We start from the raw sequence: 69,537 nt of genomic DNA on the forward strand, positions 1-69,537 counted from the left end.
GCATATTTTAGGCATTAATTATGAGTGGGAGACTCAAAAACCCCATGAATTTCTTTATCAAAAATCATGTATTTATTTTTACATGTTCAACTTCAGTAACCTTCAAAGTACTCTCTATTTGATAGAATACAGCTATAGAGACATTTTTTTCCACAGCTCAAAACCGGTTCTGAACTCACTGATTTTGATGCCTTTTAGTGTTTCTGCTGTTTTTTGTTTCACCTCTTCCACACTGGCAAAACGTTTCCCTTTGAGAACTTTTTCATCCAGGGAAACAAAGTCACACAGAGTGAGATCAGGAGAATAGCAGGGTGGTCAAAAATTGCTGAACACTCAGCTGAACAAAGTTTCACAGTCACAGGTTGTTCATGCAAATCAGCCATCATGAAATAGGCAAACGTGTTGAAAGAGTCTCCAAAAAAACCTCTCTGAAGCTGAATGCAGCCTCTCACAACCACCCAGCTGGGTACACTGATGAAGATGGGTTTCTGGAACACTTACCTAGTGGGGAAAGCTTGTACTGCCAGGGGCCCACCCTGCAGGAGGTAATTCTTGGTTTTTTGGGTCCCCACTCGTAAAGGCCCAACTCTTTATCTCAGCATTCTTCTACTGATTATGCTGTCCAGTTTATTACTTAATTATAGCATTGTGGGTACTTGGCTGTAGCACAGTGCTCTTTAATACAATGCCTTTTAAGACTTTGTGTTTTTATATATGCTAAGCAGTACATATAACTCTTAAATAAATAAATTAGCATAGGTAAGTGACTCAAACGTGTGTGGTGGACCACTGATCGGGTTTCTTATTTATGCAGTTCAAATATTTGGAACCAAAGGACCATAAAGAACAGTGCTAAAATATGCCCTAATTGAAACTCAACTGGTATACTGTGGTCCACTGCAGTTAAAATCAAACTAACCTGATATATCCTAAGTGCTTTTAGTTCCACTTTGGAACTGCCACCTGCGCCCTCCTGCGAGGTCAGCACCAATCAGGTATCCCGCAGGCAAGTATACAAAGCTGTATGCATGCAGCCAGAACCACAGCTCAAAGACTGGACAGTCAACCAGCTGCAGTGGCAGAATGCTGATTAGATAGGCCTTTGGTCTGATTAGTAGGGATCTTATATTAACTTGAGGAGTTGCATAAAGAGACATTAAATATAGCCATGGTTGAATTTAAAACAAAAGGGAGATGAAACAAAATGATTTAAGGAATCATTTATGAAGCATACAAATTTGGGAAACAGAAATTTGAGAAAGCAGACTATTAAAATACTTGCTCAGCAGCTGTAGGTTCATTAGGTTCGTAGAAGTTCATTAGGTCATGAAGAACTAATCTTATAGGAATTTATATGGAGCAACATGTAATGGCCATAATTTTATACATCATTTCTTGTTGTAAAAAAAATGACTGGACTAATATGGCCTGTAGAGCTTCTTCATGGATTTCTCCAGGGGGCAGACCTCCAAACCCAATACCCAAGAATATTCACTCATCTCCAATCACAGACTGGAGTTAAGAGCCAGGAAGCAGATGGAATTTTGCTAGCTGAACTGGAACATTCTACCTGCTGACTCAGTTGGGGCCACTTCATCTGCAGTGTCCTTTCCTATATGGAGAGCATCACATGTGCAGCATCAGACACAAATGAGTGAGAAGTTTCCTCATTAGGGAAGCGATTGATGCTGGGATAAAATCATGCCCTGACTTCATTCAGCCCAGAGAAGGCTAGGAAGGAGGCATCCCCCCATTTACTTGCAGTAAAGATGTATCCCTGATCATATTAGAAGAAATATACCTGCATATTCTTTAAAAGGAATAAGATGTGTGGTTTCAGAAGCCAGGGAAAGTATAGGAAAAAGTTTTAAATATGAATTTACTTAAGTGGAAACATTGAAAACTGAACTATGATATTCAGACTGAATTTGCTTAACACAGAACATACTTCTAGAAATAAACAGAAAGACCGCAATTAATAGCCTAAATGGACTGCTTTGGAAGATTTATCCCAAACTCATGGGTGTTCCATAGTCCTCTTTGTGCAGCCATCTTTAAAATGCATTATGCTTGTTCCAAACTGCTATCTTCAAGAGGAGCCAGTCCAGGAACCCATTTTGACAAAGATTCTTGAAAGGTTGGCACCGTAATATGAAATACCCTCAGTGTCACTGACTCGACTCACAAGGGTGCACACCAGCAGTCTCAGTTCTCGATTGGCCAGAATATGTCTGGAAAAATCATGCACTGGACAAACCCTAGTCCTTCTTCAGATCCTCATCACTGGCTGGACTGACACATGCTTCAAATGGAAGTATGCATTCTTTTGAGAAGACAAAACCTCAAATTACCTGAACAATGCCCAGAGTAGCAGAAGTAACTGGGTCAGAGAAGTCACCACCAGGAGGAGATACACTGAATAGGGATGGAAAAGAGAGGGGTAGGGAACACATGAACAGCAGCAACACCTATATCCAAACAAGGGGAAACAGCAATTGTATGACTTTTCAATTCTAAGATATTCAACTGATAACAAAGTTCATCTCCTTCTGAAACAGAACAGAAAAAATACTGACTCCTTGATGAAATATTTTAAATCTTGTCTATATCATCAGTTGATGCCAGACAAACAATACCTGTCTACTGGAGTGGACAGGTATTCTTAGGCTATTCCACCCAACTGCATTTAATTTACTGTCACATGGGCATAGGAAGCTGTCTTATACCAAGTCAGACCATTGGTCCAACAGGCTCAGTGTTATCTACATGGACTGACAAGGACTTCAAAGGTTCCAGAGACTGAACCTGGGACTCTCTGTGTGCAGAGTTCTTGCTCTACTGCATAACGATGACTTTTCCTTTAAGAACATCTTACACAAGCTGCTAGGTTAAGAAGAGGACTACTCATCCAAATGCCAACAGACAGGATCTTCGGTGGGATATATATTCTGATTCAATCCTGTAGTTCTTAAGAAGGTGCCTGAGACACACTATAATTTCAAGAGACATCCAAAAATATGGAAAGGCAAAACTATGCAGGAGTAAAAAACTTGCTCACACACAGTGTTCCTCATTTAATCTTGCCTTATAATCCCTCTATACTTTTTAATGCTCTCTCAGGAACACTTTCATGCTCCCCATTTCCTTCTTTTGTATCACAGTGAGGACTAAGTTTCTAGTTTTACTTAGTCAAGGTTATTTTTTGTTTTTTGCACTTTGCGCAAATGTCAGCTCAAGTAGCAAATACGAGCTATGCAAAAAGAAAGGATTTTGCCATAAATACTCACGCTCCAACAATGCTGACACTTCCTTCCCTTTCTGGGTTACCTAAACACTTCACTCTGCCAGCCCGTTCATAGAAAGAGGCCAGACGAGCACCAAGATAGGCTGGATAACCGCTGTCTGCAAACATCAACAGAAGCTTAGTTGGCTTCACCATCTACAAGACAGCTCAGTGCTTTTGGACAAAACGTCCAAGATGCTCGGCAAGAAGGAGACACTTACCAGCAGGCATCTCAGCAAGGCGTCCTGAAATTTCTCGAAGGGCCTCTGCCCATCGGGATGTGGAGTCAGCCATCATACTGACATGATAGCCCATGTCACGGAAATACTCAGACAAAGTAATCCCTACAATAAACAGCAATTGCAAATCAGTGGCCACAGACTGCAGAGATTCTGGTCTATTAAGCTTGCTGAGAAACTTTTTAGAAACAATTCTAGACTTTTAGATCTGTAAAACAACAACAGTGTTAGGATAAAAGTTAGATCATTCCCCAGATTCTTTCCTCTCTGTCATTTTATAATACCTATTTATTTATTTAAAACATTTCTATGCCGCCCCCATCACAACAAAGCCTCGGGGCGGCTCACAACAAAAACAAACAAAAGCATATAAAAATTATACAATAAAAATATTAAAAACCGGTGCATCTTGGCTTAAATTTTTTTTGTTAAAAAACCTACATAATAAATTAACAATTAAAATAAGTTTTAAATAAAAAGGTCTTAGCCTGGCGCCGAAAAACAAATAACGATGGCACCAGGCAGACCTCTCTGGGGAGCGCATTCCATAGGTGGGGCGCCACCGCAGAGAAAGCCCTCCTCCAGGTACTCACCCTCCTAATATCATTCACAGAGGGTTCCCAGAGAAGGGCATGTGTTGCTGATCTTAAGGGGCGGGAGGGCATATATGGACGCAAGCGTTCCTTTAGATACCCAGGGCCCAAGCCATTGAGGGCTTTATAGGTCATAACCAACACCTTGAATTGTGTTGGATTTAGCCCAACACCTTTATAAACCATTATGCCTGGCGCTCACGGCACTGCTGATATTTACACCAGCATTTATAGTTTCATAAATAGAAACTTTAGTATTTTTACATGATTTAAAATAAATAGAAAAAGTAGTACTTTCTAGGATGAAGGGACTACAAAGGGAAAAGCAGTACGCTAGAATAACAAGGCTGCTTTCTTTTGGCACATGCAGCAGCAATAACAACAGACCTTCTCCAAGGTTCTTGATGCGTTTTGCATACACTCAAGATTTTGTGTAGTTCTACTTTTTTCTTATTAAACTGTTTTTGCTTGTTGTGTAGTTTAACAAAGGTGTGTTAGCGCATCTCTATAATACTGATGAAGTTGAGAGAATGTGGTTTAGCGGAAGGAGTCAACTCCTCAACTGCTTGCAGGCTTGAACAATTCTTCCAAAAGATAGGAGAAGTTAAGAGGAACTTGTGGCAGCATATTACTGCTGAGAAAACTGTAAAAGAATGCTGAAGGCACCACTATTACAGGCAGGCATTCTACCATTTTCCCTCTTCTGTTCTACATTAATGGCAAGACTTAAGGACTGAGTGCAAACAGAATGGCACATAACAGCAGCACATTCAACTAGAAGATGAAGAGACAAGCTTTAGCCCTATACAGCCACTGCTTCTTCCTCTCTTACCAGTGTAGATAGAAGCTTCTCTGGCAGCAACAGGCATGTTGGAAGTGTTTGCTACAAGAGCAGTTCTCTTCATAATGCTTTCTATCTTGCCATCAACTTCCATTGTGAGCTATAAAGACAAAAGGGAACTGCTCAAAGGAAACAGTATGCTTAACACAATGCATACTTCTGAAAAGAGGTAAAAGGACTTCAGTTACACTAACAATTCTAAATGGATTGCTTCAGAAGATTAATCCCAAACTCACGGATGCTCCATAGTCCTCTGTGCTCATGCATCTTTAAAAATGCATTGTGATTGTTCCAAAATGTTATCCTCAACAGGAGCCAATCCAGGAGCCCACTCTGACAGAGACCTTTGAAAGCACCCAAATATGAAATAACCTCAGCATCACAAAGGTGCACAGCAGCAGGCTCAACTCGGTTGCTACTTTGCTGGTTGAACATTGCTAAAAATCATTTTGACCATCACACAGTAACACTGACCTTAGAAGGTAACACGTGTGGATAACTCTACAATGAGGGTTGAAATGTGGAGACTGAAGGCAATATATATGTGTGGATAACTCTACAATGAGGGTTTAATTCTAAACTCACAAGCATTCTTATAAGAACAGAGTGGATTTCATACTGCCAACTCTGAAGTCTTACAAAATATTTATATATAATGACCTCTTCCATATAGCTAGCTATTGCCACATTTCCAACTGATGAAGCAACATGGCTTTTTGTTTGCAAAGCATTCCAAAGTCATTTTGGCAGTGTATACCAAAATGTGGCAATATTAAATGTAGCAATGTTCTGTTCACCTTCTGCACTGGCTTTAAAGAAAAACGAAGGGGTTGGGGTGGGGGGAAGTTAACACCTAAAGTCCAGATATGGCTAAGATCAAAGGAAAATCACTCCTCAACTTAGATCATCCTGCAGAGTAGGCCAAGTGAACAGTGGTAAATCCAGCAATAAATAAGTGAGCAGGCCAATCCAGCAATAAAGTTATGTAGTGACAATCCTCATCTTTAGAGCTTTAAATCAGACTGTGCGCTAAAACTGAAATCCATTTCAGTTGTTACTTTTATAGAGCACAAAATTTTATAAGGCCTATTCAATTAACTTTACATTTTGTTTAATATAAGGCAAGCAACTGCACTAGATTAGCATCCAAATGGTTCTGAGCATCACAAACATTTTCTGGAAATTGTTCCAATTGAACATTTTCTGAGAAATGCATACAGTTCTTTAGACCAAACCATATCATGGCAGCAAGACCTTACTCTGAATTTCATTTGAACATGATATTCAATACAGACCTCTGGGAAGTCTCTGAGCACTTCAGACATTTCATTTCCTCGTTCCCCACAGCCTACATAGATGATAACATCACTGTTGGAATATTTTGACAGAGACTGAGAAATCACAGTCTTTCCACAACCAAAAGCCCCAGGGATAGCTGTTGTACCTCCTTGAACACACCTAGATGAAAAAGGCAGGGTGGAAATGCAAAGCCAGAAAAATGCAACAGACAGCTGGTAGAATGGAATCACTTTATTATGCTAACCACCCTTTCTGCGGGAAAAGTTTCTGTCTAGCTTTGTTAATAGTGTGTGTTAACTTTGAAAAAGACTTTAATTGAAACTTCTCAAACCATACATTTAAAAAATTAATTAATTAATTAATTAAACACATCATTATCTTTCCAGAACAATGAACTAAAACAGGGGGGATGTGTGAAAGGAAGGCTTTGGGCCCCTGCATTTCCTGTTGCAACAAGCCAAATAAAAGAGAAACCCATTTTCTATTGAGGATGGCAGGAAGAGCAGCTGTACACTCCTAGCCCTGTACCCTCTTCCCCCTAGCAGGGAAAGGTGGAAACAGAGTGAGAGGGATCCCATCATATTACCTGTCCTTCTCCACAGTGTTTCCCTCAGGCACAGGAAAATTTTACCTGCAGTGTGCCAGTAAAATTCCCAGAGAGATTAACACATCATACAAACATTTCCAGGTTCAGTCAAATGTCTCTAAGAGGGTGGAAGACTGCTAGGAGTAGGTATCTAACAGCAGGATGTTTTTCAGCCTCTTGATACCACAGGGCAATTCTGTTCAAATGGGGCATCTACAGAAGCAAAGACACCAATTCTGGGGAAAAGCTGATGTTCACAGTAATTACTTCATTCCTATATTTCACATCTCCATCAACAGAGGGTTATCCTGGATGGGTTATTTGCCAACCCGATCAGAAGTCAAGGCCATGCAATAGCAGAGGGGTTTTGTCCCTTCCTTTGGGAAGAAGATCTAAGTTAGGGGATCCTGCCTTGTCACTTTGGGGTACAAGCTAACAGACAGCTAGATGAAAAGACTAATTCCAGGAGCAGCCACAAAAATGTTTAACAGCACAGAAAGGAGAGGGCAGGAAAATTCCTTGGTCTTTTACTAAAGTCCTGGAAGCCAGGGCAACCTTAAAGGCAGTGAATTTACTACAGGTTGAGTCCAGTGTACCTTTCCACTATAGATGAGAAGCAACCTTTCTCTATCTGTGTAGGTGGGTTTCCCAGGCTTGCTCCAGAGCATTGCACTACCCAGATCTGAGGCAGAATGTGCTAGAACATCCTCCCACCAAAACCAGTATTGGCGGGAGCAAAGGTGTACAACTGAGCAACTTCAAAGAAAGAAGCAGTGGTCCAGGTGGCAAGCCACACACTTCTACCAGAAGTACTTATGAAGAATGCTGCAGAGGGATTTGCTCAGTGTTGTAAACCCTGAGGCCAGGAGTAGGCTCTGGGCCTCATATGTTAATGAGATCCTGGCTTTCATCTACTTTTCTAAAATGGTTTTGGATACTTCTTTGTTGTCAGATTACAGAATTTAGCCATGCACCTATGGTAAATTTTCAATACTGTGTACCAATCTGCTATTGATGGTCTTAGCAGAGTTTTGGCTTGGGTGAGGAGGGGAGGAAGGATATGGTAAAACTTTTCTGCACCCTGTGAAAAACAAAGAACAAGGTTACCAAAAAATGTGCACGCTTTCAAGATCTCCCCCTCAAGCAAGATGTTAACAAAATGGAGAAAGTGGGGAAGAAAAAATTGGTGACTTCAGTATAAAGTTACTCTTCTCCCTTGCTAGCAAATCTACTTTTCATAATATCTCAATGATGACATTGAGGAGATCTCAAAGCCTTGCACATTTTCGCGAGGTACAGATATTGCAAACTTATCACTACAGTGAGAATTTTTTCCCCCATCATACTGTATAGCATATTTGACGATTTCTACTGTAAAAGCAATGTGAGGGAAAAAATCTTATCACAGCTACTACTTACGGAAAGAGTGCATCAAGGACTCTCTGGCCAGTTAAAAGAGGATGATTGGCAGGTAATTTTTCTGTGACAGGGCGGACTTGCCGTACTGGCCACACCTGGACCATAGTAAATTTCTCTTTCGCTCCCTCAAATTCAAGCTCTAATACAACATCCTACAAGAGAGTAGCAAAAGCAAGGGTCATCAAACATAACCTGAGTTGTAGCGGCAAAAAGCCAATCAAACTAGAGCAAGACAAGTTTATATTAACTTTTATTGGTGGGTAAAGACAGCAGGGCAAAAGGAGCAAAGAGATTTGTCAATGGTTGTACCAAGCGATCATTGTAGATGATATGATATATTATTACAACAAACATTTATATCCCATCCTTCTGACAAGCACTCAGGATGGCTTACACAGTGTAAAATATTACAATTGTACAACAGTACAAATTGCATAAGGTTAGATCATTCAGAAATGAGCAGCGACATTTAAGTTACAGCATTTTAGCCCAGAGCAATGTCATAAGGAACAACCAGCTTCAACATAAAAGTGAGTCAAAGATTTAAGTAACACCAAAAACAAATAGCAAGGGAAGGAGGCAACAAACATGAATCAGACAGACTGATGTGCAGATCAAGGCAACGTTAACAGATGTATATACCAAGAAGCACCAGCACTGGTCCCCCAGTTCTGCAGGACTTTCCCCTGAATTACCCTTTAAGTTTCATCTTCTGAGCCCTGTCTTTTTCCTTTAAGATTTACCTATAAGATGACTATTTAAACAACTCTACTTGGTCAGAAATGCATGCATTTCAGTGGGACTCTGCTGGCTGTAGTGAGTCCCTTTGCATTTTCCTTCAAGAAAGATAGGAGTGCTTTAATAGGACAGGCCCTATTCCACCCCCTTCCTAAGAAACTATACATTCCTTTTCATAAAATTCTTTACCTGAGAGCAGTACTTCCAGAGCATGCATCACTACCTGAACGGGCACAATTGTCTACACTGAGGACAATTAATCCTGTCTTCCAATTCCAACTCTGGGAATTTCCCCATTATCAATAGGGAAATGTTCCCTCCAATGTAGTATTTATTTGTTTTATTTCTATACAAACCAACAGTCAAAACTCTCTGGGCAGTTCAGAACCATTTAAAAACACAAGATACAGAATAAAATACCCTACATGAGTTATAAGTTTAAAGCTACAGTATAAAATAGAAATAAAAACTAGAATAAAACCTAGCAGTAGTACAAAGATTTAAATATACTACAGGATTAAAGACAACAGAAGCAGTCTGAAGCAGTTCCAACAGAATGTAAGACAGAGTGTGGCAAACTTAACTTGGTGAAAAACTTACAGATGCATCATAATTTCCAGCTGGAGCAATGTATGTGACTGTACCCCTGTTTCGTGGGGGCAACATGATTTTGTGTTTGATAAGGGTATTCTCATTCACTAGGCCATAGATATCTCCACCAGTGATATGGCTGCCAATCTGCAATTAGAAAAAACTGCTAATAAGATACACATACATATGAGCTATTACTGGCATCAGCACTGCAGTGCCCATGAAGTTCTATTTCACCCAAAAAGCACCTTGCACATCAGAAGCAGGGTCAGATGCAGCTGCTGTTTTCTACCCAATCTCCAAATCCTCTCCACTTTACCTGTCAAGGGCTGACAGCATTGGAGAACAGAAAAATAGCAGAGGCTGCAGTGGTCATGCCTAGTGCTGTAAAGAGAAGTGCTGAGCCAAGCTGCCAAGGCTAAGTGAGAACACCTTTCCCACCAGCAGCTTCTTAAAGCAGCACAGCTTGTGCCATGCTTGCCCCCTGCCCTTTTTCTCATCCTTTCGTTCTCAAAGAAAAATCTCAATATCCAGCTCCTTTCCTCCACATTTTTTGAACCGGGCTTCCCAGCTGAGAATCAGAACCACCCAAACCTCCAAGTGAGGGGTGTGGTCTCTTCTCATTGCCTTCTTTATCCTTCTGGCAACTGACTTTTCAATATTTACTATGTATGCACGTCAAAAATATCTTATGCATCATTACTCAGAAATATGCTCTCTAAATGTAATTCTCCCCAGCTAACTGTGCACCAGGTTATTATACATCTTCTCCCTGCTGCTTCACATCATCCATACTGGTTATTTTAAATCCTAGTTCAATTACTGCATTCACTGTACCAGCTGAAACATCTGAATGGCTTTCCTGTAACTTACCCGTAGGTTTTTGACAGGGGAAAACTCCCATTTGATATCTCTGCTTAATGCTGTCACATTTATTCCTCTGGGGATGTAAATGCTTTGGGTTTGAAAACTGATGTTTGTCAGAGGCCTCTGGATACCATCAAAGATGGAACCCATGATGCCGGGGCCAAGCTCCACGGAGAGTGGTTTGCCAGTACGAAGCACAGGGTCTCCTACAGAAACACCAGCTACAGTTTTGCTAAGGAAAACCACATTCTGAAAGATAGTGGCAAACATAGCAGAAGGCATTTACTGGTTGGCTTACTAACTAACCAACTTGAGGAGGTGCAAAGTCTTCTTGTAACACAACTCACATTTTAACCATTTAAGTAGCAAGGCTCCCATTCTGGAAAAGAATGCAGCATTCTCGCAAAATTTGGATAAGACATACAAGATGAGAATTAAAGTTGTTGCTACTCAAGACTGACTTTGCTTAAGCCACCCAAGAAAGATTTGCATATCTGAAAAGTGGGCAGAACCAGAATCAAGAAGCAATTTTTGTCTCATGGAAAGGTACCACAAGAAATTATAGCTGAAGTAAGCCTCTAGTAGTTACAAACCTTGATGCCTGGAATCAAAGTTTTGTGATCATTTTAATCTCTGTAATCTTCTTAAGATTTATATTAAATTGTTATTGCAAAATGCCTTGAGACTCATGATGGATGGGCAGGAGTACAAAAGTGTTAGTAATATATTTCAATTTTTAATATTATTATTTTATTTATATCCTACCTTTTTCCTGCAAGGAATTCAAAGCCATTCACATAATCCTCCATAATCATTTTGTCCTTACAACAACTTTGTGAGTCAGATTAGGTTGAAAGTTAGCGACTGGCCTAGTGACATCCAGTGCTGGAACTCAAATTCAGATCTCCTGAGTCCAGTGCTCCAACAACTATGCCATACTGGCTTCATTAGAATTATAAGTCAGACAATTGTATAATGACTCCTCCAACAGATTCACTCAGGACCTGTTCTAGCTTATAGATAACCATTTTGCTCCTGTTAAAGTCGCCATTCTCAAGATCTTTCTCTTCAACAGGCCCCTAAAAAGACAGAAGTGACACAGCAACTAAAAGGATACAGGTTTCCTCATATACTTGGATAGTTGCCATTTCACCCTCCAGTCGGATAATCTCTCCCACAAGTTCACTGTGGCCAACTCGTACGAGTTCATACATCGCTGCACCTGCCATATTACAGGCAGTGACAACTAGGAAGAACAAGAAAAATGTTGAACACAGATAAAATCATAGTTTACTACTGGGTAACTTTGCATTTTTTAAGCTTCTGCAAAGCTGGCTTTTGGAACTCTGTTCCTAATTGTGAACGGAGTGCAAAACAGTCCTTGAATTTGGACTCTCCTCCATACAGAAAGGTATTGAAGAGGTGGATTTTAGCTTAGTCTTCTCCAATATTCTAGTTTTGTATGTGGAACGAGCTCAAGGTGCAGTTGTTAGATATTTGAGCAAAGCTAAGGGCTATTTTTCCGGATGTCACAGACACTGATGCCTCCCTAAAGCAGGAGAGCCCCCCGAACAGTATTCCCCTTTCTCTTTGGACATCTGCTTCTCAAAAAGTCTTTGAAACATTTAGTACTGAATTATTACCCTATTATGAATTGAAGACATTCATAGGGTATATAGGGTAATATAATTATTACCCTGTTATAACGTCAGGAAAGACGTTCTTTTCATAAATCGAATATATTTACTCATTTCTTCCTTGGCCTATTTTAATAAGGTTTTTTCCTAACTGAACTGGGAGAGTCACGGCACCTTCATAATACAGAAAGTGGGAAATAAAAAGCATATTCTATGCATGGGATTGCACTTTATGCAAAATATGTTCTTTATTTCCTTATCTCTACAAGCTTATGTTAAATACACATTTCTATCCAGATCACAGATCTTTATTTGGCACATATTCTCACCAAAAGCAAAGGAGGTGGATGTACTGTAGAATTTAGCATGGTGCTAGGGTGCTGGAAGACATGCACTTACATAGCTAGATGTTTATAATGAAAATAAGGCACTACAGTTATAGAACAGTGTTCCACATAAAATCAGATGCAGATCACCTTAGCCCTTCAAGGCTGATAATTTTTCTCTAATACTTAACAATACTGAACTGTCAGTATTAGGTTTCACTAAAACAAACCTGACAGTTTTTATATCTACAGCTATCACCGTTAAGAGCTACACATTTGTGGTGCTTACCATGTAGTAAGACAGTAACCTAAGAAGATTTATCTGGCCATATATACAATCACTTAGATCAGGGGTCCTCAAACTTTTTAAACAGGGGGCCAGTTCACTGTCCCTCAGACTGTTGGGGGGCCAGACTATAGTTTTAAAAAAATGAATGAATTCCTATGCACACTGCACATTAAAAATTAATTAAAATTTAAATAAATTTTAAAATTAATTAAAATTTAAATAAATTTTAAAACTAATTAAAATTTAAATAAATTTTAAAACTAATTAAAATTTAAATAAATTTTAAAACTTAAACAAATAAATTAAAACTTAATTAAAATTTTAAAAATAATTTTAAAATGTTTGCTCTGCTTGCTCGTGAGACAATGTCCGTGATCATGCGGGGGGGGGGGGGGGGGGGGGGGGGGAGGCGGGTGCAGTCATACAGTCTATCTCCCCCTCCCCCCCGCATGACCACAATCACGCCCATCTTCCCTGCATGAACGTGACTACAGCCATCTTCCCCCACCCCTGAAAGCACGATTGTGCAGGGAAGATGGGGCGATTGCGGGCATGCTCGTGCAGAGAAGGCGGGCACGATCGCAGCCATCTCCCCCCCAGCATGACCGCAATCGCGCCTCTCTTCTCTGCACGAGCACAACTGTGATCACAGCCATCTCCCCACTCCACCCCACCACCCCCAAGCATGATTGTGCAGGGAAGGCGGGCGCAATCGTGGGCACACTCGTGCAGGGATTGCAGCCATCTGCCCCCCACCCCCAAGCACGATCGGGCCATCTTCTCCCTCAAGCACAACCACAATCACACCCATCTCCCCACTGAGTATGCCTACACCAGCTCAGAGCTTTTGGACTTACTCAGAGATCATTTTCTCCGAGCGAGTCCAAAAGCTCTGAGGAGGGCCGGATAAATGAGCATGGCAGGCTGTATCCGGCCCGCAGGTGGAGGACCCATGACTTAGACCAAGGATAAAAGCACTCACCAGGTCCTGAGACTCCAAAGACATACCCAAACAAGTCTTCTCTGTCTTCATCACGAATTTTGGGAAGTTTGCTAAAATCCATCTTAATTACTCAACTTGCTAGAAGGGAAGTGAGCAAGGGGGGAGAATTTTATTTTTCAAGTTTACAAATTACATTGTTACCATATTAGTCTGCATCAAAGTGATGCTACTTATGAATATCAAAAAATTGAACATTCAAGCATAGTGTGCACTTCCTCACTGTTTAAATTTTATTTTTGGATACACAGAGACCAGAGGAAAGAACCAGAGCATTAGCACACAGAGACAGCATTCTGTTCAGTTTCCTGTATCATTTGCTGGTTTCCGTGTAACACAGATGTGCAATCACAACTGGAAGTTCAGCAGCTCTAGAATGAATCTATTATTAAGGGGGTTCTCACCAGTAGCCCTGTACAGGTTATTCCAGAGTTACAGACATTGCTCTTGAGGATCAAATAGCTGCTGAAGATCTCTGAGTGTCTGCATTGTAGAGTGCATTGTAGAGTGTGGTAATCTAATCCCATCATTACTAAAACTACATTGATGCCTTTATCACAATTGATTTTTCTGGTAACAATTCCAAGCAGGACAGATGGGCAAGGCTAACCAAAAATATCCACTATAACTTTCTTCTTCTTCTTTTCTTTTTCTTTTAACCTTTACCTATGGTCACTGAAGCAAAACCACATTGCAGAGTATTCTCTGCCTACCTTCTACAGCAGCCAGAATACCAGAAACAGGGGACTTGCAGAGACCTATGGGATTGCCAGTGGAGATGTGCCTGATCTTAAGACATACATATTTAGTTCCACAACCCCAATGCTGACTAGCTATAGGAAGAGGTCTCCTTTCTTGATTTAAACAGGGATGATCTGGAATTTAGGCACTAACCAGCCAAAAAGAAATGACCTTTTCTCAAATTGGAATAAAGGTGTATGTTATAGGTACAGTTACCTTTTAAAATAACTCAATGTCCAAGCACCGCCCAAGGGAAAGTGAGCAGCATGCTACATATGTACTTGAGTCCCAGTCAACTGAAACAGCTGATTAGAATCCTCATTCTCTCATATTATTTAAAAGATTAAAAGAGTATAATATCTGCTAAATTTATAACACATTTGAAACACTGAAATTTGAATTTACAGTAGAAAAGGTTTAGTAATAATTCCTGGTACTGGAAGTATACTAACACGAAGAAAAATACATAAAATGCCCACTACACCAAGAGAAGGTATATAATGGCAATTAAGTTAGCTTTTTATCCCTCTTGGGCTCCCACAAACTGTTACCTTGCATCTCGCTATCATGCAGCATTCATAATGCAATCTGCTTATTACTATTACTATTGAGGCATTATGCTCAAAAGGGTACAAGTACACACATAAGAGGCAAAGGAACAAGCAAGGCAATTGTCAAAACTTCCCACTTTGAAGGAGGTCTGCGCTGAGGTTCTAATTGTGCTCATCTGAACTTGAAGTTGCTTAAAGAAAGCACCTTAATTTATCTGGGTTCTTAATCATGCAAAGGGATCAGAGAGAATGGAAAAAGAGCAGATGTTTGAGGATGAATGGGGCTGGCATTCATGGACCTGCTCCAGTTTTACATTTTGTTTGTAACCTCTCAGCATACTGCCTGAGCATGGCTATGCTGTTTTTAAAATGTAGCCATGTTAATTTATAATACTTTCATCCATAAAGTGGCATGTTCATTCACTTAGATCAATGTTAGCTATTGAACAATTCAAAAGTGCTGTGCCTAACAAGGAATACCCCAAGATAAGCTTCTCAGTACTTCCCTCCCCCAGGCTTGAATGCTAAAGCTTCACAGCTGCTTTTGATACACAGCTTACTCAGATGACACTGACAAATCTTTTATCTATGATTTTTAGAAACTGAATGTTTATATTAGTACAAGGCCTGTCTGAAATTAAGATGTCTTTTGTGCCTAAGTCAAGATTCTCTTCAGAAGTGAACACCCTCGAAGCAGCATATGGTAAAAATACTAGAGGATTCTTACCTTGTGGGGACAAACAAATCCACCAGTCACAAGAAGGAATCCAAACCAAGCTCTTAATCAGACGTAACAAATGATTGCCTTATGTATGTTAAACTCACAAACATATATAAGCATAAAGAAATATTGGTTGATCTGTCTGTCGCTGCATCTCTCACACTCACACATGCAGACATAGGTGTGGAATAGTCATCTGACCAGATGACTAATCAATCTCTCTCCAACAGGATGACTGCAGCTGCAAGTCACATTGCTCAAGGCCCAGCTAAATTCAGAGCATGCCCCCTTCACACTGTTCAAGTTAATGGCAAGATAAATTCTCACAAGTAATTTTGAAAGTTCTTGAAGAAGAGGCATATGTTCTTTGCAATGTTGATCAGAGTATGAATTTTCAAGTCAAAACACAAAACTCATTTGTTATGCTCATAGTCTTCAAAGCTGTAAAAAAAGCTAGTGATTGCAAGAGTAGCTGCACTGCTTAGAAGCTACTATTTTCTAAATACTGAGTTTAACAGCAGCAATTACCATGATACAGTGAAGTACTGAGATAAATAAAAGGGGACCCTGTGAATTGATGCAGTATACATTTTGCCCATATTTTCACTTAAACAAAAACATTTTAAGTTTCAAAGGGCATATTCTACAAAGGAGTATATTTATTTGTATCCTACCTTTTCTCCTGCAAGGAACTTAAACTCGCTTACACAGCTCTTCTCTCCATTTTACCCTCACAACAGCCCCATGGGGTGGTTTGGCTGAGAGTCATTGACTGATACTATAATTCAAATCTGGTTAGAGGGTGTTCAGATATTCATGTCCTGTTTGTAGTTTCCTGTGGCCAGCTGTTTGGCCAGTGTGTGAAGAAAATGTTAAACTAGATCATGGGTCCTCAAACTATGGCCCGCAGGCTGGGTCCGGCCCACCATAGCTCCCCACGCATGCCAGCTTGCTCGGAAGATCATTTTGGACTCATTGGGAGAAAATAATCTCTGCACACGCATGCCCCTGACTTTCTGCCTGCGGACGTGCCCCCCATCTGCACCGCCTTGGCGGCCCACACCCATCTCTGGCACCTTTCAATCGGCCCCCTATTCAAAAAGTTTGAGGACCCCTGAACTAGATGGATCTTTCATCTGGTCCTGTATGGCTTTTCTTATGTTCTTCATTAACATTAAGATTACTGTAAGCTCTGAAGGTTGCAGTATAAAAATCAATTTAAGGGATTTGTTTTTCTTATCCAAGTAGATAAATATTGCCTAGGCTTTAATCTATTAGAAATCATTTGAAAATTATTCTAATCCACGGGAATTTTCAAATATATTCATTTTATTACTGTAATTAAAATGTTGTAAGTATGAAAACCACTGCAGGTTTTCTGAAACTTCTCTGGTTTAAGCATTCCAAAAATGAATCCTCTAATGGACAAAACCTTCCAGGAAGGAAGTGCAGATATGCCCAACAAAGACTTAGGTTATTTTCATTTCTCAAGCATGAGACATACTGCAGATTTAGACAACTCTTGTAATAATATGGTGTGACAGCATTCTCACTTCAAGAAATGACAATGAGAAAATGCTATATTGCTCTGAGATATTCCAAAATATGGGGCATCCATGAACCCATTTGGAGGATTCAGATAAAAAAAGTGAGAGAGTTGCAGAGCTTCATGTGCTAGTTTCCTCTCCACACTATCCATCACTTATGGAACGGAGATTTAATACTACCAGTGGAAAGTCAAAACAAGGGGAGTGTTCCATCTAGGAAGGGGCAGGTCAGTAGATTTGCATAGGGGAGCTCTCACAACCTGTTCTAATCCAGAAGTGAAAGTTTCTACCCATTTTGGGGCTTCCTGTAGTAAGATGAAATTTAAGCAATGCAAAAGAATTGATTGTAAAACTTTCTTACAAGAAATCACAACTAATCCTACTAATCTAGCTCATGGTTCTTCCAATCCAATGAAAGAACACTAGTTAAGATCAGAAACAATGACTAATGTTGAAACATACACACATGATTTTCTATTAAGCCTATTATTCAGCTTGAGTTGTTCCATTCTATCATAAACTGCCACACAGCTCAAGGAGATTAATTTTTCCCAGACCAAATTAATCACTGAGTTCAGGGAAAATATCTGTTTTGGTTCTTCCACTCTTGCAGTTGTCCTGTATGGAACTATATTAAAACAGCTATAAGAAAATGTGGACCCTGTGCATGGCTGTGAAAAAGATCAACTCTGTGTTAGGCATAATTAGGAAAAGAACTGAAAATAAACTTGCCAATATCATACCACCCTTATTCAAATCTATGGTGCAATCACTTAGAATGTTGCGTACAATTCACTTTAAAAGGACACTGTTGGAAAGTATAGAGAAGGGCAACTAAAATGATCAGGGGGCTGGCACAACTCTCTTATGAGGAATGGTTACAGCAACTGGGATTGTTCAGCTTAGAAAAAAGCTGAAGAAGAAGAGACATGACAGAAGTATAATGAATTATGCAAGCTGTAAAGAAGTTTGACCATGAAAACATTTTCTCTCACTCTCATAATGCTAGAACCCAGGTCATCCCATGAAGCTGATTGGAAGATTCAGGACAGATAAAAGAAACTATTTCTTCACATACAGTTAAACTATGGAATTAACTGCCACAAGATGTAGTGATGGCCTCCAATCTGGATGACTTTAAAAGGGGGCTAGACAAATCTATTCAGGTGAAGGCTATCTATGGTTACTAATCTTGATAGCTATATACTACCTCCAGAAACAGAGGCAATATCCTAAGTACACCAGTTGTTATAGAACTTGGGCAGGAACTTCCCTGCCAGAATTTCTGTTGGTATTGGCCCTTGGGAGGATGCATTTATGCTTGTGCAATCCTATGGGCAGTTGGTTTGCCACAGTGTAACAAAATGCTTGACTAGCTGAACTACCGTTGTACAAAGGGCAATCTGAATCAGTTACTTGTATAAATCGCAATTTTCACTGAACTGTGTCGACTCAGAGATGTTCAAAGGCAGAAGAAAAAAGCCATAGCTAATATGCTATGTGATATATTGTCCCCAATCAGATTCAATTCAGATTTGACCAGTTACCTGAATAGCCTAACAATTCACCAAAAGGATTAATCTAGTGCATCTGAGCTGGAATAGACACCTGGAAGTGCAAAATAATCAGTAAGAGATCATCCACATAAAATATAATTTGAAATTCTAGATGGTCATGCCTAAAGCCACAAATACTGCTATTCTGTTTAATGGCACCTATCAGGAGATCCAAAGATAAGTCAAATTCAGTGGAGAAAATGTACATCCTGCTTGGTACCTCTCTCAAGTTAAAAACTCAAAGACATTTAGTCATAATTCTAGATCTGGAGGTTGAATGTAAAATTGCAACCAGTTATACAAATTCATCAGGAAAGCCAGAATTACTCAGTGTGGCAAAATGAATTGCCACCGAATTTTGTCAAAGGCTTTTTCAGCAATCAAACAACGGCAGCCTGTTTATTTTATCAATTTTTAAGCTATTAAGAGTGTGATCCAATAGATTCCACCCTCGGAGCATGCAAGTTTCTGAATACACAGGACACAAGGCATGGTGGTGACAATCTCTGCTGCCCTACACCTTCTGGCTAATTTTCATCTACACCTTCTGGCTATTTTTCAAATAGCCACCTAGATGAAGCACTGTGGAGCAAAAAGGTGTCATTTGGTTCAGTTCAAATATTTGTCACTATTTTAGAAAACCTTTGATATATTTATACTGCACATAAAATTGATGTGGATTATATTTTAAATTCTGCTTACTAAATATGAGAGGTTTTTTGTGCTTATTGAGAAAGAATGCATGTTGGGCAATAAAAATTAGCCAAACCACATGCTCAATCATGTGGTTAAAACAGATTTTGCACAGGAGCTGACAATGCTATTGTGCGTATACACTCAAAATGAGAAATGAAAGAAAAAGTTGGCTTCTTTGATCTGAGTTTTAAATACAAAATTCTTTTCAAATTCCTCCCCTTGTTTTTGGGTTATTGATTACTGAACTTGTTTTTGGGGCAACACCTTGTTTATTCTCCTGCACCATTCAACAATGGATGGGAGATTTTACGCTATTCCTCCATTCCAACCTGGACAGATTTCAGAAAATGGTGCTGAAAATCAATGCCCAGTTTATGCTATAGGAGCTTACAAAGTTTTGCCATTTCTTCCATGCTTTTTTTTTTTTTTTTACAGAGTTTTGCCTTTTCTTCCATGGCACCTTCGCAAACTGGAGAGAGGTAACTAGTGGGGTGCTGCAGGGTTCAGTCATAGGGCCAGTACTCTTCAACATCTTTATTAATGATTTAGATGAGGAAGTACAAGGGAAAATAATCAGATCTTCAGACAATACAAAACTTGGTGGAATAGCGAATACCCTAGAAGACAGAATGAAGATTCAGGGTGATCTTTATAAACTTGAATGTTAGGCTGAAAGCAACGCAATGAGATTCAATAGGAGCAAGTGCCAATTCCACCGAGGAATTATTGTGGACAACAGACTAAATATTATCCAACAATGTGATGCAGCTTCAAAAAGTGCAAATGACATTTTAGATGCATTAATAGAAGCATTACCTCCAAATAACAAGAAGTAAGATGAAACTCAAATACTTTGGCCACCTAATAAGAAGAACAACTCACTAGAGAAGACCTTGATGCTGGGAATGATTGACGGCAAAAGAAGGGGACAACAGAGGTTGAGGTGGCTAGCTGGAGTCACTGGGGACCGGTGCATGTGGGCTTGGGTGGACTCTGAGGGATGGTGGGGGACAAGAGAGCCTGGAGGAATGTTGTCCATGGGGTTGTGATGGGTCAGGCATGACTTTGAGACGAAACAAAAAAAAAAGTTCCCCTATGCTCTTCACTAGTCAGACCTCATCTATAGTATTGTATCCAATTCTGGGCACCAAGATTTAAGAAACATGCAGAAAAAGTAGGAAGGGTTCAGAGGAGGGCAACAAAAATGATCCAGGGTTTGGAAACACTGCCTTATGAGGAAAGACTGAGAGAACTGGGCATCTTCAGCCTTGAGATGAACAGTAAGAGTGGGGACATGATATGCCTTTATAAGTGCCTCAAAGGCTGTCACAAAGAGGAAGGTCAGGAGTGTAGGACATGGAATAATCATTTCAAGTTGCAGTAACCCAGATATCAGGAAAAGTTTCCTCACTGTCAGAGCGATATGACAGTGGAACCAGCTGCCTAGAGAGGTGGTGGGCTCTCCCACACTTGAGGCATTCAAAAAGAAACTGGACCATCATCTGAGTGGGATGGTGTAACCTGGTGTACTGCAACAGCAGGGGGTTGGACCTGATGGCCTTCATAGCCCAACTCTATTATTGTATGATTCTATGAACCACTTGAGAACTTGTTGAAAAGTGATGTATTCTTCAAAATATTCAAATGTCTTAGTGATTCATCATTTTTCAAATTTCTGAAAGTTGCCCTTGCCATTCCATATGAACTTTCTTTTGCATCCTTTTGCAATCATATCACCATTCCTTTGACATCAGCATAACCACCGCATATAAAATCTTTTGCTTGTATGTCACTAAACTGAAAATGGTGATAAAATTCTGAAATCAGTTGCATGAACTCTCTAAGATGAACCAAAGCACTGGCAGGGCAGGGCAGAACAGGATGTGGAACAAACCCAAGTGAGGAAAAAAGAGGAACTCACTATACCCTAGTTTCAGGACTTCTATTAATTTCATTTGATAACCCTAGTAAAGAAACCATCAACAAATAGCTGCTTACTCTACCCATTGCTGCTTCATTAAGCAGGCATTAATGTCCCTTACAGAAAACATTCCCACAATTTCTCCCCTGCGACCAGATTAGAAAGACATAAAATCTCACCACCCACTTTGAATAGGCATTCAAAAAATCAGTGATCTTCCCTCCATACCCTTTAATCCTTGTTATATCTTAGTTTGAACAAGCCTTCCCCAACCTTGTGCCTTCCAGACACATTTGGACTGTAACACTCAGAATTCCCAGTCAATGGCTCTATTGGATGGGAATTCTGGGAATTGCAGTTCAAATGCCTCTGAGGGCCGCCAGCTTCAGGAAGGCTGGTTTAGTCCATAAGTCTGAAGGCAGACTACTTATTTTTGTACACCTCTCCAGAAGCCTTTTTGGCTAACAGGCAAGGTTTACATACTCAACTTGTAATACAAGCAATACCAAGCTACTGCTTTTACTTTTCATTTTTATCAACACTGCCTAACATTAGCATTTCCTTCTCCATTTCTGTTCATGTGAGAAAAGGACTGCACTCCTTATCTGAGCAACGGACCACAAGCCATCTTGGAAGAATTTGCCGAGCAGCACACGTAATTGTGTTCGTGATGTTATAAAACAAGGGCAAAAAGGATTGTACCAGTCATATCTTTTACAAGAGCAGCAATCTGGAAAACTAAAGAAAAGAAATCCCAATCCTCTCAAATTAGTTAGATTTACACCATGAGGAAATGACCAGGACAAGGAGCTCAGAGAAGGGGACTAGTCTGCAGCGCATCCCACCCCAACGAGATCAGATGCTTGTTCGTTTTTAGCCTTCTCAGCCATGTATGACCGGCTTGCCAGTATGAATCAGCTGCAGCTGATCCGTCGGAAACAGGCAGCCAAAATGTCGCCATGATAATCCTTTCCGGAGGAGGGAAGTGCCCACCATACGTTAGTACGCTCAAGATGTTAGTGAGGGCAACATTTTATTTTGCAGCCTCTGAGGGCCAGCGCGAAGACAGAAATGCAGGCGGGGAAGTTCCTAGGCGCTGGGCAATCCCAAACCCGGCCGAGGAACGGTCCCCGCGCAACTCTCCCACGGGGGAAACGAAGCAGCCCACGCAGCGACCCCCGAAGACCTCACCTGGGAGCAGCGACTGCGCCGGCGACCAACCCCCTCGCGGAGCGACCGTGAAACCAGCCGTAGCCACTCCGACCGCAGCGCGAATGGCTCCCCCCTCCCGTGGACTCAGCGCACCTGCGCCGAGGGAAGTGACGGGCTGGACTTCCCGGCGCATTTCCTGGGCGGGCCGCGAGTTCTGAGGGACTCCAGACAGGAAGATGAGACTTGTGTTTCATTGCTCTTCTCCGAAATAGACGTACATGCGTGGCAAAACTGGCAGACTGTTATTTCAGGCATGTGACATGGCCATAATTATTCCGTTGGTTTTTCTCTCACACAGGGCTTGGCCTGCAGAGATAGGAAAATGAGACAGCGAGACTCCACTTCCGGGTTCTCATGTATTAATCTCCTTTTGGGGGAAGTGAAATTTGTCCATTGAAATCAATGGGGGAGTCCAAGATTTCACCATAACTTTTGAGGAACTAGGGTGTACAGTCCTGAACAAAAGGTAGCAGCGGAATGAATTTTTAGCCATTTCAAACTCAGATCCATTTTTAAAGTTTGCAAAGATTCGGAAAAATAGCACCCCCCCCAAAAATCAAACCCAATGTAAATGCAGCCCGTTATCCCACATCGCACCATGCTTGTGTCTGAGAGTGCCAACGACAGCCCCGCAGTTACAGCCATTGTGGGCTGGGGTTAGACTGCGAGTGACTTAATTCTTCAGTATAAGATAATGCAAGTTTATTGCGGTTCGGCTGTACGACCACGGCTGGAAGAATCGCGTAGTCCAGCGCTGTTATTCCATGCTGAAAATGGGAGACTGGACTGAGCCTGAGAGAATATCATAGACGAGCACTACCGTGATATTCCCGTAGCGCCGACGGGGGCCCGTGACTGCGAGGGAAACTTAGGCCAAGGCAGCAGTGTAGAGATGGGCTTGAGACCTCAGAAAACATCACTTAAAATTGCCGCAGAATCAATGTAGTTGCATTGTGTCCGCCGACCGGTTTCCTCTGTCAAGATACAAGAACTAAGAAAAAGCATTTCTGTCCTTGCCGATATCTTATTTATTTATAATTTATTAAAAGCTTTTGTATGCCGTCCTATTATACAAGATCTCAGAACGGCTTACAATATGTAATGTTCTCTTTTTGTAGGACATGACTGCTTTGCCAAAATCCTGTCTTTTTCTCTGCACTTTTCCCCATTTCGGCCTGGGCGTGACACGGCGAGCTATCACGAGAACGAACTTCAGCCCCGCATTTCATTCTAACTGGATGCCTCGATTTCGAGAGGGAGACGCTCGCCCGGTCACATGCCCAAATCCGCAGTGGGCGTGGCGATGTGTAAGACGTGTCTCGTTGTGCTGCTCTGTCATCTCCAGGTTCCCATCGGGAAATCATGTTTAAATAACCTTAGGGACGAGGTGAGCGATGTTGGTAGACGTTCAGTGGAGAAATGCAAGATCTGTACGCAACTGTGCTTAGGTACCTGGTCTCATTCCCCTCCTCCTATTTTTTTTCTAACTTGAGCCTTCCTTCCTATGAACTTTTTCTTCTCTCAATTACTGAGTGGTGAATTCGCCCGGTGCTGGGACCAATTTTCTTTTTTTTAAATAGCAATTTAAATTATATTTTTAATTAATGAAATGGAACAGTAATTACATTCTTTCTGGTGAATTTCTGTTCTCATAGATAGGAGTTCAACACAGAGCTAAAGTCCTACTGTGGAAAGAGATACCTTAGGGGCCAATCCTATTTCTATGCATGTTCAGACAGAAACAGGCACCGCTAACTGGGGAATGCTGGGAATTGTAAGAAGATTTTTTTTGTTGTTACTGCTGTTTTGTCTAAACATGCACCTGATTGCTCCCTTATAGAACTTGATTGTCAGTAAACTTTCAAAATAAATAATAGATGGGGTGAGCAGTGTTACTTGAAGGCCTCTGAGAAAATTCCTTTACAGCACATCCGCTTTCTTGCTTGTCTCTGTTTCATTGCCCTTGTTCAGTCATCTCTAGGAGCACTGACACCCTAGGATTTGATTCAAGGAGAGAAGGAATATTTTGATATATAGGTATTCATTTTCTGATTCAGCCAAGAGTTTGTTTTTGGTCGTGGACATTAATGTGGCCCTATGTTAATGAAATGTTCAACATCAGTACTATGAGACTTAGCGACTAAAATACGTGCCTTGAGTGCTTACATTTTCTGTATTCTTTGGTTAATGCAAGAAAATGACCAAATGGAATAATGTCAGCTTGTGAACATCACTGATCCTTTCACGATAAAGTGTCTCCTCATATCACTGTGAAAGTTTTGCCAGATTGAGATTTCTATCTAGCACATTATGAGCTGCTTCAAGGTTTACTAAAGGTGGATTTTTTTTTCTTACTAATGCATACAGGGTTGACAAAAACTGAGCACAACTATCAAGGATAAGACATTTTGGAGGGAATGCATTCCTGAGTCTGAGATAATATGATGGCAAATAACAACAACAATGCATACAAGAGTCTCTTCATTTAGATTGCAAACCAGGAGTCTTTAAACATTTCCATTCCTAGATCATTTTCCCTTTTTATGTTTAATTTTTTATGCTTGCTGGTTCCCTGTTAACATATTATTGATATTTAACATAAAACGTTATGTTCATGGAATTTTCCTATCCTTTTTAATTCCTATTTTCTTCTTGACATTTTATTATTGTTTTTTTTTCAAAATAATAATGGGTAATAACAAATATGTGTGACTATTTCTTTACAGCCTTTTTATTATTTCTCTATTTATCCAAGCAAGCTCATCTGATAAACTTAAGACTCATCATACTAATAGTCACACCATAGAGTTCCATATGTCAAGTATTATTCATAGGATCTTTCAAAGCTGGGCAACACTTGGGAAATCTATGGCCAACCTGACTAAATTGTACTAGTTTTATCCGAGTTGTGCCCTTGAAACTGGCTTTCCTTTCATTTAGAATTTTTCTAATTTGTATAGCTGTTTGCTTGGCTAAACCTGCTGCAACACCAACCTATGATGTATTCATGGTGCAGCCATAGTACAGGTAGGTCAAGAAAAGGGGAAGTAGAAAACCTGAAACTGAGACACACCTGAAGGTTTCAGGAACCCATTGGTGGGTTCAAGCCCATAGTCTGACAAACAGTGATCTAGGACAGGGGTCAGCAACCCACGGCTCCGGAGCCGCATGTGGCTCTTGAATGCCTCTGCTGCGGCTCTGTCGCTTGTGTCACAGTTGCCGCTGATCTGCGGCCCGTGCCAGCACAGTGGCCGCCGATCCAAGGCCTGTGCTGGCACAGTGGCGTGGCCGGCACAGCGCTTGGATAAACTGAAGAAAAGTTTCTGAAGAAAACCAAACGTTTAATGATACTTGGGTAGATTCGTTTGCTTTTACTGCTGACAAACTTACAGGGTTTGCTGTTTAATGCATGCAGCCCTTTAGCACTGACTTTGACTCTTCAGGAAGCTGTTCTCCTATTCAAAATAGATGAAAGGAGTCCTACTAGTTTATAATGTAAGATTAAAAATAACAGTTTTTAGTGACTGAACAAGAGCTGCAACTAAATCATAATGAAGATATACATAGCATTAAGGTAAAAAATGATATATGCAGTGTTATCTTCATTTTAGATGTCAAAAGGGTCTTGCGGCTCCTGGTGTTTTCTTTTGTGTGGGAAACGGGTCCAAATGGCTCTTTGAGTGTTAAAGGCTGCCGACCCCTGATCTAGGAGCTTTTAGATGTAATTGTGTGTGTATGTTGGGGGAGGGGTGGAATCTGTCATGAATTAAGAGGACTCTTCTTTAATATTCTGACCACTCCCCCTCTTCCCTGATAGAATTAGCAGCGTAAGATAAGGAGTTCCAGAACTAGAGAAAGGCTCTTTAAGGACACTGGAGGGATATAGCTGGTTTTTGGCCCAAGTGTGGAGATATAATGTGGTATACACAAAAGAACTACCTTTCATCTTCAGGGAAGAGCAGAAGGTGTTGGAAAATGTACCAGAACTTCAAGCATCACATTCCATGTTTTAAAAGGGGAGTGGGAAAGGGGCTTATTTCATTTTGATTGAAGTACTAAATTTATATAGCTCCCAACAAGCAGATGTCTTCACAGCAGTTAAATATTTTTAAAAGTGCAAAACAATATAAAAAAACCAACATATTAATTATACTAAAATGTACTGAATATTAAATATTAAATATATTTATTGCAGATTTCAGTGAAACAAAACAAATCCATAACAAAGAAAGGAAGTCTTTTAACTATCAAAAGGATGTGATGAATCTATTTACATTGGTGGACTTCAATCAAAAAGTTGATTTTTACATTGGATCAGTTAGTGTGTCCTCATTATACGTTTTGTCATTTTTAGTTTTGTATGCAACTATCCATAGCTATTACTGTTATGGCTGAATGGCAATACTTGACATGGCAAAATTTGTTAGAATTGAAGTTTGGCCTTGTCACTTTCACAGCTTCAGAGTCTCCTTTGTATTGAAAGTACTTATAGAGGCCGATTAGATATATCATCCTATGATCTGCATTTATATATACTTATTATTGGTGATCAAATGGGAAATACAGGGTCAAATAGGAATAGAATAGGGAACTGGACTATCCTGTTTTGCCTAATCAATGGATTACCATTCTAATGTTTCTGTTTAAAGTGCCAATGGATCTTAGGTTACATCTTATTCTGGAAAAAATGTTTGTTCTGTGTTAATTGGATTACACAAGATCTTTAATAAGATTCTGTCTAAGTCAGCCAAAGAAATCAAAATTTTAGAAAAAAAGACTGGAAAATATTTTCTACCACTCAATAGGAATTCTATCACTACAATAGGAATTCTATCATTATATCAGTAATTCTATCTATTACTGTGTATCAAACTAAATAGCGAGGGTCTCATATCAAAATTTACACCTGTTCAGAGAGGTGCTAGAAAGGGCTATGTTTTGGCATCTCATTTGTTTAACCTATACTTAAATGACTTTGTCCCAGGATTATGTAATGTTACTACGTAATGTTTCTTTGCGGTGGCGCCCAGATTATGGAATGTGCTCCCCAGAGAGATTTGCCTGGCACTGAGTTTGTATTCTTTTCAGCACCAGGTTAAAACCTTTTATTTAACTGTTATTTTAAAAACTAATTTAAATTTTAATGTTTAACAGTCGCTTTTATTTAACTTATTTAATTTGTATTTTTGGTTAATTGTTATTTATTATGTTAAGATTGCTGTTTTATTGTGGTTGTTTTATTGTGGAGATGCCATGCATAAGGGACAGCATACAAAAGTTTTAAATAAATAATACTACTCATACACAACATCTGAGAAGTCAACTGGTACCTGCTTTCTTACATGCCAACATCATCTTACTCTAGAGAATTCAGATCAGTTTAAAATGAGCTATTAAAGCCTTTATTGTCTATTGCAATGAAGAACTACTGGAGATAAATGAAGATAAATCTAAAATTATGGTATTTCCCAAGGCAATGAGATAGTCCAAATTAAATGGAGGATTGGCACATATAAGCTGCAACAGGTTAACGAGTTTAGATATCTAGGAATTGTATTCCAAGCAAATTTAACATGGTTTAAGAATGTTAAATATCATAAGGACAAAGTCAATTTAAGCTTATTAGCCTTGAAAAAGTTGTTTTTATATTCAAGGAGCCCAGTATGTGTCATTCTGGTGCTGCCTCGCCTGTTATATGGTTCCCAGATCTGGTTTTCTGGCCCACTAGAGCAACTTGAAAAGCTTCGACAATTTCTCCCCCCATAAAATTCTAACTCTGTCACCCTGTATCACCTCTGCAAATATACAGCTTGAACTAGAGCTCCCTATCATTTTGACCTTGATTTGAAGAAATATTAACGGAGAGAGTAAGCCTGGGCAAATTTAAAAACTACAATTCAAAGCAGACTGGGCCTTGGTCTGAGAAAACTATTCTTATATTTACTGTATGTATATAGCAAAGATGCAGAAACAACAAATAATCTAATCAAAAGCAATTATGGTGGACAAGTGAAATAAAAATATAGTCATTCTCACCATAATGCAAAAGTCTCCAAGCATCAGTCAAAATTACAGTGGTACCTTGGCTCACAAACTTAATCCGTTGCAGGACTCTGGTTGTGACCCAAATTCATCATGAGCCAAGTTAAATTCCCCCATAAGGTTCAATGTAAATAAGGTTAATCCGTTCTGCAACTATTTTTTTTACTCACAAAAATTTGAAGCAAAGTGACAAAGAACAAAGATTGCTGCCATCTCTCCCCCCCCCCCCACACACACACACTCTCAGCGATCATGCAGGGGGGTGGGGGGAGGCAGGCACGATGCGTGGGGGGGAGGCGGGTGCAGGTGCACTAGGGCAGAGAACACAGGCGCAATCATGGCCATCTCCCCCCCAGCATGAACGTGGCTGACCGCGATCGCCTGTGCAGGGAAGGCGGGCACGCTCGCGATCGTCACCTGATGCAGAGTTTGCAACCTGCAGCAAAATTTTTATGAAATTTCCATTCGCAACCCGATTTGGTCGTGAACTGAGGTGTTCATGAGCTGAGGTACCACTGTAGTTCAGTGTAACTCTCACCACCATTTGTCTCCTGGGAGTCAGCATGCTCTTATGCAAGAAAGAGCCTAAAATCTCATTAAAGTACCTGCTCACAATCAAATAACCATAAGTGACCTCAACTGATTTGCTAAAACATTCATAAAATAACTGGAGAATCGTTAAGACCATGCACATTAAACATAGCAATAACATCCATATACTTCCCAGTCAGAATCGAAAAGTGACTATCAGGTTCAGTAATTGAACTGAAAAGGAGAGTTGCTTATGACCCTTCTATACTGAGCCGAAGTTTCAATTACGTAGGCCTCACCAAGCAAGTCTTTTTTCAACAAATGTTCATCTACAGCCATTGAATAGGTTTCTTGTTTTAAGAAACCCACACTGGTGTCAAGCTCTGAAAAAGGTCTCTTATCTGCATATTTAAATTCTGCAACTCCTTGTCATTCTTTGAAATCAGACTAAACAGTGAGAAAGAAGAAAATCTGTCTGACCCTCCACACATACAAATCTTGCTAATTCAACAAGAAATATCTACTTTTAAATGAAAGAACATATAAATAATATAAATCAAAATAAGAACAATGAAAACTGAAAGATTTAAACATTAAAATATGAAACAGCCAGCCTGATAATCAAAGCACTAAATTAAAAATTTAAATGCCCACTGAAAGAGGCAGTGAAGATGCCAGACAGATCTTCCTGGGAAGCACATTCCACAGATAGGGGGCCACTATGGAGAAGGCTCTTTCTGTGGTAGCCGCTCTTCACATCATTGTGGATAAAAACACCCAGAGAAATCTTCTGATATTAGCAATTGGGCAGGTACATATGGGAGAAGGTGCTTTTTCAAATGTAGGTTGGTCCTCAGCCATTTTGATTTTCAAGGTCAATACCAACACTTTGAATTTGCAACCAGGGCAGTTGATGTTAGCATGACAGTTATGCTCAAAACAGCCCAGTAAGCAGCCTCACTTTTGCATTCTTCACTAACTGGTTTCCAGGCTATCTTCAGCGGGAGATTACCTGTGCATGGATCTGTAACCAGCTTGTCTCTGTCCAGGTAACTGATATGAATATTATTTTATCCATATAGGGTATGATAAATCAGACAAAATAACAGCCGAGGGTTCAATTAGATATTTCTTCTGATCAGCCAGTGAGGTGTGGTGTTTGGAGTGCTGGATTGGGGACCTCGGTGATCTGAGTTTTAATCCCTACTCAGCCACAAAAATCACTGGATGACTTTGGACCAGTCACAGACAATCAGCTGAAGCTACCTCATTGGTTTCTGTTGTGAGGCTAAAATGCAGCTATGTAAGCTGCCTTATGTTCCTCATATGAGGAACGATATAAAGGCAATGTAATTAAAACAATAGCATCAATAATCACTCTGGATAATCCAAAAAAGCTCTGCAATGATGGTGGAATTTTTTTCTTTGCCACTATCATGGCCATAGAGTAGGTGTTATAATAGGTTGTAGCCTGTGTTTAATCAGATTTAGTGCAAATCTTCCCCCATCTCTTTCTGAGCTGTCTTCCTCTTCACTTGTATACCATGGTGCTCAGCAGGTTCAGCCAAAGCAGTGTTAAGGATGGATGTTTCAGCAGTCCTGGCCACCTCCCGATCCCACTGGGAGATCAAAGGTTTCAATAAAAACAGCAGCCATAACAGCAGGGCAATCCCCCAGAGCACTCCAGAATCCTCTGGCCTATCACCTGTGCTGTTCAGTGACTGACATACACAACCCACTTCAGTTTACCAGCTTGTTCCCCTGCTCATTGGTGCTTGGCACCCGTCATGTCCTTGCCCTGACTGTGAGAGTGGGAATGAAAAAGGTGGTAGAATGCAAAGGAAAAGAAAGATTAGAACAGTGAAAAATTTGCCAACGTTGGCACTAAAAAACCTGTGATCCAAAATGGCCTAAATTCACTTTATTGAGGCAGGTTAGATGGTTAATTTCCCCAGGACTGGAGGCAAAAGTGGCTTGGACCTATTTCCATTTCCCCCTCACTGGGGAAACTTGCTGTCTTGGACCACTGATCTTCCTTTTGTGGAGAAATGGTAGATACATTACTTGTACTTTTCTCCAAAGTACTTCTAGAAGCCATTCTTTCTTAGTAGTTCACCCAATGAAAACAGCCACAGTTTGAAATGAGAGGAGAGGCCAGAATACCTCTTGCAGTTCTAGCTGGGACTTGGGAGAAGTCCACCATGCAGTTAAGAGTAATATCTTGGAGGTGGTCACCTAGGTCATGTACTCATTGGCTTGCCCCTGCTAGTGTCCCAAGGAAAGAGAGCTATACAAAGTGTACTCTTCCTTCTTTTTCTTCCCCTGCAACCCCTAAACCAATTAATGGCAAAAAGGAGAGTTCTGATGAATGTTTCCTCTCTGACAAAGATAGGAAGATAAACTGGCTCTTATAGACAGTTCTCCTCCCATGAAGGGACTTTAGTCCTGCCTTCTGATTCCAAAGGTGTGGCTGATTAAGAGAACAATAAATGTGCAATTGAACATAGTCTAGACATGCTATTTCAGTTGCCTCTAGAAACCCAAGGGTTCAGTGCATCTACTTTTTAAATTATTAATCTATAAAAATAGCATTTCACTGGGGAAGATCCTGATGCTGGGAACGATTGATGGCAAAGGGAGAAGGGGACGGCAGAGGATGAAGTGGCTAGATGGAGTCACTGGGGCAGTGGGTGTGGGCTTGGGCAGATTCCAAGGGATGGTGGAGGGCAGGTGAGCCTGGAGGAATGTTGACCATGGGGTCATGATGGGTCAGACACAACTTTGAAACTAAACAAAAATAGCACTGCCAGTGCAAATACAGCCTGTTATTCCTATACTGCAGGTTGAAAGAAGCTCTGGCTGTGGGAGAATAGTTCCAATATAATTCCAATATTGCAACTGCAGGTGGGGGGCATCAGGCTGAAGGTGAAAGCATGGTTCACCACACTGCAGTACAGTCTAGTAGTATTTCAAGCTTGCTAGAGGACAGGAGAGAGAACCTTACAGCCCTGCAGTACTGCCAGTGTTCTTACTCCTACACTGAAGATTGGGAGCGCTGTGAATACAAGCTTGCTGTAAATGTCACAAGTGAGACAGTTTTGAGGCTTGTATGGATTTGCAGCTCAAAATCACCGCTACAAAACACTGGACAGATCGCAAACAAGAAAATTGCCCTCTCAGGCATCTTCCCACGCCAAATCCAGCGCTCAGTGGCAGCAGACGTTTCCTAATCTGTTGATTCGTTTCTAAATTGTCAGGTTCGTTGGCTGACCTCTTCACAGGCGTTGCCTTTGAATTATGAAAATTAAGAACCCCAAAACATGAAAGATCTCCCCCAAAGGCGGCTTGGGTTAGAAACAGCTGGGATTCCTCCCTTGACGGGTTCTTCGGGGGGCGCCACCTGCTGCCCAATCTGATAACCGAAATCTTTGATCCTCCGGTTGCTTGTTAAGCTCGCCTCTCACTTCCGGCCCGGGAGGGGCTGGGCGCGCGCGCGAGGCCGCCGAAATCGGAACTCGGCCAGGTGACGGGGCTGATTTCCCCGTCTGCGCAGGCAGCTTTGTTCTCCGCGCTCGGCGGGGCGGGGAGGCGAGCGAGGCCGCTCTAGGTCCTCGGCGGCCGGAGGGCGCCCGGAAGCGCGTCGCCAGGCCGCCACGCCGCGCGGGGTGAAAGGTCGAGTCCGCCGAGGGGTGGGACTGCGCACGTCGCGTGGTCGGTCGGAGCGGCCTGAGGCCCATGTGGAGCCATAACCGAAGCAGCCCAACCGCCACTGCCGAGCCAAGATCGCGGGGTCCTTAGCAGCGATGAAAGGGTGAGTGAGGGACCGGTGTCAGCCACCCCTTGCCGTTTCTAGCCAGCCGCCGCTTCCTGCAGGCAGCGGGCGAGCCTCGCTTTCTTCCCCTCGGGCTTTCCGGGCCGCCTCGGCGGGTCTTTGTTTCTCGGGTCCGGCCTCTGCCGACGGCGGGCTGATTTGGTCACTCCTCTACCTTCTCGTGAAGTGAAGACGAAGGGGACGCCTCGTGCCTTTCCAGGCTCCCGTTTTAGGGGGAATGTAATCGTGGATTCGGGGGGAAGTGCGGCAGCGGGGAGGGCTCGTACTCCCTGGGTCTTTCTTCGTTCTGACTAAATAGGCACGAGATCGGGTTGTAAAGCAGAGTGAGGCATGCTCCAATCCAGCACTCCCCTTTTCAGCAGGGAGCGTGTTGACCTACAAAGAAGAGTAGAGCGCTTTTAACTTAAACTGACACAGGTGAATGTTGTGCCATCTGTATAGATTGCCAGCTCCTAAGCACCTATTTTAAGGTGTAGAAGCCTGTTCTCCCTTCCATCTGTATGACACACACCGGGAGAGATCCATATATAGGGATTTAGGGATAAAAAATGAGTGGCTCTGAGATGGTTGAAAATCGGAAGACTAAGGGTGCAATCCTATGTCTGTTTAGGCTTAAAAAGCTAACGTTCTCTAAACAGCCATATAGGATTTGTTTTCTATCCAAACACCCTAAAGCGATCAGGAAATAGCCAAAGTACAAGAGCTTCCTTGTTCTGGAGAGATAGTGTGTTGCTTCAAATGATTAAGGTGTTATTTGTCTTTACACGTGTGACAGGAAAAAACTACAGATGCTTAAGAAAAGAAGGATTTCCTGATATATACAAACAAACCTTTTGAAATATTAAATCCATAATGTATGAACTCAGATTCCTAAATAGGACTGTTCTCCAAATCTTCAGTGCTTGTGCATTGAACAAGTGGTCAGAAGGCTTACAGTAGGCTGACTTTCCCTGTTCCCCAAAATGCTGCTTTGATTCAGACCCTTCCATGGCCACTGAGCTTTGGGATTCTTTTCTTACCTAGAGCTTAATTGCAAGCAAGTGGAACTTTCTTCCCAGAGCTGTATCACTTGGACTGTATTTCTCTGAGTGGGTTCCTCACACTCTTTGGCAGCTGCAAACAGGATTGGGGAGCAGTCTGAAGGTGAGCTGCCTGCCCCCAGTTTTGTGCCAGTTACTCAAATGACTACATTTCTTTATGAAGCACCAAAAATCAGATGAGGAAGAATCTTGGAGAGTTATATATCTGCACTGTGGTTAACATCTAGGACTTGATTTTTTAAAAAGATAAAATGTTGTTGGATGGTTGTATATGTTGAAAAATGATAGCTGTTTTTAATAGTAACCAAGATGAAAGCAAGACTAAAGGAATACTAATGTCACTGACTTCGAGAGAATTCTCAAAAAATAGTTGCATTCTGTTCAGATACTAATGGAGGAACTTTACAAATACAGAGTTCTTTGAAATTGAGCTGAGGCTTGTGTTGTCAGTGTGTCTTGACTCGTCAATAAATCAGAATTTGTTTTTAGATCAGTAATTTGTGTTATTTCCACTCAGGTCTTCATATTTGGAAATGGACTTTTATATTAGGGTAAAGAGCCATTTAAGCTCTGCTAAGGGTTTGTTTTGAGAAGGCAGAACCTTCTAACTAGTAGGAAATACCATAAGATGCACTGAATTGGTTATTCCTTTTAGATATTTTACAAACTAAAGGAAAAGTCCCATTGCAAGTTTAGACAATATAAAGGCCTAGAGCTCCCAGCATGGCCTAGCCATTTGGTTGGGGCATGCTGGAAACTGTAGGTCTTTTTTCTGTCTAGACTTGCACTTTGAATTGATATATTTATTTACAATGTTTCTTCCCAAAGCTGTCTGGGCAGTTCATGAAGGGTAAAGCCCAAGGTACAACAAGATAAGTATTAAATCTTTAAAAGTTGAAACAGTAGAGACCGCAGTAAAAACCAGAGTAAAAGCAGTGTAGCAATCAAAAACACACAGTGACATATTTAAACACAAACTTGAAAAGATCTGAAAAAAATAAAAGGTTTTCACTTGGCATGAAAAAGACCACAATGTAGACAGCCAGAGAGTCTCCTTGGAGAGAGCATTCTACAGCCAGGGTACCACCACTGAAAAGGCTTTGTCCTTAGTAGCTGCCCACCTCATCTCATTTGGTACTGTACCTGGAGTAGAGCTTATGAAGTTGATCTTAGCTTCTGGGCAGGTGTATATGGAAGGAAACAGTCTTTCAGGTAGTCCATTTGGTGCTTTAAAAGTTAATACCAATACTTTGAATTGGGTGCAGACATGGATTGGAAGCCAGCATAGAAATAAAGCACATAATTCATAATGAGCAATACAACAGTGGAACCAGTTACCTAGAGAAGTGGTGAACTCTCCCATACCAGAGACATTCAAAAAGAAACTGGACCATCATCTGAGAGAGATGGTGTAAATTGCTGCCCTGCAACCTCAAGGGGTTGGACCTGATGGCCTTGGCCTCTTCCAACTCTGCTATTCCACGATGATATACCACCCTACCCCAGTGCCTTCTCGCCCACCCCTATGTTCATTCTGCAGTTGCCCAGGGGAAACTTAAGGAGCAGCAAGGTTTGCCTTCCTACCTATCACCATTTGACAAAGGGGGGGCGGATTGCCAACTCTTGAGTAGGTTGCCATGATGGGCACTGTTTGCCATTGCATCCAGGTGAATGAGCTGGCCTCTCCCCTCACCAAAACAGGTGGCAGTTTGAATCCCAGAAGAGAGGGATTACTTGTAAATGGTGGAGAAACCGATTACTCCTAAATTTGTTTGTTTGTTTATTCATTCAATATATATACCACTACAATAGCCCATACCTGTGTGGCTTACAACAATTAAAACAGAACATTCTAAAACCAATAACAACAAATCATTAACTGTACCCAGACTATAAAATCATAATCCAACAGTATTAAAATACTACATTAAAACATTGAATAAAACAATTTAAATTAAAATCAACTATAAACCAGAAATGGGTTCAGTTAAAATCAAGTTACCACTAAAATCAAGTCTTTGCCTGGCACCAAAATGATAGCACAAGTACGTACTTAATGACTGCGAGATGTGTGGTGTTCCCTTAATCTTGCATGTTTCAGCTGTCAAAGGGAGCCTCTTGCAGTAGGCAAACTGCAAGGAAATTGACAAAGTGATTTGACACATAGGCAACTGTGCACACACCTGCCAAGACTGGAGGAAGAGTAATTCTAAGGAAGAGGAAAGCGGGGAGAAGGAAGTACACAAAAGGTGGAGGCAGTATTTTCTACTTAAAACATCATCCTCTTACTTTTGAACTGACACTTGTTACTGTCCTGCTGCTAATTAGCACTTCCTCAAGTCTACAGCAAGTCCAAATAGAGGAGATACTGGCTCTTTCCCCACCATTTTCATGGCTTCTGTTTATACCTATTACTGCATTCCCCCCACACCCAAATTCTTGGAAATATTTTCACAAATTTAAGTGAAGGGAAGTAAATGGAAGGGAAATTGGGGCAAATTTAGAGACTTCATTAAAAGGAGAATTTTGCTCAACTTAACTGTTCTAAAAGACAGCTGTGCTGATTTTTTAGTAAAGTATTTGACATACATTAATATTTTCATACTTTTGTTACCTGCCCAGAGAGCATCAGCTTTTGGGCAGTATAAAAATAAATAACAATAGTCAATGGAAAAATAAAGCTTTGATTTTTGGGTACTACATCTATTCCATTTATGCAATTTGACTTGTAAAATAAAATTGCCAAGGGATTTTGAACAGGTGTAACCAATACATTCAAGCCTACAAATTTCAAAGAGACCAAAAATATCTTTCTATCATTCAATACTGTGTGCAAGTTCTGAAAAAAGGGAATTATTATTCTGTATACCAACAAATTTTCTAATCACTTCAAATCAATTATAAATCCCCAACTATTTTTAAAGGGCTTTCTTTTACATCCTTTTAATTGTACTAGGTATAATAGATTTTCCATTTGTTATTAAATTCTTCAGACAGTCTTCTGTTTACATAATTGGTTAATTTTGTCATCACTGCATACTCTGCCAACTTATTTTTCCAATCTTCAATTGTTGGGGATTCTGTTGTTTTCCATTTAGAGGCAATTGTAATTATTGCTGCATTTGTCATATATTTAAATAACTGACATTCTTTGAGAAAGTCTCTGGCATTATATTCAAAAGCATATTCTTGGGACTCAAAGGAAACTTAATTTTAAAGGTTTTTTGTATTTTCACATGTATCAGTTTCCAAAATCTTTTAACCATATGTGGTCCCATCTACTTTATTACATTTCCACCATTTTCCATTATAGTCCTTATCTATTTTTTTCCTATATCTTTTGGAGTAATATACCACTGATAAAACATCTTACACCAATTTTCTTTTAGTGCTTGGCTAGCTGTGAATGCAATGTCTTTCTTCCATAAAGCTTCCCATTGACAAGGTGATATTTCTTCTCCAAGATTTTGCTTCCAAATTGTGATACTTTTCATGTCTTGTTGATTTTCATTATCATGCTGTAGTAACTGTTTGTGAAGTCTTCCTAATGATCATTTTGTTGTGTAATCGTTTTTTCAAAATCTGTTACATCTCTTACCTGATTGTATTTCTCCTTTCAATCTTGAAACCAGTTAGTGACAAGCTGTTCTATATTTTTCCTTCATCTTTTGAGTTTACTTTCCCCGCTCTCCCTTAACTCTTCCTTTTTCCTTTTGTATCATGTCCTTTGATTACAAAAAAGAAACTGTCTTGTCCTTATTGATTACATGTGCACTGCTCTGGGAACCTTTTTGCTGAAGATCATGGTAAATGCCTTAAATAATACAGAAGAGTGCGATATTAAATCCTACTGTGGTGTTGCTATCAAGACCCACAACTTAATCATGGAAGAACAGTAAAGTTGGGAGGGGTAATTACACATGATTTCCATTCATATCATACATAAATAGATGGCTTTCAGAGGTTTGTTAACTCCTTCAAATCTTGCACTCATTCTTGTGGGAAAAGATGTCTTTGAGTACAGGGTTTTGAGGATTGTGGCCTACGGCCTATACTCTACATTCTTGCCTGTCTTCGCTTTTAAAACCTTCTATGGTAGAACTTGCTTAAGAAGTAGTATGTGTTTCTGAGGGGAAGATCCTGCCTATCACCCTAAAGGAAGTGACAGGAAGGCCCCTCCTGAAAGAGCCAAAATCAGGTTCTGTGGACTGAAATAATTACTACCCAGGGTCTATTTTTTAGGTTTTGAACAAGATTCTTTAATGAGTAGTGTGTTCTTAAGTTAAGATAGTATTGGTGGATACGGATGATTTTGATCCATGACAGTGTGGTTTTCGGCCAGGTTTTGGGTCCAAAAGCCTAGGTCACCCTAGTGCATGACTTATCAGCCAGTAGGTGGAGTGCAATGTAATTAGTTCTGGAACTTATGGTGACTTTCAGTACTATTGACCATGGTCTCCTTCTGTCTGGTTCAGGTTTAGCCAATACTACCTGGCACATTAGTTTCAGAAGGTGGACCCTGGGGGACTTCTGTTCTGCTCCATGACCTTTAGCCAGTAGGATTCTATTTTGTCCTTCCTGCTGTTTAACATTTCCATCTGGGTGGACCACATGATGTCTTCCAGTTGTTTTGAACTATAGCATAACTCAACCCAGAGAGTTATAGTCCAAAGCACCTGCAGGGCACCTTAGTATTGCTAAGGTTTTGGCTACAGTATCATCAAAAGGCAGATAACATGCTAGTCTACCTTTGTTTACCGCCTACTGATCTCAGGGAGGCTGTGAAACTCCTAAGTAGATCTTGAAGGCAGTTTTAGAATGAATGAGGATAAATCAGCTGAAGTTTAATCTAGAAAAGACAGGAGTATTATGGGTGGAAAAGGATCAAATTTGTACTTGTGGTGGGGGGGGGGTATGTTCTGCTGAGCTCTACTGCTTTCTGTGAAAATGTAGGTAGTAGCAGTAGGCAGGAGTGCTTCTTACCTACTAGCTACATCCAGACTAGGCTGCTAGAATGTGCCCTCTGCAGAACTGCATTTGAAGATGACTCTGAAATTTCATGTGGCTCAGAATGCAGCAGGCACTAGACAGTTGAATGATATTACACCTATTGTGTATCAGCAGCACTGGTTTTCAGTGCACTTCCCAGACTGATTCGAAGTGTTGCTCAGATGTCATGTCCTTCACTTCTTCTTAAGAGAAGGCAGGGTGGAACACATCAGTCTCCATCCCTGCTAATGCTGGAGTAGCGGAGGGCCCCCTAAAGTATGGTTCAAAATCAGATAACAAGCACAAATTGACAACTTGAGTTCCTCTGTTGGAACCTGGGGGTGGGGTGGGGTGGGGGGGTTGGCATAATAAGATTTATGATTCTGACTTTATAACATGCATGCATGTTAATATATTATGCCTTCAAGAAACATGGCTTATGAATCCCGACTCTTCGGATATTTAGGGGCTCAGGGCCTATTTTGTCCAGGCTATCAATACTCATTCAAAGGGACGAGGATGTGGAGGCTTGGCTACATTGGTATCAGTGGACCTAAACACAGACATCCAGGTTGTAGAGTACAACTGCCCCCAAAATTTCCAGACCCTACTCATTAAAGGTGATTATTTTAGAAGTCTACTATGTGTTAACATCTACATTCCACCTAAGAGTTCACCTTTCTTAAGTAGGAGCTGCATCTGGGACATGTTAACTGATACACTAGACTCGCTAATATCTCGCTTCCCATATGTGCATGTTATTCTATGTGGGGGTTTTAATGCGAGAATAGGAGTGGGTGTCTTTGAGGAAGGAAATGACCTGAATGCTCAGCATGCCAGGCTGGCCCAGTTTCTAGATCTATCTTCAAAGGCATCAGTGGTAAACAATTATGGATGGGTTAAGTCTCTTGAAACTTTTGTGTCCAACCTCCATGTATTCCATGGCACTTCTTTTGATCTAACCAGTGGGACCTATACTTAACTTGGGACTGGCAGGGCTAGTATAGCAGACTATATATCTATTACTCCTGACTTAATCTGGTGGCTAAGTTTGAAGTTTTAGATTTTGCTTTCAGTGATCACTGCCCACAAAACTTATCCCTTAAAGTTAATTCCAACGTCATTATTTTATTTATTTATTTATTTATTTAGAAAATTTCTGTGCTGCCCAATTTGCCAAAGCCTTGGGGCGGCTCACAAAACATTAAAATATAATACATTAAAAATATAAAACGAATTTACAATATAAAATAAGTCACCCTGGCCAAAGAATAAAATAAGGAAATAATATTAGCAATTAAAATGACGTTTGAACAAAAAGGTCTTCACCTGGCGCCGAAAAACAAATAACGACGGAGCCAGGCGGACCTCTCTGGGGAGCGCATTCCATAGATTGGGCGCCACCGCAGAGAAAGCCCTCCTCTGAGTACCTACCCTCCTAATTTCCTTCATGGAGGGTTCCTGGAGAAGGGCATCTCCCACAGATCTCAGGGGGCGGGCGGGTGTATATGGATGTAAGCGCTGCTTCAGGTAGCCAGGACCCAAGCCATATATGGATTTTGATGAAGTCCTTACTCCCAATTTCAGAAGACTTAAATGGTCTGATAGAATACATTCTATTTTAACTTATACTCTGTTGAGCCAGGAATTGAGCTGCCTGGGAGATTCCTTCCTACAACACAATTCTGATATAATTGAAATTTTCAATGAGATTAATAACCGTTTTAAACCTCTTCGTACAAATAACAGACCAAAACTGATTAACTCATGCTCAAAATGGCTGGTTTGACCATGACTGTAAAATATTGAAAAAAGAACTGCTACAACACATGAGACAAGTTAGGCACAGTAGGGAAGGTGGGTTGTCTAATCTTTTGTTAAGTCCCAATATAAAAACTTAATTAAGCAAAAGAAACTGGAACATGCTAAGTTTCTTTAGCAAGAGCTAGATCAAGGATCAAGTGAAATAAACGATTCACCTTTTTTGGAACTGGTCACTAACTGTAAGACTAGTTCTTATACTGTATGAATCGACATGGCAATATCACAGAAGTGAGTACACCCCTCACATTTTGTAAATATTTTATTATATCTTTTCATGGGACAACCCTGAAGAAATGACACTTTGCTACGATGTAAAGTGGTGAGTATACAGCTTGTATAACAGTGTAAATTTGCTGTCCCCTCAGAATAACTCAACACACAGCCATTAATGTCTAAACCTCTGGCAACAAAAATGAGTACACCCCTAAGTGAAACTGTCCAAATTGGGCATTATTAGCCATTTTCCCTCCCTGGCGTCATGTGACTTGTTAGTGTTACAAGGTCTCAGGTGTGAATGGGGAACAGGTGTGTTTAATTTGGTGTTATCACTCTCACATAATGGTCACTGGAAGTTTAACATGGCACCTCATGGCAAAGAGATCAGAAAAAATGTTGCTCTACATAAAGATGGCTTAGGCTATAAGAAGATTGCCAAGACCCTGAAACTGAGCTGCAGCACGGTGGCCAAGACCATAGCGGTTTAACAGGACAAGTTCCACTCAGAACAGGCCTCGCCATGGTCGACCAAAGAAGCTGAGTACACGTGCTCAGCGTCATATCCAGAGGTTGGCTTTGGGAAATAGACATATGAGTGCTGCCAGCATTGCTGCAGAGGTTGAAGGGGTGGTGGGTCAGCCTGTCAGTGCTCAGACCATATGCTGCACACTGCATCAAATTTGTCTGCAGGGCTGTTGTCCCAGAAGGAAGCCTCTTCTAAAGATGATGCACAAGAAAGCCCGCAAACAGTTCACCGAAGACAAGCAGACTAAGGACATGGATTAGTGGAACCATGTCCTGTGGTCTGATGAAACCAAGATAAACTTATTTGGTTCAGATGGTGTCACGCGTGTGTGGCGACAACCAGGTGAGGAGTACAAAGCCAGGTGTGTCTTGCCTACAGTCAAGCATGGTGGTGGGAGTGTCATGGTCTGGGGCTGCATGAGTGCTGCCGGCACTGGGGAGCTACAGTTCATTGAGGGAACAATGAAGGCCAACATGTACTGTGAAATACTGAAGCAGAGCATGATCCCCTCCCTTCAGAGTCTGGGCCGCAGGGCAGGATTCCAACATGATGACGACCCCAAACACACCTCCAAGATGACCACTGCCTTGCTAAAGAAGCTGAGGGTAAAGGTGATGGACTGGCCAAGCATGTCTCCAGACCTAATCCCTATCGAGCATCTGTGGGGCATCCTGAAACGGAAGGTGGAGGATTGCAAGGTCTCTAACATCCACCAGCTCCAGTGAAAGAGGACTCCAGTGACAACCTGTGAAGCTCTGGTGAACTCCATGCCCAAGAGGGTTAAGGCAGTGCTGGAAAATAATGGTGGCCACACAAAATATTGACACTTTGGGCCCAATTTGGACAGTTTCACTTAGGGGTGTACTCACTTTTGTTGCCAGCAGTTTAGACATTGATGGCTGTGTGTTGAGTTATTCTGAGGGGACAGCAAATTTACACTGTTATACAAGCTGTATACTCACTACACTGTAGCCAAGTGTCATTTCTTCAGGGTTGTCACATGAAAAGATATAATAAAATATTTACAAAATGTGAGGGGTGTACTCACTTCTGTGATATACTGTATATACCAGGGCATGTTTGGTTTTCTTATTTTAGTTGTGTTTTGGGGTCTCAACAGTCACAGGAAGCATTTTTGTCACCCGGGGGACATTGGAATGGTTGCCAGTTTTAGTGCTGAAATCAGATGTCTAATTGCCTCCCTGAAATCTGGCAAATCCCCTGGAGAGGACATGCTTCCACCTTTGCATACATAATATTGTAGAAAGCTTATAAGGACCACAATTTACACCTCCATCATTGAGTCAGTTAAAAACTTCAATTCTGTTATATGCTGATAATATGGTCCTGATTTCCCAAACTAAAATTGATTTAAGGAGGCCTTTACATCAGTTAGGACACTATTGTAAAGAAGATGATCTCAACATAAATTATGCAAATACTAAACTAATAGTCTTTGGGGAGAAAAACTCAGAATTTCATCTTGGAGCATCCTTGATAACCCAATTAAGCAATGTGTGTATTTTTAAAAAAAATATCTGGGGGTCACTTTTAGGGACACTTTAAACTAGAAATTCCACCTTGAAATAGTCAAAACTCAGCTCTTAGGATTGTAGAGTCTATCTTGTACTTTTTTTACACTAAAGGAGTGCATTTGATAGATCTTGCATTGAAGTTATTTAAGACCAAGGTGGTTCCCCATCTCTTTTATGGCATTGAAGTATGGGGATGGAATGAGGACATACTGTCTCATTTGGCAGTAACTCAGAATACTTTTGCCCTACCCGGGCTGCTCTGTTAAGAGCAGAAACAGGGGTCCCTTCTCTTAGGGCTCATGCACACCTTGCTATTCAAAACAATGGAACAGGAACAGCTCCTCCAGCCTTAATTCTTTAGGGCATAAAATCATTCAATCTCCTATTATCAAAAGGCCCTAAAGGACTCAGGTGCCTTACCCCCATCATTGATAAACATTCCATCCCTGATGGTCTCCTAGGGGCTACAGCTGATAATTCCCATAATTAGGGATTGGATATATCATTCAGATGCCCTAACTGACCGTTTTTCAATTCTGTATTACATGGCTGCTCCTTGGTTTAAACTAATCAAACATGATCACTTAAGATCCAATTACTTAGTTACAATTCCTAATTATAGCCTTAGAGTGGCCCTTACAGCCCTTCGTTTCCAAACAACGTATAAAGCCCTCTTATCTGGCCGCTACTCTCATACTCCAATGGGGCAGCGTGTCTTTATCTTTGGATCACCTGAAGTGGAGAACCTCTTGCACTATGTTCTACATTGATCTATCTATCTGTCTGTCTATTTAAGATATTTGTATGCCGTCCTATGTGAGAGCCTCAGGATGGCTTACACAAATAAAATTCCAAAATTCCACAAATAAAATGCTGCCGATTTCAGGGGGCAGGAGGGCAAATAGGGAAGAAGGCATTCCTTTAGGTATCCTGGTCCCAAGCTGTTTAGGGCTTTATAGGTAATAACCAGCACCTTGAATTGAGCCCAGACTTCGATGGGAAGCCGATGGAGCTGATAGAGGACTGGGGTTATATGAGAATAATGCCCAGTCCCCAACCGCATCTTGGCAGCTCTGTTTTAAACCATCTGAAGTATCTGGACTGTCTTCAAGGGCAGCCCCACGTAAAGCATGTTACAGAAATCCATCCGGGAAGTAACCAACACATTACTGTTGCTAGGCAATCTTCCTCCAGATAGGAACGCAGCTGATGGATTAGCCGAAGCTGAAGGAAAGCCCTCCTCGCCACCACTGTCACTTGAGCTTCCAAGGACAGCTCTGTGTCGAGGAGCACTCCCAAGCTGTGGACCCTGTCCTTTAGAGGGAGTGCAACCCTGTCCAAAGCAAGGCCCAAGTCACCTATCCAAGAGCTCGAATCACCCACCAACAGAACCTCTGTCTTATCTGGATTGAGCTTCAGTTTATTGGCCCTCATCCAGCCCATATTGTGAACCTAGAGAATTTTTTTACTAGTATGCTACCCATCTTTAATGTTTCCTCCGATTCTGAGAAATTATGGTAGGCATGTCATGAGTGGAGCTGGCTGGAGCCAGGGGTCTGACTAGATGCCCTGGGAGACCCCTTCTGACTGGCTCTGTTTCTGTATTTCTTCTCAGATGCTGATCCACAAGTTTCTTACTGAGTTTCTCTTTTTGCTCATGCAGATAAAGAGATAAGAGCTAGGGAGGCTTTAAAGGGGACACCAACCTGAATTATGCCTGGTCTTTCTTTTAGTATTATGTTTTGATATACTTGATTTATGGTTTTATTTGTTAGTCCAGTATTTTATATTATAATGGCCCATGGTTAATTCAATAAACTTACTGACTCTGATTCAAAGTGTTGTTTATGACTCTTAAATACTTAAATGGTTTGGGTCCAGGTTAGTTGAAGCACTGCCTGAATGCTGTTATGAGCCAGCCTGAGTGATCAAATAATTGTTGGAGGCTTTATTCACCAGTCTACCATTAAGATCTCTTGAGGTTGATGGGTACTAGTTGATAAGGCCTTCTTAGTCCTGGAATTTCATCCCATGTGCTGGTTCCATGTATTCATATCCTTAAGAAGGTTTTAAAACATATTTGTTCTTCTTGGTTTGTGGAGGAAGGGTACTCTTGTATGACTTGTTAGGAAGAAACATGACTCTCTGAGGAAAATGATCTGCATTCATACAACTTAACATCCCAGCATCTATGCTTGGTTAGTATGCCATGTGGTTAGTACCTGCAGAGGTATTGGGAAAGAGAGAATCCATAAGATGGACTTTTCTTTTGTCCTTTTCCAAAATCCCTAAGATTTCACACTTGCCAACAGAAGGAAGGAGGAGTTGGAGCTTATCTCTTCTGGGGTGAAATGAGAGAGGCAGCTTACTACTTGTGTAATAAGTTCAGACATCTTGGCATTAATGAGCTGTAAAAGTGATTGTTGGATCCTTGTTGCTTTGCATACTATCAGTGAATCCATTGTTGATTTACGGATTTGTAGGATCTGTATAACATAAAAGGAATAGAGCCACCAGCTGTGTACTTTATTTGAGCATTTATTCCTACTAAATTTTAGTCCAACTTTCCCCCTAAATAATAGATCTAGAGTGAATCTGTACTGTATTATATATCACCTGAAGTGAAAATATGGTGTCAAGGTGATCAGTCCTAAAGTATCTAGCATATCTTAATAAGATATATTTTAACCTATCTAGCATATCTTCCTAGAGGTATTGAGCATGTTTTGATTTGTTCCAGTAGCCGGATTGAACTGGGTGATGTGACACCACACAACATTAAGCAGCTGAAGCGCTTAAACCAAGTCATCTTTCCTGTCAGCTACAATGACAAGTTCTACAAGGATGTGTTAGAGGTCGGCGAGCTTGCCAAGCTGGGTATGAGATTTTGATCTTATATTTGGTGGGTAGGTGGTTGTCCTTTGATCTTGGTGTATCCAAATGACTTTTGTTACCTAAGCTTAAGTTTTCCTGTGATGTTAATCAGCCTATACAATGTCTTGATTGCCATAAGCTTGCCTTTTATCCAGGTGTCTTTCTGAGATAACTGAGGTCATTGCCCACCCGCTTTACACCTGCTTTTGCCACTCTTCCAACTCTGTTTGTCCTGTGAACACTGTTGCTCAAGTAGACTATTCTGGTGTCACCTTCAGTTGCCCTTGATGACTGTTTAAAAGCTGTGGTTGGCACAGAAAGCAGTGATCCATTTCTAATGAGAAAAGGTTGTGGCAAGTTGACAGTGCTTTAGTATCATCACTGACTTCACATCAAAAGTACAATTTTGATGTGAAGCTGGGAATCACAATATTTAAAATGAGTCATTCAGCTCTTGTTTTCATGTACCTTACCCCAGTTATGTGGATAGGATCATCTTGTTTGTGGGCGTCCATACCTCAGCCTTTCCATTGCAAATCTTTCCCGTCTCCTACAAACTCAAGTAAGGTTCAGCCATTCCATCCCATGCTTATTCAGTAAATTCCATTGGATGCCGTACTCCCAGAAAAGCTTGTAGTCAGTGTAGCTCCATAGGAAGTCAGTGGGATAGTTCACCACTCTCCACTTTAGCTGTTGTAGCTGAGGGAGGGAAACAGGAACTTGACTGCACCTGTCTAGCCGAGGTATTCTGTCCTGACTGTCTGCTGCCAAAAAGGTCAGTCCCATCTTCCCCTCCACAACTGGAGGGAAAGCCCAATGCTTGTTTCGGTGGTGGACAACAAGGACACAAGTAGCACCACTGCTGGCTCCAGCTGGACTCTCGCCTAAAACTAGGGACCTTCCTCTGTCAAGGCATTGAATCCATCTGTGTGAACAAGTTGTCTTCTCCAGCTCCAAGCGAAAGTGGAAGGTGGGCTCTTCTGTTGCTCCCTCTGCCGAAAGGTGATTGACTACAGTTCTGCCCTCCAGCCTATCACTGCTCATCACAATTATGTGTAAATGTTTTCCAGATGTGTTCTGAAGTCAGTTCTTAAACTTCCCTTGATTTTATCACTTTGGGCTGCACATGGGGACTAATATGAATTAATGCTCCTTCATACAGAATATTTCCTGCGTGTAGAAAACTACCATGCCAGGGAAAGTGTTTTACTGTAACCTTCTCCTTGAAATGTTAGCTGCCTATATGCAGGCTTATTGTATGGTTCTTTTGAGAAAAGCTCTCACTATTCTGGCACAGATTACTGCTTCAATGGAAAATAGATATTTAATGTATGGAATTAAGCAAGGCTGAGGTCAGACTCGCTGTAACATATTTAACATGGAACTTGGTTTTACTGACTTAAACATACAGTACTCTTTATGTGTCCCCCGACCCTAGGAAATATGGTGGATAAGTCATATTTAACAAATGTTTTTTTCTGTCCCTCTTCTTACTTCTCTTTTGGCAGCCTATTTCAATGATATTGCAGTGGGTGCAGTGTGCTGTAGAGTAGATCATTCTCTGAATCAGAAAAGACTGTACATCATGACACTTGGATGTCTGGCCCCTTACCGAAGGTTGGGAATAGGTAAGGCTGTCTTGCAAATGACCAGGTGGCTCTTGGGTATGGAGCACAGGGCTAAGGCTTACAGAAACAAAGTTGGCACTCAATTTTAGGGAAAACATTATTTTAATAAATATTTTGCTCACTTGTCAGAGACAACAAAGTAGAATGTATGAAACAGAATACACTTGACTTTAAAATGCAAAACAAGAAACAGACTGAAATAAATTAAAATTCTCAGAGGCCAGCAAAGATATGCACATCCCAGGGAGGATATTCCCAGAATGTAGGGCTGCAACAGAAAAGGTCCTGCCTCTGATAAATGGCAATCTTATGGCTCTCAGTGATGAAACAGAGAACAGAGCCTCAGGTGCTGGTCTTAAACTTGGGCAGGCTTATATAGATGCAAGAGGACATTCAAATAACCTCAGAGCTTTAAATTCATTCTGGAAATGGGCAGGCTGCCAATGGCCTGGTTCACATGATCATGGTGGAGGGAACAAACTACAATGACATATATGCTCCTTTGCACATGCTTGGAGAATTAGCTTAATTACCTTTGACAGCATGGCTTGTTGTATCTTTCAGATCTGGCCAGGGTGGCTTATTACAAGGGTAACAAGTCAGTCAAAACCCTATAACAGTCCATGCGTTAGCGATGGTTCGTAATCCATAGCAACAGGCCACTGAGGCCAGGTTTGTATAATGTGAAATCTGCAGTGCTGAGAGTAATTATTCTAATTCTCCTGTCAACTGGCAAGCATGCATGGAGCAGGAAATGAGCTACCTACATTGTCATCATTTTTAATTACTGGCCTTTCTTAAGGACAGCCGCATGTTAAAGCACATTATAGTCATTAAACCTGAATTATAACCAGGACATGTGTTACTGTAAAAACTTCAGCTTTCTCTAGATAAGGCTACAGCTGGAAAATCGGCCACACTTGTAAAAAGTACTCTTGCCCACCAGTGGTATCTGGTGCTCAGTGGCAGGCACTGAGTCTCCGGAATCTCTCATGCTATATCCCTGGCTATTTAGGAGGAGTGCAGTCCCACCCGGACAGTTGTATCCCTCCAAATTAGAAGACTTTACCCACAGCAATGTCTGGATTAAGCTTTAACTTGTTTGTTCTCATCCATCCCAAAACTAATGCAATCCCTTGTTCAAAAGATCTCTACCACATCCTTGGGAAATACCATAGGAGACTCTGAAGCTGTAAAAACAGCACAGCCAAACATAGATTTTAACAAATGCTTCAATTGCATGTATTGCCATGCAATTGTAGCTGGCAATTTGTGGTTAGTACACAAAGCAGAACATTGTGGAAAGTTATCTTCTGGACTATTGTCAAGAGAAACTCAGGCAAAATACCACTGGCCTTAACTCTGGTTCTAGGGTTTCATGTAAAATTTAAACTAATTTCTGAAATTCTGGAGGTAACCCATAAATTCTCAATGTGGCAAAAAATTAAACATTTTTCAATAAATGTTATTGAAGGCCTTCTTCCTAGTGCAAGAGACAATAGCTGTTATCTGTCCTGACCTTGTTTAATGCAGTCACATCCACAACTATTCTGAGACTATCAGCCCCCTGCCTATTTTTAATTAATGCTATCCGATCTGGTTGTACTAAAATAATTTCTTGTAATCTGTCAGGCAAGATTGCTGTTAATATTTTGTCGTCAACACTGATTAATGAGTTGAAAATTAAGCAGAAGATTTGGTATCTCATTTAGGAATTAAAGTAATTAAACATCATTGAGCACTAATGAAAGCGAACCCAATTAAAAAATGGATTGCACAAAGGTTAATGCTTGGGAACTAAAAGCTGCAAAATATTGTATACCTCTCAGTTGGAAATAAACCAGACCAAGTGATTTCCCCATTATCATGTTAGCTCCTGCATTTGTGATTTCTTCAGTTCACAAAGGTGCCCTTAAAATGGGTTTGTAAAAAAATCTAGACAGGAATATTGGCCTGAGGAGGAAAAAAGCCTCCATAACTTCCTCTGACACTCCACAACCTCTGCTAGACAATTCTGAATACAAATTTAAGAATTAGAATTTATGCATTCAGGATGATTTTCCACTGTTGTCTTCAATCACTGAAATGATCTTTCGATGTTGTTGTTGCCTGAGTTAATGTGCCAAGATCTTATGGGAGCATCCCTTAATCACCCAACGTCTTTCTTAAACTAATGCAAATTCTCCTTGCTCTGAAGAAACCCTGTTTAACTCACATTTAACATGCTGTACCTTCTGATAAAGTCATGCATTTTGAGAGGTGGCAAACGGACTTATTGGTGTGTTCAACATATCACTCAAAGCTATTTGTTGTTCCTTTTAAAATTTATTTTTAGGAGATGCATAAGCAACAGTTCAGCCCAGGATGGAAGCATTTACTAGACTCCCACTCAGTGGAGCATGAGTTGGTTGTAACCTCTTTGATTTGGAAATATTATTGTAGCTCAGCAAGAATCTGATTTTTAGGACTCATATTTTAACAAAGAGACATTAAAGTGCCATGGACCAGAAGGCCTTGGGCTAGTTGTGAATTGCACATCCAAGGAAACTGGGGCATGGCCTACTTACTAACATTGTTTCAATCTGATATTCTCTGATTTGGCATAGCAAGGATGTCAAAACAAAGCAAAACAAAACAAAATTCAACTATTAAGAGTAATAATGGGCAGAAGATATAAATGTCTAATCGCTCACATCAGAGTCATTAAGGCCATACTTTATCATATAGGCCTGAATTGTGAATCACACCATTGCTGTTCTCTTAGGGGGTCATGTATTCCTGTCCGGGAGAGGATTTAAGATCTTGCTAAAATACCCCCATCACACACCCATAATCAGTGTCGAGCAGTTTTCTAAAACATACACGAACTATGGCTAGAGATTCATTACTGGGCCCATGCATGTTACAGGGGTCTTTCCTAGAAACTAAAAACCACAAATTCCTTTAGCTTAGAAAGCACTTTCTTATGTTTAACTGAGTCCCTTGACATTCCAAGAAGTCACTTTAAAGATGAACTTACTATGAAAGTGGAATTTGCCTTTGTAAACATATAAACCTAATCTTTTCTACAGAAGAGATCTATTTCAGAATAATTTGAAAGAGTGCACTTATAGTATATTACCACAGCTGTGCCGTTCACCCTTACAATGGGGGTAGAAAAGGAACAAAAACACTGCCATGTTAGAAAAAAAGAATAATACATGAAACTCATCCATATTTTTTTTTTAAAAAATCGCTAAAACAATGAGGAAATAAAATTGTCAGTTTCTTGTAAGATAACAGCACATTCTGTTACACCCCACTCCTACTCAATTATATATTATGTCACTAAATATTAAGACCATCAATACTAGTAAAATTAATGCTGTCTAAAGAAGCAGGAAAGGAGAAACGGGGGGCGGGGAGTCAAGTTAAAATGTAACAGAGCAAATGAAGTGGCAAGATACCCAGAACTTTATCTACTCATGCTATATAAACCATGGCTGAATACCTGGAGTTTTCAAGTCAACTTCTGGAAGGTGGAGAATGGAATTAAACTGAAGCTGTAGCAGAAGCTTGGCAGATCAGAAGGCAAATTATGGACAAAATAGTTGGGTGGAGACCCAAAATTGGGTTTGCCTGATGGCCATACCTCCTGTTGGCCCTGACCCCTTTCCCCAGACAAGAAATCATGTGATAGTTTGCTGGCTTATTGAAAATTTTAAATATGCTTTGTGCTTTTAAAAAACTCTCCATCCACTAGTAGAATGCTGCCTTCAAGAGCTTCTCTAAATATAAATTTGATCTGTGGACTGTAAATTCAGCACTTCTGGTTTAGAGTCTTCCATCTGCCATCTAGATATTAGACGTACCATTGTTCTTGAAATAGTTCAACTTCTTGGGATACTGGCCAGCCAAGATAATTTTGTAACATAACCGAAGAAGTTTGGAAGTGATCTCTTTATTTCCGGTGTCGGCATTGGCAGGACTGCCAGCCAAATTTGCTGGAAAAATCTCCCAGACCCATCAGGAAACCTTCCTGATACGCAAGTTTCTGGGGGAGACTATCAACATTTGTTCCCAATCCCTGCAGAGGTTTGCTGTGCCTGCAGTCCAATCTGACCAGCTAATGATCAGTAGTGAAAGATGCTGGACTGAACCCCCAAACACATTCTGCAGAACATCCTCTGTGCACATAGAGCCACTGACGTACCCCATGAGGAAAAATACTAAAAAAATAGAAATACTCATTTAGTTTCATTAGTCGGATTAAAGTTTTGCCTCTCAAGTCAATATTCTGAAGGGTGTTCTAATATTCTAAAACTAATGTAAACTCTTCATCTGAAGTAGCAAGCCTAATATCTGCTATTGCAGTTAACTTTCTGATTTCTGAGCTGAGTAGCATTGATTTTGGAATGGGTTGTGTTCGTCCTAAGAAAGATTAGAAATAACTTTGTTCCTGTTTGCCTTGATTCCTTTATAGGAACTAAAATGTTGAATCATGTGTTAAACATCTGTGAAAAAGATGGCACTTTTGACAATATCTATCTGTAAGTAAACACTTAACTTCTCAGATATAAGACTCCTAAGGGAAGGGATCGGTTGCTTACTTTTTTTGCTCCATCTAGCATAGTGTGACAAGAATGAAAATACTGTTCAGGTCTTTTGGTATTGAGAACACTAAGGCAATGCAGTTGTTAAATCCCAATTGTCATGTACCACCATTTGTTGTGGGGCAATAAAGTCTGAGTATATTGGCATTCCTATGCTGTGCACATGTTTGAACTAAACCTTCTGAGGCATACACATGTTCTTGCTGATCATTATAGAAATACTATTTAAATATAAGAATTGGTGTCCAGATTTACTGTTTTCTCCCTATCCCTTTTTCCTTTTGTGCCATGTCATTTGGGTTGAAAGCTGGCAAGCAAGGACTGTCCCATTTTTACTGATCATATGTAATCTTTTCTGGGAGGCTTTTTGACTAAAGAGGGTAGTTGAATGTTTTTAATAATAGGCAGGTCACTAAAGTGAGTGGGTCCCTTGAAAGAGGTGATGATGAGACCACTTCTGAAGAAATTCTCCTTTGACCCAGAAGTCCTTAATAACTTTAGACTGGTAGCAAATGTTCATTTCCTGGGAAAGATTCTTGAGTGGGGAGAGATGGGGGAGCATGATCTTGTTGATACACTTGGACCTCTCGGTGACTTTCGATACCATCAACCATGGTATCCTGGGGTGCTTTTCTGAGCTGGGAGTAGTGGGTACTGTGTTGCAATGGTTTGTGCTCCTACTTGGAGGATCACCCCCGGAAGCTGGTGCTTGGGAAATGTTGTTCAATCCTAAGGATTCTGCAGCATTCTGTACCCTCGGGGGTCTGTTCTTTCCCCCATGCAATTCAACATCTACATGAAACTGCTGAGTAGGGTCACCCACAACTTTTGGAGTGCATTGCCATCAGTACACTGATGACATGGTGCTCTACCTCTCCTTCTCATCTTCAGCAGGTCAGGCTGTGGATGTGCTAAACTGGTGCCTAGCAATGACAGTAGACTGAACAAAGGTCAACTGGAGCTCTGTCCAGATAACAGAGATGCTGTTGGTAGCTGGTTTCTCTGACCAGATGGAGGGTGTTCAATCTGTTCCAGAAGGAATTGCACTTAACTGGGACTTGTAGAACCACACATAGAAGACCAGATCTTGCTTGCACTGGCTGCCTGTATGCTTCTGGGCCTAATTCAAAGTGCTAGTTTTAACCTATAAAGCCTATCAACATAAGCATCTTTCAGGTATACAAAGCAACAACAAAAGCTGAAGAAGAAATAAAAACTGATATGCAGGCATCAAAGAGGAAGTTAGCAGAGCAAAACAAGACATGCTGATCATCATCGGTGACTGGAATGCAAAAATAGGAAACAAAAGCAGCCTCTAATATTGTGGGGAAATATAGATTATGGGTCAGAAACGAAACAGAATGACTTACAGAATTCTGTGTAGCCAACTATCTGTTTATTGCAAATACACACTTCAGGCAGCTGATCAGACAACTTTACACATGAACATCACCAGATGGCCAGTATAGAAATGAAATAGATGAAGTAATTGGAAGTGAATCAGAACAACTGTGGACTGAAACAGGGACACTATGACAGAATAATGCAAAAAGACCACTCCTGTAGCAAAAAGAAAAGCCAAATGGATGGCAGAAGAAACACAATTGCAAGGAGCAAGAAGCAGGAGCAAGAAGCAAGAGGTGACAAATTGGAAGAGGCACTTATATCACAAAAGTGTGCTGGCTACTGGAGCACACCAATTCGGAAGAAGTTCGGTTTATACTTTATAGAGCATAACAAAGCTGCTCTTGTATCATGTAGACAAGAAGCTAGTGTTAAGACAAAACAATTTAGTGAAATAGAATGGTTTCCTATAGGCAAAGGTGTAAGACAAAGGTGTATTTTGTCTCTCAATCTGTGCAATTGCTACATAGTACATCTAAGAAACATCTAAAGATCAGAGGAAGGAGTGAAAATTGCCTGGGGATTAATTTAAAATACACAGATAATACAGAATTACTGACAGAAACCAACAATTGAAACAGCTCCTGATGAAAGTGAAAGAAAGTGCAAAAGCAGGAGTGCAGTTAAACATTTTTAAAAAAACAATTGTGACTACAGAAGAATTACACAACTTTAATTCAATGAATAAATTGACATTTCAAAACAATTTTGCATATGTTGGCTTAATTATCAATTCAAACAGAGATTGCTACCAAGAAACGAGAAGACTGAAGACACGGAAGAGCAGCAATGAAAGAAATAAAAGATCATTCGGTGTAAGGATGTTTCACCGAAGTTGAAACTCGACCATTCACACTGGTATTCCCAATCACTTTCTATCAGTGTGGAAGTGGAACAGTGAAGAAAGCTGGCAAAGAAAAAAAGATAAGTATTCAAAATACAATGCTAGAGGAGAGCTTTACAAATACTTTGGGTGGATCCTAGATCAAATCAGGCCAGAATTTCACCTGAAAACAAAAACAATGGAAATGAAGCTGTCATACTTCAGGCATATCATGAGAAGGCAAGACTCACTGGAGATGACAATAATGGTAAGCAAAGTTGAAGGCAGAAGAAGAGGAGGAAGGTGAATGATAAGGTGGATTGAATATATAACGGAAACCTTGAATTTGCAAGAGCTGAGCAGAGCTTGAAGGACAAAACATTTTGGAGAGCTTTCATGCATAGGATGACCACAAGTCAGAGACAATTTCAGAGCGTGTAACAACAACAAGGCATTATGTTATAGAACATTTGATAGTGGTCTGGGTTTGTTATTCTTTTATCCTTTCTACTGCATGTCTGTTGTACAATATTTTCTTTTATATTTATTGAGTTTTCTTTAATATTTGTGTTAAAATTGATAACTGGATTGGGGGCTTTTTAAGTCAGAAAGGCAGGATATTCAAATCAATGTAATGGAGTTAAATATTTTATTTCTAGGTACTTGCAGCGTATGCTTTTTATACCATAAGATTTGTCAAACCTTAGTAAAAGCAACTATTTAAGTTGGGCCTTCTAACCAGAAAAGACATAACTGCACCAAATGCAACATAACTGGATTCTGTTAGCCCAGAATGAGTGGTGTTTCTAGGAAAAAATTGATGATAATGGTTGGTTTTCTTTTACATCTGGGTGGCCCCAGCCAGCATGGCTGTTGGTCAGGAATGTGGAGTGTCATAGTCCCAACTCTGCTTTACTTAATTTTTGAAGTTTTTGAACACATTAGTGGTAGCAAGGGTCTGCATTGTTTGGCTGGCTTTGCTAGCACAGACAGAAACTTATTCCCTGTTTCCTTCCAGCAGTTCCCTGGCTGAAGACAGGCAATTCCACCTAATAGCAAAAGAATCCTACCTACATTTCCAGGAAAGCTTGGAAGGAAACATGGTTTCAGCTGATGTTCAGAGCTGCTCAGCTGAATGACAGCTGAAACATTTCCTCCTTTGTAGTGCCTTTCTTTTGCAACACAAAAGAGAAGTAAATGCTTGTGGGGACTCCAGATACTGCTTAGCAGTGAGACTGGGAACTGCAAAACTAAGCATCATCTGCAGGAATTATCTTTCTAGCCTGCTGTGGAAAGAGATAGGCAGTGTGAGTCATCTGGCCTTGATGCTGAGGAGAGGGCAGGGATGAACAAAAAGCCTTCGCCTCAGCTGCAGCTTCAAAGTTGGGAGGAAGACTTTTTGCTTGCCATTTTCTAGAGGTGAATCACACTAGTGGGTATGTTTGTGACAAAGTGATGGGCTGAGAATTAAGTTGAAATGTATTTTGCTGGTGCAGAATATTGCAGCAAATGACTGACAATATTGGCTTGGGTGATTGAAGGTCATATTAATTACAATTTGAGGTTGGATGGTCCTCAATTCATGCTTTAGATCCTCAGATTATTTTCCTAAAAATATTAGTTTCAGCATAATCTTGTCAGCATTTTAATATTTTCTCTGCTCTTTCCCATTTCTTCCTGGTTATCAGATACACCTGTTGGACCAAGTTGCAGCCTTCAGGAAAAGCTAATAACATTTTCCCCTTTTCTTTTTTTTACCCCAGGCATGTTCAGATTAGCAATGAGTCAGCAATTGACTTCTACAGAAAGTTTGGGTTTGAAATCATTGAGACAAAGAAGAACTACTACAAGAGGATAGAACCAGCAGATGCTCATGTGCTGCAGAAAAATCTGAAAGTCCCTTATCATGGCCAGAATACAGATGTGCAAAAGTCTGACAACTGAACAAAACCCAATGAACGCTTTCTTGCACTTTCTTGTCACCAAATAAGGAAAGAGAGGCCTGGTGTGTGTGTTTTGCTTTTTCCCTTATCCTAATATGTGCTATATTCTTTCCAACCAATTAATAACTTCCCCCGGTATTGTCAAACTGTGTGTTTGCCTTTTATAGCTCTACTTTGCATTCTTTGGGAAGGAAATAGTATGCAGTTCTAGTTGGGGGACCTTTGGTTGGTCTTCCAAAGGTGGATTTTTCTTCAGTATGTGTGATTGCCACGCATTCCCATTGAAAGGCAAAGTTTAAGCAATACCTTGCATCCAGCCGCCTAATACCATACAAAAACTTTTGAAGGCTTTTTGCTCTCTAGCTTTTAACTTAATTTAGCAGTTTTTTGGCCATACTTACCTTTTGAACATGCACATGCATCAGTCTTGTAGCTGGATCACAGCTTTTGAGTTGCCATTTCTGTATTGAGACAGAGTGACTGGCATAAAAATTCATCTTGCTGAGCCGTCAGCCTAGTCAGTTTTTTGGCCACCTGATACCATATTCCTTAACTGTGGTATCATTGAGGATTCTGAGTGGTCTGTACTATCTTCCACTCTTCTCCCATTAATTATAGGAATTGAACTGGCAACAGAAACCAATTGGCTTTGGCACAGTGGAGGAACCAGAAATTTAGGATGGCTAAAGAAGATCAATTGTGACATTTTTAACAAAAAAGAGAAAAAGAAAGAGAAAGGAGAAGGAAGCTTTGCTTTTGAAATGGCTCTACTGGATTGGACTCTGTTTGCTTGCTGAGATTATACTAAAATAGAAGATGGTTAAAACTATTTTTCCTACCCTTCTGAAGACTCGGTACAGATCTGAAAAGGGGGTGATATGGAACACCAGATGGCAGTGGCTTATTGGGGGAAGTATTGTGAGGATTCAAAAAAATAACTTGCTTTCTCCTAATATTGTAAGAACTGTAGCCTTCTTTACTGAGCTCTTGCTTTGTATTTTGTTACGCTTTTATTTGCAATTGCATTTTGAGCTTCTAGCATTCAGTATAACAAATCCAGCTTACCTTTACAACTCTTCTCCTCATATGGGGAAATGTACCTTAGGGGAAAGGGGAAAGCCTATCTTATCACCTCAGTCAATATTAAATTGTATTTCTATTTTTGAACCTAAGTTGTATTTTGCGCTTTTCAGCTTTGAAAAATCTTTGTGGGGGCATGGTTACAGTGTAAATTTGCCAGCAGATGTTGTATTTTCACTGCGATCCTAAATTGAGAACTGAGGGGATCGAGACTGAGAAAGCTCAAGCAATTTGCATGTTTATGCAGCCTGTAACTACAGAGGTATTGGGCAGCACTACAACTTACACCCTTCATTGTGAGGCTATCACAATATCCTGAAATGTATGCCTCATTACAGACGGGCCATCTGCATTGCTGCATGTTAATTCTTTTGACCAGAACAAACATCAAGCTTATCCTTCAGAAGCCTTGCACTGGAAGACTCGTGTGCTGCTTCTTTGGTTGTGGTTTGCAAAATGTTATATTGTAGTTCTTGAGAATTTGTCTTCCTTTTACAAAGATGTTAAAGGACATCTAAAGCTCAAGTGCCAACTTTGCTTCCCCATTTAGATAAGACAAGTAGCATGAAGGGGAAAGTACTATATTAGAGAATGTATCTACAGCTCAAATCAACATCTGGCCATACCTGCCTTCTGGTACTAAGGGAAATGCATGTCCTCTTTTTTTTTTGGAACTGAATGAGTGGACACTTGGAATGGTGTCTCTTAATCTTCCAATCACTTGTTTTGCAGGCAGCTTTCCTCTTTAGGTTTCAAGAAAATCCAAACTGTTTGTTTTGATTTTTTTAAAATCACTGTCACTCTGTGAATGTATTTCTCAACGTTTCTTGAGATTCCCATTGTACAGTAAACCTCCCTTAGTAACTACGTTTTATAGGAGATCGAAGGAAAATAAATTGGGAATCAAAGCTCCACTTCATCACTTACCAGTCATGTCAGCCAGCAGGTTTTCCTTGCTCAGAAAGCTGACAGGATTTAATCCCTAGCTCCTTCAGCTTAAGTATGCTGAAGTGTCACATGGTGGATGTTTTTTCCCTTCTTGGTGTGCTTTGAAATTTGCCAATCTTGGTAAAAAAAAAGTTTTGTCTTTTGAAATAGTTAAGCAGGGGTTGCCTGGAATGGTTGTTCTTAATATTTTGTGTGGTATTATCATGACTTTCCAGCCTCTGGCGATTCAGCATATGTACAACTATGTTAATTTGTTGAGAAGTTCTGTTAAATTATTATTGGCACTCCTTGTGTAGAAGTTCACAAGGAGCTTGTATATTCAATAATTTACATAGCCAATATAGCAGGACAAATGTAGAGGCCCCACACAATAGGCTTTCTCATCAGATAGCAAAACTACACAACTGCTGAATTTCATAAGAAACTTTTCAGTATTTAGGTGGTCATGATATGCAACTAGAAGGAAAGGAAAACCCAGGACACATCCTTTACTTGGCAGGGAAGGGGGGAATATTTTTGTATACACAAAGTAGCTGGGATTACTTGATTCAGTTAATGGTTAAATATGTCCATTAAAGATGACATACTGTTACAGCTGAAATAAATTCTAGTTACGTTTTCATTAATGTTTCCTGTTGCCCTGTGATGTCTAATAGATTTTGAACTGAACAAAAAATAAGAGATCCTGTGCTTCTGGGTTGGCAACTTATGTGTTAATTCGATTTTGGCTGATCTGCAGGATGTATGTAAAATGACTCCTTATCCCAGTGCCTTGATTAGTGTAAATGTTTTGAATGTGTTAATGCATACAGAGCAATGAGTTCACCCGCTGATAAGATCATGTGTGTCATTTGAGTCATTGAAAAGGACCTTGGAAGAAACCTGCTATCTTACCCTTGGCATAACTGAAAATGCCTTTATCCAAGAAATAAAACATTCTCCTGATCTAAGCATTTCTGCTCAAAGCAGGATAGTGGTCTGAAATAGCTGTAACTTTGGTGCCAATTTTTCATGTGATGTGGCATGGTTGTTAACTGAGTAAATTTGACGATAAAATGCCTTGGAGATTATGTGAAACCATGGCTTGGCTACACTGTTGTAGCCTCTGTCCTCCCTGGCATTCTGCACCCTAATTCCATTGTGATTTACCTTGTCACTGGTGAGAGACTTTTTGTTTGTGAGTCTGCAGTGTGTAAACACAGCAACCTTGAAGGAGCCTGCAGCTCTGTCAGGTGCCTTCATTCCACCCTGCTTTTGCACGTCTACACCAGAGTTTCTCAAAGTCTTCTGAAGAATCGTCCAACAGTTTCAGTTGAAGCAGGCAGTGCTTTTTTCCTTCCATCTTGTACAATCCATTAAAATCTATTTTGTAAAAATTACATGTTTGTAAGACTTGTGAAGGCTAGTATTCCTCCTAGTAAACAAGAGCCCAAATCTCCCCCTCTTGTGGCTTTGTCAGTGTGGGGGAACCCTGTGGCCCATGAGCTGCCCACGTGCTCTAGTTACTAGAAAATAGGCACACCTGGACCACCTTGCTTGGTGCAGTGCACTATCAGGGATCCCACAGAGCAACAGACATTAAGTCCTTTCTTCAACTACCCCCCACCCACTCTAGATTGTTCAACGCAAGCAGCATAAGAGTGGCTTTGTGATGTATCTGGGGCCCTCATTGAGGTGGAGGGACCTGAACTGTGTCAGAAAATTAGTATGCATTTCTAGAGTGAGAACTTGGCTCATTCACAGACCTCGGGATAAGTCCAGCAATTCAGAAGTATCTGCAGGGTGCCCATCTTGATGATCTTTCCCCCTACCTTTCAGAGTAGATGTTAGTATGATTTTCAGAGCAGAGGTTAGTTCTCCCTCACTGCAAGGAAAAATTTGACAGCCATTTTTTGAAGGAGAAACTACTTAAAACGCGTCCTCTAGGGTCATGCCAAAGGCTATGCTATTCTTTGGCAAGCTGGGACTATTGCACTTGGTCAGATGGACATGGCACCCAGTTATATTTCTGCTGGAGAGGTTTCTTTACCCCAATCTCGAGCATCATAAAAACCTGCCAACTCCAGACATGTCAAGTTGTGTTGCAGTTTATACTGCATAGTCATCCATACGCAGTAGGCTCAAGTGACACAGTGTCCCATCCACAGGTATTGGTTGATGCACATAGTGACCTCCCCTAAAAAAGTATCCCTTGTAGAGACGTTGAGGATTACAATGTGACCCATATGCCCATCCTTGCTGCCCACTCAGCTACTGGGACAAGTTCACCAACTCAGTACTCCTTGAGTACAAGCAGCCTGAGACATTTTATTCCTGCTGTGAGAGAAGCAACCTGGACCTCTAATTTGTGCAGATACACTTGTCTAAAAATAGGGATGCAATGGCGCAGTGGGTTAAACCGCTGAGCTGCTGGGCTGGTTGATCGAAAGGTCAACAGTTCGAATCCGCAGACGGGGTGAGCTCCCGTACTCTGTCCCAGCTCCTGCCAACTTTGCAGTTCAAAAGCGTCCAATTGCAGGTAGATAAAAAGGTACCACTTTGGTGGGAAGGTAACAGCGTTCCATGCACCTCAGTGATTAGTCATCCCAGCCACATGACCACGGAAACTGCGGACAAACACTGGCTCCCTCAGCTAGGAAAGGGAGATGAGCACCACCCCCTAGAGTCAGGCATGACTGGACTTTAATGTCATGGTGAAACCTTTACCTTTTACTTGTCTGAAAGAAAGGGTATGGACAGCAACTTCCAAGGGTAGTCTGGACTACTTTTCCAAGGAAAATGAAATCAGACCTGGACTGTCCCATAGGATGTTTGAATACCATCCCTTAGGGCAGTAGGTCTCTCCCACCTGTCCCAGCCATGGGCTTGCTTCTGGAGGATGAGGTGGAGCAGCAGGTGCATCATAGTATTGCTGATCTAGACCAGATAGTAGCACAACCTCATGAAGGCTGTTAGCCTAGCTTCTGGTCTTTCACATGCTGCTTCCACTCACTGCTTTCATCACTGGACTAGTCACTCCCCTGTGCTGTTTGTTGCTGCAAATCTACCTTAGATGCTACAATTGTACCTGGATAAATACTGCTTCCCTGGTAATGTGTCCAGCCCTTGCTGGGCTTAGATGGTTCAGCCGGATAAATGCCTCAGAATTTTGAAGCCTCATTTCATTTGATCTTGTAAGCTAGAATGACCATACACACATTGCTTTTGGTTCATAGTTATTTGTACCAAATAATACACAGCAGTCGAAGTCATATGGTGGTTTTATTAATTTTCCAAACTGTCCTGGTAACTGCAACTCAAAGACGTTTTGTGCATTTCCTAAAAGTAGTAAGGGAGATGTAACTGTTTTGTAGAAAAGTGTGCTATTCTATGAAAATTTCAATTCACTTCCTGAATTGGTAGCTGCATTTGGATAAGCAATTTATAATTGTCCAAGCTTAACCATAATGCCAAGATCTTGTATTTATTGAGCTTGTTGTAAGCCATCCACAGAGTGATGGAGGGCCTAGAAATATCCCAAATAAATAAGATCAGTAGTAGTTGTGCACAACAGTAAGGGAAGTTGATTTTCTCCTATTCTTCTTCATCTCTTGTGGCTCCCAGCAGTATTACGGGAGGTTAGGAAACTATAAAACAGCACAGGAGCTACTGCTGGGGGCTGCAGGGGAAAGAGGGAGAGAAGCTGCCTCTCCTCCTTTTCCCAGTGGGAAGCCTCATGGCATCTTCATTTCCCCTCCAAACAAAGGAGCATTTTCTTCACAGAGGGGCAGGTCTTGATCCAATCCAACATAGCCCCTTGTTCATAGTGGTGAACTGTCTGAAGCTGTTTGTGGCAAGAAAGGACCCTCCTTCCTGATCTGTCCCAGGTGAAGGAGGGAAGAGACTCACCCCCCACTTGACGTAAAAGTGGGATGCTTCTTTGCAGATCCTAGTGGCCCAACTTTCCCTGGCTTTTCAAGAACATTAGTGAACAGAAAAATAGAAAAGGTGCCAGAAGATGTCCACTCACTGGTCTAGTAAGATAATAGTTAAAAACATCCATTCTTCAGGTGAACTGATGAATGAAAACATGGCAGCCTTGGTTCTCAGCTCTGAATGGATGATGAGGGAATTGACTGGAACCATTGGCAGACATATGGATGCAGTTAAAAAGCTGGCAATAGCCTTGCAAACATCTGGGTAAGGCCACAAGCATGAGCTACCATCGGCTATCCTTGTGATGCACCACATCAGTTTTGTCCCCACCATTTTGTGTGGTACCTTGATTGAATTTGATGTCTTTCCTCCAGCTCAATATTTGCTTCATCATCTTATCTTCCTTGTGTGCCTGTGCTTTGGTTGCACCGCTGGAGCCAACGGCACAGCTACTTGCACCACTGCTCGAGCAGAGCAATAGATTCAAAGATACCTGTGTTGCTGGGGAGTGGCTGGGCCTCTCAGGGAGCCAACAGACGAATACCAAGATGCAGTGCATATGTGAAAGAGTAATTTTATGGATTGCAAAGTTGGAATTTGGAACTAGAGTATAAACTATACAATGCTTATGCTGCCTTTACATGCAACTGCATTTGTTCCCAAACTGTGGTTCCATAGCTCACAAGATCTTTGGCCAAATACTATATCAATTCCTCTTTCCAAACTGAAAACAAAGAAAGTAAATCTGTAGAATTTCCCTCCTGCTGCCAGAGGCTGTTGGTGAAATGCCGGTTAATCCCCCTTCCTTTTTTCATTAATTTGTAATTGTGAATTTTATAAAAATAAATGAAAAATATAACAAATACACTTTTCTTACATAAAATATGAGTAATTACATATATACAATGTATCTATATATTTTTGTATATAGCAAAATATATTACTATTATTTGGGATAATTATGCATAGACATCAGCAAAGAAAGCCCAGATAGCCATTTGTGCCTAAAAATCACCTTTATAAAAATAGAACATTTCATCAAGTTCTCAGCCTATTTCATTATTGCAACTGGCTGTTTGTCCTCCCAATGTACCATTATTAATATTTTTGCTGTCAGAATGGCATAGGGAATCCATTTATGTTGACCATGCATTATGTTCTAAGAGATAAGTGCATATTTAGAAATATTAAAGAACTTTTCAGCACAAAGTTTATCCATATTAGCACTTCCTCCCCAAAAGACACAATGATTGGGCATTGCCAAAACATAAGGGTAAGAGAAGCTTTCACTTTATTACACCTCCAAGGTAACCTAAGATCCATTACCACTTTTGAGTCAGATGCCAGTAAAGCAATCAGTTGGTTGGACAAAGTAGGATACTCCATTGTTTCACTCTTGATTAAGACTGTGTATCTTATTAATTCACTGATGATCAATACTTATAAATATGGACTGTGAGTTGGTATAGCTGTTCAGCTTCAATCAGTAACAAAGGGGGCTCTGAGCTGTAAAAGCAGCAAGGCTGAACTCAAATTCTAACAGATGTTTCAGCTGCATGTGTGGCCATTCAGCAGCAGCTTGCAAATCACATTTAGCATGCAAAACAGAATGGTGAGATCAGGATCTACAAGCTGATCCAAAGTAAAAAAATCAGCCTGCCCAGGTTGTCAAAACCAATATTTTCTTGCCAGTCTTTTATATCTGGGTTTCCCCATAGACTTAATTATGCATGTGAAAACAAATCAACCTGTAATTGAAATCACATGTAAAGCACAATCAATCCAAGGTATTACATTCATTTTTAGTGTATTTTCACTACTCCATCGGTTCAATTTTGAAGATGCCCATCTATCTACATCCCATAAGATCTCTTACTTGAATTTAATGTAAACATTTGAGAAATATCTCTAGGGATAAATACTCCCATGTTAGTAATAAAATCTGAGCAAAGCCTAAATTGCACTTAGCTAGCATGCTGTGGGGTGTACCTCCACTTAATTGAACAGCCATGCAAATAGTTGAAATTATTGCTAATATCAAAGCTGACTGAAATTCTGAGAAAAGCAATTAGCCCTCACTAGCATAAAAAATAAGTTCATGCATAAAGCGTAAGCACCTCAGCATAAATAATAAGTTTAAATTATAAATTATTATGCAGAACACCTGGAATATTAGCATTTTGTCAGATAGTATATGACAGGTTTCCCAAACGTAGATCTAGTATCAGTGAAGAAAGTGAACATTGTGAGACTTCCAAGGAATGGCGACTTGTCTGGCAACACCCTGTGGTGCTTCGTACCTGTTGTGCCTGACGGCTCGACAGAGGCGTCTACTCGTGAGGAAGAGGCAGAAGTTAACAGAGTCAGGCATTGGAACAAGGGGACTTATACTTGGGGCCCAGTGCCCCTCTGCAGCCTGACTCTGACACTTCTGAGCAAGTAACCTCTCCACAGCCTGACCCCTTAGCCCCTGAGCGAATAGCCTTCCCGCAGACTGACGGTGAGGCGTCCGAAAGAGCAGCTTCCCCTCATCCTGGCTCTGAGGTGCCTGAACAAGTTGCTCCCTCGACGCCTGACTCTGAGACTGCTGGACAGAGTTCAGGAGAACAAGAAGACACAACAGTAGATCTGGCAAACACCCAACTTTGAGTATAAGGCGTTTAGACCAATTGCGACGACAAGACAGAGGTCTGTCCCACCCACGAACGGAAAGACGAGACAAGTTGGGCGTTTGCCAGATCTACTAAAGCAGGAGTTAGTGACTCTGGAGCATCAGCAATTGTTTGGAACCAGTGCAACCTCATTTAGAACCCCTTGTTATCATGGAGCAGTGGAGTGATGCGCAATGACTGTAAAAGCCTTTTTTTAAGAATGGTGATACCGTGACTACTGCGCAAAGGGAATTTCAGCATCTTTACCAGTTAGGACATCATGATCGTGTCCTGTCTGCTCATGCGATTATAACATGAGTGCGTAATTTCGAAGAAATGGGTTCAGCCTCAAAATATAAGTTCCCAGGTGTTGTTTGAATGACCCACACACCAGAGGATATTGAGGCTGTTTGGTCTGCCATCCGTTTGACAACATGCACCTTCACTACATCTGGGGTGACGAAGTGTGCAAAGAATACTGTATGAGTTGAAGTTCCATTCCTGCAAATTACAGATTGTGCAGGAACTCAAACCCAATGACCATGTGTTGCATCAACAGTTTTGTGAACAATTGCTGGCTAAAGTAAATGAGGACACCAGTTACATTAACAACTTGTGGATTTTGGACAAAGCCCATTTTCTCCTTAATGGATATGCTAATAAACAGAATTTTGGAACTAGATATGAGTTGGTGACCCTGGGGCATCAGCAATTGTTTAAAAGCCAAGTGTACCACACACGTCCTGCAACCATCGCTGAATGAAAAAGGAGGACTGAAGAGGCAATCGTTGACATTCCTCTTGACATGTTACTTTGAGCAGTACAGAATTTCCACAGCAGGCTGTCAGAATGTGTGCGGAGAAATGAACAACACCTTCATGACGTTATCTTCAAGTCATAAAATGAATATTGAATGAATATTGATTGCCATCATTAATTGCATATCCTGTACAATACATTTCATCATAAAATGTATTTTGTAATGTGTTTATTTGTGCATTGAATGTCAGTTGAAAATAGTTTCCCTGTACAATCAGGGAAAATCACCATTAGAGACCTGACAGATTTTGAAAAGTTGATCATACAACAAAATGATAATCTATTAAGAAGACTTTATAAGTAGTTACTCCAACATGATGCTGAAAATCAGCAAGATAAGAGATGTATGACAATATGGATGCAGAACTTTGGAGAAGAAATATGACCCCATCAACAGGAAGCTTTATGGAAGAAAGACATTAAATTCACAGCTAGTCATGCACTAAGAGAAAATTGGTATAAGATGTTTCTTTGGTGGTATGGCACCCTGAAAGATATAAAAAATAGACAAGAACTACAATGGAAAATGTTGGAAATGTAATAAAGTAGATGGGATCACGTATGTGGTGGACCTGTGATATAATCAAAAGATTTTGGAAGTTGATACATGCAGAAATACAAAAAAAGCCTTTAAAACTAAGTTTAATATGAGTCCCAAGAATATGCTTTTGAATATAATGCCAGAGACTTTTTCAAAGAACATGTCAGAGTTATTCAAATACATGAAACTACAGCAAGAACTACAATTGCTTCTAAATGGAAAACATGAGAATGCCCAACAATTGAAGACTGGAAATATAAGTTGGTGGAGTATGCCATGATGGCAAAACTAACTAACTATTTAAACAGAAGAGTGATTGAAGAATTTAATGATAAATGGAAATTTGGGGAGAGGCCACAACACTGCCACATTCTGGAATTTGCCATTGGTAGATAAGCAAGTGATCCAGCATTCAAAAGGCCTCTTGGGCTGTCAGAGGCCAGGGCAGGAAGAGTCCCTACTGAATCTCATTCTGTTGCATTCAGCCCAGCTTTCAAGCTTACCAAGATCACCCTGGATCTTCATTCTGTCTTCTAGAGTGTTCACTATTCTGCTCAGTTTTGGATCATCTGCAAATCTGATAATCTTTCTTTGTACTTCCTCATTCAAATAATTAATAAAGATGTTGAGGAGCACTGGGTCCAGGACTGAACCCTGCAGCCCCCCACTAGATACCTCCCTCCAGTTTGAGAAGGTGCCTTTCATGAGCACACTTTGTGTCCAATTTAGCAGCCAAGTTTGGATCCACCTAATAGTTTTTCTATCTAGTCCACTTTTTGCTAATTTGTTTATCAGGATATTGTAAGACTCTATGTCAAAAGCTTTGTTAGAGTCTGGGTAGATTATGTCATAAAATGAGATTAAGTTAGTCTGACAGGATCTATTTTTTGATTAATAATAATAATAATAATAATTATTATTATTATTATTACATTTCTATGCCGCCCCTTGCCGAAGCCTCGGGGCGGCTTACAACACATGCCAAATCCATGTTGGCTTTTATTAATCACTGAATTTTCTTCAAGATGCTTGCAGATGGATTTTTTACTAATTTGAATTGTTCCAGGGATTGATGTCAGACCTACTGGTTTATAGTTCCCAGGTTCCTCTTTTTTCCCTTTTTGGAAGATGGGGACAAGGTTAGCCCTTTTCCAGTTGTCTGACACTTCTCCAGTTTTCCAAGATTTATTGAAGATAATAACCAGTGGTTTGAGAGTTCCTCCACTAGCTCTTTTATGACTCTAGGATGGAGTTCATCAGGCCCTGGAGATTTGAATGTGTTTATTCCATCTAGATATTCCTTGACCATGTGTGTGTTAATCTTGAGCTACTGTCTCTCATTTTCAGCTTTTACTTCCTCTTTGCTGTAGATTTCCTTGTGGAAGAAGACTGTGGCAAAGTAAGAATTGAGCACCTTCACCTTTTCTTTGTGGTCTCTTATCACTTTGACATCCACTTTAAGTAGCTGGACACTTCTCTTTCACATGTGTTTTGTTTTGGATGTATCTAAAGAAGGCTTTCTTGTTGTTCTTAGTATCGCTTGCTATTCTCAGTTTATTACCTGTTTTAGCCTTCCTGAAGCCATCCCTACAATACCTTGCTATTTGCTTATATTCTTCCTTCGTGGCCTGGCCCTGGCTCTACCTCCTGCACATGCTCTTTTTAATGTCAGGTTGTCACTTAACTTTTTGTGGGGCCACGTGGGCTTCCTCTGTTGTCTTCTACACTTTCTTTTTGTTTGACTTTTGTTGGACTTAGTTGTGCTTGGAGAATCTTTTTCAAGATTTCCCACCTCTCTTGGAATCCTTTTCCCTTTAGAGTGAGTTGCCATGATACCTTGGTTAGGGGAATTGGTTCTGTTGTCATACTGCCGTGGAATATTTTTCTTTCCCTGTCTATTCCTCTTCCAAGAACTGGAAGGATAGAAGAGAAAACTATTGGAATGCCAATGCTCTTGACTTTCCTCCCTAAAGCTTCAAAGATTGATATGAGTTCTTTAGAGCTCATTGGTTCCACGTGTGTAAGAGGAGAAGGGATACATGACAGTAGACAGTATGAGTCTTGGCTATCTTTCAGTTATATCACTAATCTGTCCTCTAGGGGCACAGCATATCTGATGAGTCCACGGGTCTTCCTGACATACATATGCCTCCTCCATCCTGTGCAACAGGGAGTCTCCCGCAACTAACACTCTTCTCTTCTTGGTATTTCATGCCTTGGCATCAGTGCCACTACTTTGTTGACCTTTAGCCTCATGTTCAGTGTTGCATGGGATGACTTGCAGTTCCTCCACAGCAGGTTGCCCTCCAGTCACAATCTTGACTAAATGAAAGCAGGTCTGTAGTTCCACTGGTGCAGAGTGTCTTGTTCTTCTAGTTCTTCGGCTCTTAACTGTCACCCTTTTCCAGTGAGTTTCTGCCTTGTTTTCCTTTCCTTCAGGATTCTCCTCTTCTTCCTCAGCTCGCTGCTACACTTCTAGCTTTTGTACTATGCATTTCTGTTGTAGTTCCACGGCTCTGTCTAAACACTGTACATCTTATTTTATTCCCTTGAGGGCGGACACTTGCTGCTCCAGTGCTCTCACCCTTTCTTCTAACAGGGCGACTAGTTTGCACTTGTTGCATGTGTAGGCCATGTTGTCCAAAGGCAAGAAAACAAGCATTGCACAGATGTTGTAGGTCACCTCCACTGGGTCCATTCTTTCGGCTTCCTCTTTGATTCTACCTTGTTGGTCCTGTTGTGACAATCAGTGCTTTCTCCTGTTTTCCTGAAGGTTAACAACGGACCGGCTGTGGTAGCTTCCTCTGATCTGCTTGGCCTGGAGTCAGAATCATAATGAATTTCCCCACCCACACAGCTGCTGCTAGTAATCAGCAGCATTGGGCATTCGCACCGTTCACAAGTCACTTTTTGGGAAGAGGTAGGCAGTGGGAGGGAGGGACGAGGGATGGGACCAGTGGGAGGCGATTTGCAATTTGCTGTATAACCTTGGGTTATATAGCTACGAACATGTGGACTGCCATAAACCCTATATGAATTTCTGTAATGAAAAGCCATGAATATTTCTAGGGAACTACATGATGCATCGGTGATGCATCATCGGTGGCCATGTAGTTTCTTAGAGAGATTTA

General features: G+C 40.8%; 2 protein-coding genes and 1 long non-coding RNA gene across 5 annotated transcripts in view; 2 read left to right on the forward strand and 1 right to left on the reverse strand.

The window, feature by feature from the left end:
* Positions 1-22,785, reverse strand: part of ATP6V1A (ATPase H+ transporting V1 subunit A) — a 30,297-nt gene extending 7,512 nt beyond the window's left edge. The window contains exons 1-11 of one of the 2 annotated variants that reach the window (XM_044449765.1): positions 22,633-22,785; positions 13,691-13,789; positions 11,574-11,702; positions 10,463-10,677; positions 9,599-9,736; positions 8,261-8,412; positions 6,252-6,414; positions 4,948-5,056; positions 3,505-3,627; positions 3,288-3,402; positions 2,352-2,415 (exon numbers count right to left, since the gene is read on the reverse strand). In XM_044449765.1, the coding sequence (XP_044305700.1) occupies positions 2,352-2,415; positions 3,288-3,402; positions 3,505-3,627; positions 4,948-5,056; positions 6,252-6,414; positions 8,261-8,412; positions 9,599-9,736; positions 10,463-10,677; positions 11,574-11,702; positions 13,691-13,772 (1,290 nt within the window). In that variant the 5' untranslated portion in view covers positions 13,773-13,789; positions 22,633-22,785. Of the gene's footprint in view, positions 1-2,351; positions 2,416-3,287; positions 3,403-3,504; positions 3,628-4,947; positions 5,057-6,251; positions 6,415-8,260; positions 8,413-9,598; positions 9,737-10,462; positions 10,678-11,573; positions 11,703-13,690; positions 13,790-15,727; positions 19,965-22,632 lie in introns of those variants that run through there. The other variant, XM_044449766.1, reaches the window with a different exon arrangement.
* A 127-nt stretch (positions 22,786-22,912) lies between these two features.
* Positions 22,913-27,778, forward strand: LOC123033256. The gene is made up of 3 exons (XR_006416589.1): positions 22,913-24,040; positions 25,021-25,680; positions 26,849-27,778. It is a non-coding gene; the product is annotated as an uncharacterized LOC123033256 (long non-coding RNA).
* Positions 27,779-32,901: 5,123 nt separating this feature from the next.
* On the forward strand, positions 32,902-59,859 carry NAA50 (N-alpha-acetyltransferase 50, NatE catalytic subunit). 2 transcript variants are annotated; one of them, XM_044449768.1, is made up of 5 exons: positions 32,902-33,037; positions 45,929-46,065; positions 47,571-47,690; positions 52,153-52,219; positions 56,273-59,859. In XM_044449768.1, the coding sequence occupies exons 1-5, from the start codon at positions 33,030-33,032 to the stop codon at positions 56,451-56,453; spliced, it is 513 nt and encodes a 170-aa protein (XP_044305703.1). In that variant the 5' UTR covers positions 32,902-33,029; the 3' UTR covers positions 56,454-59,859. The 2 variants fall into 2 exon arrangements, with proteins under 2 accessions (XP_044305703.1, XP_044305704.1); XM_044449769.1 differs by having other exon boundaries at positions 45,932-46,065.
* The last annotated feature ends 9,678 nt before the right edge of the window (positions 59,860-69,537 follow it).

The sequence above is a fragment of the Varanus komodoensis genome, unplaced genomic scaffold, assembly GCF_004798865.1.
Source record: "Varanus komodoensis strain SLA01 unplaced genomic scaffold, ASM479886v1 scaffold60, whole genome shotgun sequence".
NCBI lineage: Eukaryota > Metazoa > Chordata > Lepidosauria > Squamata > Varanidae > Varanus > Varanus komodoensis.

What these genes read in the sequence shown, in the direction of transcription:
- NAA50 (XM_044449768.1), top strand. An exon ending in TTACCGAAGGTTGGGAATAG is followed by an intron (nt 47,691 to 52,152) that starts GTAAGGCTGTCT and finishes ATTCCTTTATAG; the next exon opens with GAACTAAAATGTTGAATCAT. An exon ending in ACTTTTGACAATATCTATCT is followed by an intron (nt 52,220 to 56,272) that starts GTAAGTAAACAC and finishes TTTTTACCCCAG; the next exon opens with GCATGTTCAGATTAGCAATG.